The following is a 72089-nucleotide window of genomic DNA, read 5'->3' as shown; positions in this document are numbered from 1 at the left end:
CACTTCCAGATGAGATCGCTGCACCCCTGTTCTGAACATTAACATATGCTTGGGATTTTTGAGACCTAGAGGACTACTTACATTCTACAGTCACACCCAATGCTGACATACAGACCACTGAACTTCCACTTCAAGCCTTAGCCTTTGACCAGACTTTGACATAACTCAAATTTTGATTCAGCAACCACGAATCTCATTTTTTAGAGGGACACATCAAGCCACCTTGCAGACGAGACTGGAATACCCCATGGCTGATTCCACTCCAGAAGATTCTGGGAAAACAACAAAATTGCCATACTGGATACTTCAAACAAAATCAGTGGACTCTTGAAGAAACAGTGACTGTTATGATGAAACAATTAAACTTTTACCCTGAAATACTATTCATTTTGTGAAGGTTCAACACAAAGTTACAAAGGATTTTCAGTGCTCTCTCGGGTCACTTATTTCACATGACGTTCATTCAAAACAAATGACAAGTGCTGAAGTTTTAGTTGGCAGGTATTTCAAGCGAGATACTGAAGTTACACGTCAAACAACACATTTTAACATCTTGGAAGACTGCATTTTGAAGGGAATTCAGTTATAACGACTGGTGGAGCAGTAATTGCATTAAATAATACAGAGAGATTCAGATGCCTACTGCTGACTGAAATGTCTTATTCAGAATGACTGGGCCCCAGATTCCTGTTTACTCACAGCATCCATAAAAGTCAGCTGCTCTGCAATGAAGCGTGATGGGTAGGACAGGAGCTTTTCGTCAACTTGTTCGATGATTTGGTCGTGTTCTTCTCCAATATAGAATCTAACTCTTCTACGGTAGCCTTCTGTGCAAGTGAAGATAGACATTTATTTTGTGCCCAAAGTTCACATTGCTCTAAAATATCTCACAAACTTGTGACTAGAAATCATGCATTGGTTTACAATAGTTATCTAATATTCATACTTCGAAATCGAGATTTGGTGAAATTAATATGATATTGCACTGAAATCCTCTTGTTGGGAACATCTCAATTGCAAAAGAAATTGTATTTAATGACAGATTCCCATCCCAATTTCTAGCTTTAGGAAATTTTCCAAATCACAATCTATTGTTTCACAATAACTTGCAAACTTGTTACATCAGATTATAAAATAAAATGTCATTGACGGCAACAGTTCAAAAGGAAATTGTCCAGAAAGTCACATTACATACTGCTGGGTCTTATCGGACCATATTAGTGTGTCAATTCTATGCAGAATTTGGTCTTGTACATCATGTAGTACAGGGGTAATCATTCAGCAATAATTTTAATTAACTTCGTTTACCCAAAAATTTGGAAGTAATTTTGAAGCTTGTCAAAGGAAACCAAAATGAACTAAATCCTGAGACAGAGGGGCAAGCCGCACACAAACTTGTAGGGAGGCACCCTGAATTAAAACCACATTTTTGCAACATAATTATAAATCTTACTGAACATCCCTTTCTCCGCTGTTTCCTCCGCCAAAAACCGACTCAGGAGTTTCTGGGCCCGATGTTCAGCATCTGACCCCGGCACTGTCTGGTTCAAGTAGGAAAGTACCTTCCGGAGACAAGAGTAAGTTGGAACTTGACGAAAGTCTTCGGCAGACTCCTCCAGCCAGATTTCGAGAATTTCAGGTATAGCACTGGAAATAAAGTCAGAGTTTATATTTGTTCATCGGGGAAGCAAAACATGTGGGAAAAAAGCTTCTAATTCTACAAATGTAAAATCAATAGATTAAAGTTGGAATATGGTGTCATTGTGCTCGCACAGGAGATGAGCTGCCATCTTGAACTGCTGCAGTGCACATGGCAATGGTGATCCTGCTGTGCCATCAGAGGGGGGCTGTGTGGCACTTTCACCCAATGATGAAGAAATGACTGTCCAAGTTAGAATTACACTGGCCATGGATGGAAACTGCAAGTTGGCCATGTTTCCAAGTTTTCTTCTTTGTAGTTTGCAGAAGTAAGCTTTAGGCTCACATATAAAATGATTTCACATGTGTCTGAGGTTACTTATTACACCAGCAGGACCTCTTGGTGTTTAGAGTTTGCTAGTAAAGAGAAAGTGAGCTTTAACAAAAAATCTTCTTTATAAAAGTCAAATGGGACAAATCAGATGAACAAAGAAAAACACAAGGATAATGATGATTTGTTTGTCTTTGTTCTGGGAGTTGCATTGCCAGTAGTTGGATACCTCGGTAACATGGATAAACTGGGTCCAGCTGAGGATGAATAATGAAATACTCCAACATAGTCAGCTTTCAATTTTTTTTATTTTAACTGCCTGGCTAATACTGAGAAGGCACGTTGCATTATTTCACAGGTAAATCAATGGTTACCTTTTTGCAACAAGACGTCAGCTGCACAGAGAAGTCATCACACCACTGAAATCGAACGCTTTGCACAGAAAAACTCCCCAGGGCACTTCACAGCAGATTAACCATTCAAAAACTGACAAAGGAGGAGATATTCAAACAGGTGTCCAAACATTTGGTCACAGTGACTCTTCATGAGCTTCTTCAAGGCGAGAGATGGTGATGTCTAGAGGAAGAAACTATACATCTGCAGGAAGTAGCACTAACGGTGATGGGCTGATGAAAAAAATAAGAAGTACACAGCACACTGGACGTGGCAGAACAGAAATGTACCAGGCAAAGTTTGGGACCTAAAATAATTCCAGACAAAAGCAAAATAAGAACATGAAAGGATGTGAACACAAGAATTGAAAGTTTTTTTCGAAAAAAAATCTAAAGTTCAGACATTGGTCAACCGAGAGACAACGTGGGCCAGCAAACATCAGAATGATGAGTCTTGTTGTGAATTGGGAGATGGGCTGAGTTGCAGCTATGGTCTATGATGCAATAGGCAGAAGAAACCTTTGACGTTCCAAAGACTCAAAAAAGTAAACATTTGTTTGATTAGCATCCCCAATTTACAGGGAATATTTTACACTGAAAGTGCTGTTCCAGCTTTTAATTTGGAATTTCCTTATCTGCAGCCCTACACTGAAACAGATGATCACTTATTTGAGTCCGTTCGTAATAGATCATTACAGCACAGAAATTATATGATGTGAAACATTACACACAGACATTGGGGCTTGACTCAGACTTTACCAGCTCCATTCCTGTTAAACAGTGGTTGGTGTAGGAAGTGCCAGGCAGCCATAGTGCCATATGCAGCATCTTGTTGTTTGAGAAAGATATACGACTTAGAAATACTTTACACTGGAGGGACTATTTTGACTTCATCTGCTTTCAGGTCAGTTGGCATAGGTCGTACTCTTTTGCAATGATTCAAAAACATAGCTGGCCCACACTGCTAAGGTGCTGAATGATATTAACTAGTGAACATGGCAAATTATGAAATGAAGTGACTCATTTTTGGAAATGTCAAGAGATTGTTTTTCAGTGAGGTCAGAAGAATTATGAAAAGCTTGATAAAAGGTGATGTTTTTAATCAGTTGTTTTAAAAAATGGAGAAAAGCATACTGTGCATTTCAGATTTTAGAGTCTAAACAGCTGAAGCCATGGCTGTTAACAACAGGACAAACATAATCTGGGATAGGCAAAAAAGTGAAACTGGACAGGAAAAAAGAGAAACGTCTGAAGTGGACACAAGGAAATTGCAGAGATGGAGGGACAAGGCTGTGGAAATGTTATTTGTTATGTTACCTCTTGGAAACAGTGACTAACTGAAACACACTGGAAATGTGACCTAAGGAAGTTGCCTGGGCTCATTTGGTCCTGAATCTTTCAGAAATGCTTCGATCACATTACAAACACTCGAACAGTAACCCTCCAAAAATATATATAAAGAAAAATCAATTCAAAAGATCACAAAAACAAAAAATTCCATATCCTACTGAAAGCCTTTGTGGCTGGGAAATAAGTTGCTGAGCTAAAGAGCCTCTACCCTGCTGACAATATGGTAGAACTTAATTAGTACTGTGCAGAGTCCAAAATTTGACCCAAAACACTTTTCTGTCGTCCCACTAGAATTAAAGTCTCTGTTTCCAATAGATTCATTAACAAGTTACTACCTCCCTACCGAGTAACCTGAAACCTCTAATCAGCTGCAGTGTACAACATCATTTCATTTAATTACTCATTATCATCCTTCCACCATCTAAAAGGATCATTTCCGAAAGCGAGCACAACATAAACTTAGATTGCAATGGCACTGGAGAGAAGTGTATTCTTAAAATATTAGAGTATTCCAGAATTGAAATAATTATGTACAGGTGCACTTTTGTCTTTCTTTTCAATTCTGGCCACTTGCGCATCTGAGATTAATTGTTTCATCGATGACAACTTCACTGGATATATTCCTGCCTCTTCTGCCCTCACTCAAGATGTTCCTTTGAAACCATGTTTTGACCATGCTTTTACTCAACCCCGAAAATATCTGTGTTTTCTTCAATGTCAAACTGACAGGTTGTAAGCTACTATTCTGTAGAAAACAAAAATGATAATTTTCTACTTTACTCAACCCAAAAAACTTGGATACAAAAGGAGATTAACATACCACATAACATAGCAAACCAGCACATTACTTTCATGAGAATTACACTGTCATCAATCTGGGATCAGGATAAGTTAGGTTCCTTTGTACACTTCATCCCTTTATGTCTCTTGAGACATTAGTACAGGAATATTGTGAAATTAATCAGGACCAATTTGGTATCCACAATTAGCTGTGTTCATCCAAACATGAATAGCTAGGTGTTGGGGAAAAATGTCCAGATAACCACCAATCCCTGTGGCTTAGATTTCTAAAACTTTGTTTCATTTACGCAAAAAGACAACTGGGTGGGTTAGAGTGAATAGCAATGCACAAGGCATCCCAACTGTGTTCTGAGTTAATAGGTACTGCTGATGCTGGAGTCTGAGATAACAAGGTGTGGAGCTTGATGAACACAGCAGGCGAGCAGACTAGGGGCTCAGGAAAGCTGGCATTTCAGGTCTGGACCGTTCTTCGGAAAATTTCTGGAAGAGGGCCCAGACCCGAAACATCAGTTTTCCTGCTCCTCTGATGCTGCCTGGCCAACTGTGTCCTATTTGTTTGATTAACGAGAGGGATTTTTCCTTTGCTGCATTTTTCATAAATTGTTTGAGCTTTCTTTCAAACTTCAGTGCAGCCCAGTTGTGAACGCTTGCTATTGCGTCGGAAGTAAAAATATTCCTTGAAAATCCTCACTCCCTCAAATTGACCATTTTTCTCAATGCAATACTGCAAAAATTTGCCTTTGTATTTGCTCACATGTAATTTATCTGTGCTTGGCCCTTCAGGCATTGGCTTTCTTGATTATAAAAATGACAAACAATATCAACTCAAGAAATCAAAATAAATGAGTAGGCAAACCATGTACAAAAGAAAATTAATCACAATATATAAAGGTAAGAATCTCAAACGTTAAAGTCCCCAAGTCCAGTCCAGCACTCAAATCTATTGGATAAATGTTCTTTCGTCTTAATCAAAAAGCACATAATTTAATCGAACGGCCAGACAAACCAGAATAATCCCATCTTTAATCCCATGCTGCCAAAGTGTCATGCAGGGCAGCATGGTGGCTCAGTGGTTAGCACTGCCACCTCACAGCTCCAGGGTCGCGGGTTTGATTCCAGCCTTGGGCGACTGTCTGTGAGGAGTTTGCACATTCTCCCCATGTCTGAGTGAATTTCCTCCAAGTGATCCAGTTTCTTCCCACAGTCCAAAGATGTGCAGGCTGGGTGGATCAGCCGTGCGCTAAATTGCCCTTCGTGTTCGGGGAATGGGTCTGAGTGGGATGCTTCAAGGGACAGTGTGGACTTGTTGGGCCGAAGGGCCTGTTTACACACTGTAGGTAATCTAATCTTATTCAGAGCAGTAAAACAACCTCAGCAATCTGGAATAGCTCAAAAATAACTAGAATTCCAGCTAGAGATGCATTTGTGCAATGCTTTCTACAGTCAAATATCTTTGAAAGCACTTAGTTAACAAACTTCAAACATGAAAAATCATTTCACAAGATCATTTGGATTTCACAGATTCAAGAATGATTAATTCAAGGTCGATTATGCAAAAAGTACAACAGCAGCATGGAGTGTGAGGGCTACAAAATTCAGGACACCACAAACAAACCACTTGCCAAGTATCTGACGGCTCCAGATAGCGGTATCATTCAGTTTCAACTATCCACAAGAAGTTTGCAGGATAACTTCTAATAAAGTGGCGTGAAGAGGAAATCCATTCCTGCAATAATGCATCACTGTCACAAACTAGACTAATGACAACCTGAGATAAACAACCCCAAAAGCGTGATAATGTAGGACAAACAATTCCAAAAGACAAAGAATTTTGGATGATTTACACTGAAAAATATTAACAATCCAATCTCTAGGAATAATGCAATCATTGGACATGCAAGGCAAGCAGCTTCTTTAATGCAAAAACAGAGTTAACATTTTGGGTCCAGCGACACTCCCTCAGAACTGGAAGGGTCACCCGGACCTGAAACATGAACATTGAAGCCTTGATTACCGAGTTTGTTAAAACATTACATTGAAACTCCAGTTTGGCATTTTACAGCATACCTGCCACGTCCCATACAACAGAGAAGAGTAAAACATTCAATGTGGTTCTGTCTCATCTGATCGTAACTTCAAATCAACATTCCTGCCTATCTGAGTGACCTTTCACTCCCTTGCTCTCAACAAGTATCTATTTATCTTTGCATTTACAGTATTCCAACGCTCTGCTTTTACCATCTATTCAGGAAGAAAACTTAAAAGAATACCCACATTGTCAGATATTTTTAAAAAACCACTGTTTTAAGTTGACAACCACTGAATTTTAGACACTCGCCCTTCATTCTAGTCTCTTCTGTAAGAGGAAACACCGTCTGCATATCTACCCTGTACAAATGCTCAGGTTTTTTTCTTTCAATCACATTGCGCCTTCCGCCCTAAGCACCGACTGATGCAAGCCTTGTCTGTACAAATTTTCCTTGTGAGGCAAGTCACTTAGTCTCGGTATTATTCGGATAAACCTGCTCTGAACTGCCTCTCACATATTTACTTCCATCCTTAAATAAGGCTGACCACCACAAAGAAAAACATTCAAGATATGGGCTCACCAGTGATCCCTAATTTTGTGTTTAAGTTCCTTCATGATAAAATGAAAACATTTATTTGCTTTCCTAATTACTTAGTGTATCTGTACATAAGCAATTTTGGATTCATGCACGAGGATACCCAGAATCCACTGTATCTCAGAGCTATGCTATCTCCTTCAACAAAAAAAACTGCTGTGCTTCCTGCCAAAATGGACTTCAAATTTACCCATGTACAACTGTCTTTGTCAGATCTTTGACTACTTGCTCAACCTCTCTTTCTCTGCAGTATTCCAATGTCCTCTGAGGTTAATTTTTTAATGCATCTTTGTCTCTTCAGCACATCTGTCAGCCATAAATTCATTCCTGCGTAAGTCATCGATTGTTCATCAATACTTCGAAAACTTGGCCAGAAACAGATTATTAAAATTATATTGAAATTATGTGATCCGAACAATTTTGAGCTCCAGTTAATTTTCTGTCTCAAATAAACACCTAAGTAAATGAGAACACTCATGCAAAAAGGGATGAATTCCTTGGGTCTAATTAAAGAAAACCAAAATAACTGTAGCATCTAGTCAGCCTGTTTCTCCCTTTCACTCCGGATAAAGGAAAATCTTGAAATGTAGGATGTGTGTAAGGTGAATGGATACTATTAGCATCCATTGAATTATGATGATCTTTAGCCGAATTCAAATGTTTGACTCAAACACGAATCTTGCACACAACATCTGTCCAATTAGTAAAATGGATTTGAACTTTCAAATGGCATGGAAGCCATTTTGTTGTTGACTTTTTAAAATCTCGCAAGGATCTCCCTGCAAATGGAAACATTCACCAAAAGACAATAGACAAGTCAGTGATCTAAGCAGCCAAAGTAATAAACAGTTAAACTGTGAAAGGAGGAGATAGTAAATATAACAGATGACTGTCTTAACCAGAGCTATCTCAGAGCTTAATGAGAACCAAACTCCTCAAATTTCAACAAACCACATTTTGCTGAGATTCCTTCGTTTTACAAATTTTTCGCTTGACCTATAAAAGAATACCATCATCTAAGATGACTACAGGCACAACACAAAAGCAAATAAGAAAATAATAACCTGCGAAGAATCTTTATGCACTATTGAACCTCTGAGAGATAATGTGAGACACATGAGTTGTCATGTTTAAAATTCGAGGGCAAGTATGGGTCATCTTTTTCGTTAAAACTCAAAAGCTTATTGCTGGAATTATTCTGCTGGAACATTTATTTACTTGGGCAAAGAAAGAGAATATTTTGGCCATAGGCAAAAAGAGAAACCCAAATTCCCTTTTGAAAGGACCAGCTGGATCATTTCTGCAATCCATTGGGTTCATGCAAGCCAGCTCATTAGCTTACTGCGTTGAAGAAAAATCTAATCACTTCTGGTTATTTGCTGATCTTCTCAAATTTTATAAGCATAGCACATTTGTGAAAGCTTTCATCCCCGGGGTGTCCCTATAATGTCAGAGGCACATCAATTGAAGGTCAGCAGTGGTGAGAATCGCTTTGTCTCTGAACTGAGTTTTGTTCAGTTACCCCAAAAAACCATTTGTGAATTGCATAAACTGTTAAATACTCACCGACATTCAGAAAACTAATGTATTAAAAAAAACTGAGGTGACAAGAGAAACCATCACTGATGACATTTGAAAAATATGCAACCCATTATTACAAAATTGCGGTACTCCTGCATGTTTCCGTGGTAAAAAGACATTCATTTGACCAACATTTCAGTTTTGCAAAAGGCTCCTCATACTGCATTCAGCTTCCAAACTTTTATTTTTATGCCCAACACAGACTTACAGAAATTGATAGATTTTTTTCAATTAAAATAGCACTCTTCCATTCACTACATGCAGAAACCTAGACATCCCAAACATTAGACATCAGGAAACTCCAAACTACATAAAAAGCATTGAAGGAAGTCAACGTTACATTTTATCCTTAATCTCAAGGTCTAGTCATTGTCCTAACACAGTCTCCACACTTATTAAACTTTGTGTTGTACTGGGTCAAAATCACTTCATTATTGCGAAAAATTAATCAAAAATACTTTGCTACCTGTCTCTGTATTATGTTTTGTGAGTATGTTTTATTCACTTCTATCCCAAACCACTAGCGGGGTGCTTCGGCATGATTTGTGCCACCATTTGGGATCAGGGATATTGGAAGGGGATAGGGGCACAAAACAGGAGAACTGAAGGACTGCTTTGCCTTGTTGTAAACAAATAAGTTCATCACAGGATGTTGTCAAGGATTCCTGCAGGAAATGGGAAAGCCCAAAATAGTTACAAGTTCATCTTCGAGAAAATAACATCTAATGTAAATGTCGGGGAAGCAGAATGAACGTCACACACTGGATTTCCACATCTCTTTTCTTTTCATTTTGAAAACTAGAACAGTTGTGTATTGCCCGTGAAATCATTCTGACTGCATTAATATGGCACAATATTTTGTGGGTCCATTAAATCTCTTATGCATGCAAATCCACATTTAGCAAGAGATTACTGAATGCTGCAAGGCACCTGAAAATGTTTGCCAGTCTCCTTTCCTTCTACACTTCCCTTCTGAAGTACCTATATTTAACTCTGTACACACTGGGGTCATCAATAATCCTCATCATTTGTACCATTTGCTACTCTCTCCTGCTTGTGGGAACACTCTGAGACTGTCACTAAACAACTTCCTGCTGTAAAACAGACTATTGTTTCATTGCAGTTTGCCTAAACTTGTGTTGAAATTTACTTGCTGCAAACGCCTTCTTGCTCCTTTTGAAGTTGGACCTCCTCCAAATCAAAATTATTCTGGATTGTTCCTTCCTCTCTTCTGGAGCCAAAATAAATATCTTATGATATGGTGCTTCCTGAAATGATCCATGTCTGATATTTGATCGATAGTGTGTGTGTATGTGTGTGCACAATAATTATAGAAGTGGTAGTGCAGGTTGAAGATATCATCAGGATTCTGAACTTTAAAAATTGGAGCATTGTATGAAAAACAAATATGTTCTGACAAATCATTATAAAAAAAACTCCTGATATGCCCTCAACTCTGGTATTTACCAACCACACTTCAGGAAGGGATTTGACAGGGTGCACAAAACATTCCCAAAAAATATTACCAGAGATGACAAACTAGACAGCCCTGTGGAGAGCCTGAAGAAGCTCAGGCTGCTCTTGGAGAAAACTAAGAAGTGATTTTAAAAGTGTTCAAAATCATAAGGGATTTGGTTAGAATGGATAAGAACAATCGGTGCCTTGTGACAGAAGGCTTAAGGAGAAAAGGACACTGATTTAAGATGATCAGCAAAAAGAACCAATGGTGACAAGGAATTTTTTTTTTCAATAGCCTATTCAGGAACTGGAAAGCTCTGCCGAATAGTGTGGTGGATGCAGCTTCAATTGCGGTCTTCAAAAGTGAACTACAATTTTCGAAAGGAGAGGTTTCGCAGTATTACACAGTAAAAGGACTTAGGAGTGAACGTAGGCAAGTCCCTCTTTGAGAGCTGGTACAAACATCAAATCATTGTCTCTGGGCTATTACCATTTGATGTCTGTATAACATTGCACAAACTGCTAGCTCCCCAGCTATTTCCTACCGCTTTGTCATATTCTGAATAATGATTCACTTTGTCATGCATGCAATTAAACTTACTCAGCAATTATTTCGCTGGATCCTGAAGAAACACAACTTCCATTTTCCTCACCATTTGCACTGTCAACATTTCCAGAACTGCAATTGATCGAAGAGAACAAATTAAGTCATTTAGAACAGGCAAACACGTCCAGAATTAAATCCAACCCAATTCAACAACAAAAAATCACAGTGTTGAGAGAGGGGTCCTTTTGACTTCCACAGGATGCCCACAGGCCTTCATACTGAGGCAGTGCTGGGGTGTGGGTTGGAAGAGACAGAGCAGGGCAATAAGGAGAGAAAACCATTTCTTCAGTATTTCACCCTTGTTGAAAGCCGTTCCTGCGCTGTGCAAGAACTTGATACTGAAAGACAAGCAAATTTCAGTCTACCATTGAAAAGCTTTGAATGCTTTATGCTAATTCAACATTATTCCATCTCTTAAAATAAGCCAAACATTGCAGAAGCAGTGAAGCAATTGCTTCATGTGATTGCTGTTGTCTGGATTGGTGCTCACTGCACTGCCAGTTGGGGTATCTTCCTGAGGCAACCCTGACATAATCCTACAGCAAATCCCAACAGTTCCCTTTCACAGTATTAGATCCCAAATACTGAACAACAGGTTTAATCTGTCATCACATCAAATTTACTTGTCAATTACTCCTTCAGTTTCTGACAAACTTAGGTTTCCACCCACTACACAGTGTGACATGTCAACATTTTCACAGCTGCAACTGGTCACAAAACACCAAATAAATCATTTTACTTGTGCACATGATCACATTTTTAATTTCTGGCACTCTTATCTTATTTTGGCTGTGAGGGGGAGCCAGTGGGTACATGAGGAGTAAAGAGGTCAAATAAAGAACCTCTACACTGGGACAGACAATAAACATCCCAAAAGAGAGGATTTAAGTTTAACTTCCTCATCTCTGGCAAAGAAACTCAAGCTCTTTACAGACTATTGACAATTCAACCCTCACAAGCACAGCTTGTAACTCATAGTTTGATTCGGAGCACTGATGTAGGAATTTGTCATTGCTCAAATTCACTGAAGCTTAAGGTCAGATTAGTCACCAGTGGCTGTTTTGCTGAAAAAAAATCATTTTTCTTTCCTGCTCTTTTAACAGTTCTGAGTTTCCTTAAAGACCTGGACAGAATAAACTCAGGATTAATTCCAGGTCTCTGCCTGACTCCATGGATACACATGGCAAATGGCCAACTTAGATAATTCAAAATGCAAATTATTCAATGGCAATATTGTATGGGAGAAATACCAAGGCTCGGACACGGGGAGCAGGTCACATTCTTAATTGATAACATATTTCTACAAATGTCACAGACGTTTGAAGGACACTTCAATGAACTTGGAGGAAGTTTGTGGGGAGGGTGCAGCTGAAGCAGGAAGGAGGAACACAGAGAAGTGCTGAGGTGGGGTAGAGGAGATTAACTCATTTCTTTAGCAATTTTACCAGAGCCACATTGTCCAGAAATATAACCTCAATATTGATCTGAGAACAATTTCCCATCTAAGTGTTTTGGATGCTTCAATGGTGATGCTATCATTTAAGGTAAATATCTCTACCATGAATTTTCTAGGAAAGCAGTCCAGCAGACACTTTAATGTGACTGCCATAGTCTGGAGTGGCATTCATGACATTGCACAAAAAGTTTTGAAATCAATGATACTCCATCATTCCCTTTTCACACTGCTGCATTCCAAATTGCAGAATTAAAACACATCAAAAGTACTTCTGATCAAACTTGCTTCCTCATGGTTACACAGATGCCTGGCAAACTTTGATTCCCACCCACCCGACAATCTATACGGCCAAAATATCTGCAGCTGCAAGTGCTCATGAAGCACAAATTAAGGAAAGGATTTGCATCTACAAATGACTTGTAAACATTGAAAATAAATTTTGAATCCCAAAATGCTCTGTATTTCAAGTCCTCATTTGGTCAAAGTCCAGATGAATGACTACACTAGATGGTTTGCTTTCCAAATTTTCAGAGAAAATATGTAGGACACTCCAGTTACATCGGCTTGTGCATTTGAGGGGAGGTGGGAGGTTTCGCAGTTTAGCATTGTTGCAAGTTAGACCACAAGGTCTGGATGTTGAGGGCCAATCAAATTTTCACTGAACATTTTTAAATGTTTTCTATCGATCAAAGGCTGAAATGTGTCATTGATTTAATTACTGGCAATGGCCTCGGAGGGATTAAAGCTGTTTCTTTAATGTGATTTTTATTGTCTCGAACGGCGATATAATCTTTCAAGAGCTACTATATTCACTGCAATTTCTTTTCATGGTATGTATTATGAATGAAGCACAGAAGGATGAAACTTACTTTGAAATTGTTGCTGTCTCTTTTGGTGAACTTGGTTCTTCATCTTTCTCAGAGTTTGGGCTGTCAAAGGTTTTAGACCTGCAATTATTTAAGACCACAAAACCGTAAGACATAGGTGCAGAAATTAGGCCATTCGGCCCATTGAGTCTGTTCTGCCATTTAGTCATGGCTGATAAGTTCCTCAACCCCATTCTCCTGCTTTCTCCCCATAGCCCTTGATCCCCTTGATAATCAGGCACCTATCTGTCTCAGTTTTAAATTTCCTGGCCTCCACAGCATTCTGTGGCAGTGAATTTCACAGATTTAAAACTCTCTGGCTGAAGAAGTTTCTGCAAATCTCCAATTTAAAAGGTCTTGTCTTCATTCTAAGGCTGTGCCCTCGGGGCCTCGTCTCTCCTACCAATGGAAGCATCTTCCCAACAACCATTCTGTCGAGGCCATTCAGTGTTCTGAAAGTTTCAATTAGATCACCCCTCATCCTTCTAAACTCCAAATGAGTATAGTCTCAGAGTCATCAACCGTTCCTCATATTTTAAGGTTTCCATTCCCTGGACCATTCTCGTGAACCTCCTCTGAACACGTTCCAGGGACAGTACATCCTTCCTGAGATATGGGCCCAAGTCTGCACGCAGTACTCCAAGTACGGCCAGACCAGAGCCTTATAAAGCCTCAGAGGTACAGCCCTGTTTTTAGATTCATATCTTTTCACAATAAATGCCAACATTACATTTGCCTTCCTGACTATATAAGGCAAAAACTAAAGACATTTTAAAAAAACACTTGCACCCAGAAGTGGCTTCATCACAAAAGGACCAATGAAATATTTAGTGTCAAATCCATAAGACCATAAGATATAGGGGCAGAATTAGCTCATTCAACCTCCTCAGTCTGCTTTGCCATTCAATTCTGGCTGTGATGTTTCTGAAGCCCAATCGCCAGCCTTCTTCTGAAAGCCTTGATCCCCTTATTAATCAAGAACCCATCTCTCTCTCTATCTTAAATAGTCCGAATGACGTCGGCTTCCTGCAATGTTTTCCTCAGATTAACCACTCCCTGTCTGAAGAAATTCTTTCTTACCTTAGTTCTAAAGGTTGGCCTCTTCACTCCGCGACTGTGCCCGCATGTCCTAATCTCTCCTCCTAGTGGAAACATCTTCTCTGTTCCATGTACAATCCTTCCAGGCCTCTCAGTATTCTGTAAGTGCCAATAAAATTCCCTCCCATCCTTCTAAACTCCATCCTAAACAGAACCAAAACCCTCAACCACTCTTCAGATGACAAGCCCTCTCAAGTTTTCAAGTCCTATTCAACTGGATTTGTTAAACAGGCAACATTTCTGATGTATGTAACTACAATAGATCGAGATTTGTTTTTCCCTTCCAAGCTCTAACAGGTGGTTTGCAAGTGACAGGAGTTGAGTCTGGAAGAGGAGCTGGGGGAGTTGCAAGGAAGAAGGGATTTCAACTTTCACACAAGTTCTCAAAGCACAATAGTCTGGATTTTTTTGGGCGATGCGGGGAGGTGGGACATGTAATAACACTGCAAACAGAGTTAGAGAGTCAAGTTTTTCAATATATTTACCGGCAGTGCACAGTCCAATGTTTGGAAAAGAAATATTCCATTGAAGACTGTGTGTTAATGCATGGCCAATCATTCGCTGACAATTAAATTGGAGGTGGGAGGATTAGGAAAATGGCAGGGAGGGAGTTTACCACCTACACATTGCAAAGCTATGTGACATGGGCCAGTTCTCTTTTTCACCTGGGCTCTCCCTGACATCTAAGGACTGCCTCCCTCACTTTCCGCCCACTGACACAACCTCAGTGACAATCAGCATTAACAGTAGGGCTGAGAAAGGTGCTGATCTGCCATCCCTTTCACTGGACTAGCAGCTGTCAAAACTGAGCCAAACCGTCAACTGGTGAGTAACCCGGCAATGATCTCTTTGTTGGTCACCGCTAGAATCGGCCAAGGCCTCCAGGTTGCAGTTCCAGCAGAAGGCCTGCAGCATGAACCACAATCTTCCATCTAAAATTTCTTTTTACAACACTAAGAACAGAGCAAATATTAGAACAACAGCCAACTGTTTCTTTAATGTAAAAGAACAAACTACAGAAGCCGACAAGCTGAAAGAAAAGCAGACATTGCTGGAGAAACTCAACAGGTTTTGCAGCATCTACAGACAGAAAACAGAGTTCAAGTTGAGCCAAGTGACACGTCTTCAGAGATGCGAAGTTCTGAACATGGGAACCTCAACTCAAAATGCCCACTTTGTTTTCTCACCACAGATGCTGCTAAGTTTCAGGAGAAAGTCTCTAAATAATGTTCCTGAAAATGGCGGCCTCCAGAGGTTGCCCTTCACATAGTTGTATTCTGATTAAAGCATCATTTCCTCATACATTGGATCAATACTTACTTTCTGATCTCAGCAACTGTCTCTACAGGAATTGGATTTTCAAGCTCCTCACAGCTCGGAATGTTAGCATTGTTTCCGCTGCTGAAATTAGTTGTGAAGAATGTCATTTTAAACAAACACTTGTACCCAGTAATTCTTAGCTCATCGGTAGTTTCCTTTGTATTCCTTGTGCTCTGAATAAAGCAAACCTTAACCACATATTGTATTCAAATTTACTCTTTCATGACAGATTTTAGAGAGCATGGTTTCCCATCTACCTTGTAGTTTGCACCGTCAGGTGATCTGCAAATGGTCCTAAAAGTGTTATCAAGTAAATTTGAGGAAACATCCACATCCACAAGAAAATTATCTCCATACACCTGAAAGACATTGAGTCGGCATTTCGTGCCATTGAGAGCTAATTTTCTAACAACGGGTCAAGACGCAACTACAGAATATGGTGATTGGTCTCCCCAAAACCCTGAACGATAGTTTACAGGATAAGACCGTGAGACTGGAGTGTGGTTGTAAAGACAGAGAGAGGGACAGAAGGATGTAACAGATTCATATCTTCAACATTTTATATTTGTTGCAAAGTCTAAAAATATCTCAAACAAAGAGCTCCTGGCCCAAATATAGAAGGGCAACCAACTTTCCAATGAAGAACTTCAGATACTGTCTGTTCATACAGGGCTGAATGTCCCAAGTCAACTGGCCTTGGCCTGAGACATGACATTCTTGGCAAAGTGGAGGGGAGTTCAGGAGGAAAGCTGAACTCTCTTCTGCACCATTGTACTGTATTGTCAGCGGTGGGCAAAGTAGCCGGCTTAACGACGCACTGGGCATGAATTAAGTCACCAGCTGAGAGCTGCACATGTCTGTCTCTCTGGCAAATATTGGAGCTCCTCAACTCCTACAGTGGACATTGGCCTGCAGATCTCTTTTGTATAAGCTCAGCAATACCAACCGTAATGACAGCAAAGAAAAGATTGCAGCTCTGCCTCTATTTCATTCTTGGTCAACTGTTTTTATAAAATAGATCACCCTCCAGATGTACTGCGAGTAGGTTTTTCTTCAAAACCTTCACAGGAGATTTGAAAGACACCACAGGCAGACTGAGGGGAGGGGAGAAGGTAGGAACCTCAATTCTTCGACATGTTGTATCCTTAATTCAGAGCTCAGCTATCTAAATGTTTGGCGACAAATGGAGATCTGAATAGTGAATGGATGAGCAATTTTTCACTGAACACTTTTGGATCTTTTCTGTTGATACAACTTTTCTTTTTAAACAAAATCTGTGTAGATTTTTGATACAATCAAGCAACTTTGTTAATGTGACTGCTGCTGTCTCGTGTTTGCTGCATTGCTGTGGGAGGAAGGCCCTCCATAGATCTTACAGGAAGTGCCAGCAGGTTTTTTAACATTGTTGTATTTTGGATGAAACTTAATTATGTCACACATAAGATTAAATCTTACTTTGTGCTCACTGAATCGATTACTGGAATCTCTTCTGCCTCTGAGGTGTCAAAGCTTCCATATCTGCAATTGGTCAGACAGCACAAACTAAGTGATTTTAAACAAGCTTGAATCTACAATTTGCATTCAGCCACTGAAAAACATCTGAAGGTTCAGGATTTCGGCATTTGAAGCCTTGATTACCGAGTTTGTTAATACTTTGCATTGAAACTCCAATTTGGCATTTTACAGCATACCTGCCACTTCCCATACAAGGAGGGAAGAGTAAAGCATTCAATGTGGTTCTGTCTCATCTGATCGTAACTTCAAATCTACATTCCTGCCTCTCCTAATGACCTTTCACCTCCTCTCCCTCAACAAGTATCTGTTTATCTTTGCATTTACAATATTCCAGAGCTCTGCTCTGCATTTAATTGCTTTCCAAATTACTTAACATGTCTGTACACGATCATTTTGTGATTCATGCACGAGGATACCCAGATTCCACTGTATCTCAGAGCAATGCAATCTCCCTCAATAAAAACAAAACTGCTATTCTTTCTGCCAAAATGGACTTCAAATTTACCATATACAACTCTATTTGTCAGATCGTTGACGACTTGCTAAACCTATATTTCTCTGCAGTATTCCGAAGTCCTCTAAGGTTAATTTTTTAGCGCATCTTTGTCACGTCACCAAATCTGTCAGTCACAAATTCATTCCTTCAGAAGTCATGGACTGATCGTCAACACTTGGAAAACTTGGGCAGGAACAGATTTTTAAAATTATACTCATACTATACAATCCTAACCATTTTGAACTCAAGTTAATTCTCTGTCTCAAATAAAAACCTCAGTGAATGAAAACACTCAAGTAAAAAGAGATGAATTCCCTGGATCTAAGTACAGAACACCAAAATAACTGTAGCATCTAGTCAGACTGTTTCTCCCTTTCACCACGGATAAAGGAAAATTTTGAAATGTAGGGTGCGTGTAAGGTGAACGGATGCTATAAACATCCGTTGAATTATGATGATCTTTTAGCTGAATTAAAATGGTTGACTCAAACACTAATCTTAAACACAAAATCTGTCCAATTGGTAAAATGGGTTTGAAATTTGAATGGCATGGAAGCCATTTTGTTGTTGACTTTTTAAAAACTCCAAGAATCTCCCTGCAGATGGAGACTTTCACCAAAAGACAATGGACAAGTTAGAGATCAAAGCAGCCAAAGTAATAAACAGCTACATTGTGAAAGGAGGAGACAGTAAATATAACAGATGACTGTCTTAACCACAGCTACCTTAGAGTTTAATGAGAACCAAACTCCTCAAATTTCAACAAACCACAGTTTGCTGAGATTCCTTGGTTTTACGGAATTTTCGCTTTACCTTTAAAAGAATACCATCATCTAAGATGACCACCGGCCTAACACAAAAGCAAATAAGAAAGTAATAACCTGCGAAGAATCGTTGTCCACTATCTCACCTCTGAGAGATAACATGAGACACATGAGTGAGCTGTGATGTTTCAAATTCTACGGCAAGAATGGGTCACCTTTTTTTAAAAACTCAGAAGCTTATTGCTGGAATTATTCTGCTGGAACATTTATTTAGTTGGGCAAAGAAAGAGAATATTTTGGCAACAGGCAAAAAGAGAAACCCAAATTCACTTTTGAAAGGTCCAGCTGGATCGATTTCTGCAACCCATTGGGTTCATGAAAGCCAGCTCATTAGCTTACTGCTTTGAAGAAAAATCTAATCATCTCTGGTTATTTGCTGATTTTCTCAAATTTTATAACCATAGCACATTTGGGAAACTTTTCCTACCCAGGGATATCCCTCTAATGTCAGAGGTACATCAATTGAAGGTCAGCAGTGGTGAGAATCGCTTTGTACCCGAACTGAGCTTTGATAAGTTACCCCAAAACACCATTTGTGAAGTACATAAACTGTTCAATGCTCACCCAACGTGCAAAAAACTAATGTATAAAAACTGAGGTGACGAGAGAAACCATCACTGATGTCATTTGAAAAACATTTCACCCATTATTACAGAATTGCGGTATTCCTGCATATTTCAGTTGGAAGCAGACATTCATTTGACCAACATTTCAGTTTTGCAATGAAGGTTCCTCACCCTGGACTCAGCTTCCAAACTTTGATTGTTATGCCCAACACAGACTTACAGACAATTGATCAGAGATAATGGGAACTGCAGATGCTGGAGAATCGAATTAACAAAGTGTGGAGCTGGATGAACACAGCAGGCCAAGCAGCATCTTTGGAGCACAAAAGCTGGGTCTCGGCCTGACACTCAGCGTGTGTGCTCCTAAGATGCTGCTTAGCCTGCTGTGTTCATCCAGCTCCACACTTTGTTATTACAGACAATTGATAGGCTTCTTTCAATTAAAATAACATTTTTCCATTCACTACATGCAGAAACTTAAACATTCCAAACATAGTTGTAGGAAGCCCCAAACTACATAAAAAGCATTGAAGGAAGTCAACGTCACTGTTTATCTTTAATACCAAGGTCTAGACATTGTCCTAATACATTCACCACACTTTTTAATCGTTGTATTGTACTGGTTCTCGATCGCTTCATTATTGCGAAAAAATAATCAAAAATACATTGGCACCTGTCTCAGCATTATGTTTTGTGAGTATGTTTTATTCACTTCTGTCCCAAATCACTAGCCGGGTGCTTAAACATGATTTGTGCCACCATTTGGGATCAGGGATATTGGAAAGCGATGGGGGCACAAAACAGGAGGGCTGAAGGACTGCTTTGCCTTGTTGTAAACAAACAAGCTCATCAGTCCCACTGCAGTCTCTCTTTATGAAGGACTTCAAGTCTAATTACTTTTAATCAAGTTATTCAAACTTATTATGACACATGACATAGGAGATAGAATTTGAATCTGGACCTTTTGGGCAGAAGGTGTAGGATAAAACCATCTGTGTGGAGGATAAAATCCTCCAGAATACTTTAAAAAATGTGGACTTTTCTGATGAAACTGGATGAAAGTTAAAGCCCAAATTTGCAGAGCTTAACGTCCGAGGGATTGGGGTGCAGGTAAGTTCATGTCTTCAATGAACAAAAAATCGTCTCCCTTACTGAGGGTTGGATGGAGATTCTCAGTTTACTGAGAGTTTGTTTCCATATGGCTAGTTTCAGCGATTCATTGCCAGAAGGATTAATAACAAAAATTACTCGACAGAACATACTTTTCTATCATTACCATTAAACAAAGGAGATGCTCATTAGATTTATGCTCACTTGTCCAGGAGGATGTACAACACACTTTCAGCAGTGGTATATGCTTTGTATGTCGAAAAGAATGTGCGGATGTAGAAACGCTCCTTGTTCATGAGAGCGATTACAAAATTTTCGACGAGTCTTTTTGAGGTCTCAGAGTTCAGAATTTGAACGTTGGAGGTATCGACAGTGAGATGTGATGGAAGCTCATCTCCTGATGCCTACAGAGAGTACGAATTTAAAAAGTAAATGTGATGCAGGAACAACGTTTATTTGTATAGATCTCTGACATGGTAGAAACATTTCAAAATGCTTCACATTTACATAATCATTTAAAAATCACTCCAAGATTCATGAAGCTAAAACTAGGACAGGCCACCAAAAGCTTGGTCAGAAAGATTGGTTTTGAGGACAAAGAGGAGATGTTTTGGAAGAGTGTCGCAGAACTGGGTAGCTGAACACACCAATGACAGAATAAAGAAGATCAAGCATGCAGGCAAGATCAAAGTGGCCGGAATTAGAAGTGCAAAGATATGAGCATTGAAGGGCTGGAGGGGAATACCATTGATGAGGAGATACAATATGTTCAATCCAATGATAAAGCAGCTGGTCACTTCATGTATTACTTGAACCATTCAAAGAAAATACAAAGTTAAAATCAAAACATCACAGAAACATGGCCAGCTAGATTCATATAAAACAGAAATTTGAGCCTTGGAGTTATTTTGTATCGATCTCAAGAATATTAAACCATCATTTTAAGTAAATAAACATTTAATATTAAATCCCTTCAGCTGACCACCCACTATTTCTCAATTTCTACTTCAATCCAGTCATCAGATGGGCCAGAAAGTTTCCACAACAGAGTAAATGTGGAATTATGTACAGCAACTTCTGTCTACAGCTCGAGGCCACAGCAAGCTACCGGAAACAGGACAGTCTGGCTTCAATCCTGTTTGAATTCTCTGCTAACAATATCACTGACTTCACATTTCTGAACAATATTGTTTTTAGGAATCTAATTACTCTTGAAAGCAAGCTTACATAACTGGTAGGAAAACAGAGAGGTGTAAAATGTTTGCTGACTTGGCGGAAAATAGAAGGAGGGAGAAACTGAAGAAAAAGGAAACCTCTGTTTTTTTTTGTTCCACAGCTCGTGCTATGCAAGGTCTCTTCCAATGTGCTGCCTAAGGGTTATCATACTTGATACTGTGGAGTGTGCAAAAGAAATTAAGAACTCTCACAAAGAACTTCATAGTTCAAATCGCATCAAGCACCCCTATATCAAATTCAGTTTCCTTCATGTCAGCAGATGAATATACCTTTGGGATTGGGCAGGGGTCAGGGTGGAGCATGTCAGCAAAGGAGGGAATTGGAGCACTCTTTAAGGAGCCTGATTTGAAATTTGAAATCCAATGTGAACCTCTCAACTTTGCCAGAGTAGCTGGCCGGTTCAGTCAGAATGATGAATTGTCTGTAATCACAGGAAATGTATTTCCAAGACTTGTTCCAAGTAATAGAAAATTGTACAAAATGTGTTTCAATTAAATGAAGTTGTCGTTTTAAGAACTTTACCCCACACAAGTATAAAAAAGCATGACTGAAGAAAAGCATAACCTTCAAACAAAGATAACAAAGTGTGGATAATAAAATGTGAGGCTGGATGAACACAGCAGGCCAAGCAGCATCTTAGGAGCACAAGATGCTGCTTGGCCTGCTGTGTTCATCCAGCCTCACATTTTACTATCTTGGAATTCTCCAGCATCTGCAGTTCCCATTATCTCTAACAAAGTGTGGAGCTGGGTGAACACAGGAGGCCATGCAGCATCTTAGGAGCACAAAAGCTGATGTTTCGGGCCTAGACCCTCCATCAGAAAAGGGGGAGGGGGAGAGGGTTCTGAAATAAATGGGGAGAGAGGGGGAGGCAGATCGAAGATGGATAGAGGAGAAGTTCGGTGGGGAGGAGACAGACAAGTTTCGAGGCAGGAATGGAGCCAGTAAAGGTGAGTGTAGGTGGGGAGGTGGGGGGGATAGGTCAGGCTGGGGAGGTCGGATAGGTCAAGGGGGCGGGATGAGGTTAGACAGAAGGAAATGGGTGTGTGGCTTGGGGTGGGAGGAGGGGATAGGTGAGAGGAAGAACAGATTAGGGAAGCGGGGACGAGTTGGGCTGGTATTGGGATGCGGTAGGGGAAGGGGAGATTTTGAAGCTCAAATTGTTTATGTGTCACCATATTTTGATCCAGTAAGACAAATAACATTAAAAATAAATTGATGTTTTATGACCATGCTGACAATCTCAGCAAGAGAAATTACGTAATGTCCATGTTTAAATATTACAAGAGCAAAACTATTGAATGGTTGCAATACGTTACTAAAATAAAGGCTACCAGCTGTCAATACATTGCTTTCACCATTTTTAATGGTGAAATCTCTGTTCCTTCCTCTCTCACTCTACTTCTCATTCCTTCCATCTGTTCTGCTGTTGTGGTACCAGGCTATCAGCTCCCCTACTCAAATTTACTTCATAATCATTCTTCCCGCTCCTTTCCTTCCCATTCATCGCACGGTGTAACAGAAGAAAGGGCAGGATATCTATGGAAGGATGTGCCCTTCAGTGTTCTAAGTTTTCACAATGCCAGCAAAAAGGAAAAAAAAATAATCGAGCACAGTAAATCACAGTCCCTCAACGCACAGTTTTTGCGGCGATAATTCAAAACTGGTGCATTTTCACAGCATATTGAACATATGCAATTAGTAAGCAATCAACAGGCATGGAGGAAATCTCTCAAGCAGATATTAACATGTCAATAAAAGCAGGATGGAAGAGTTGAAGTTAATTATGCAGTGGAGAAAATCAACTGAAGTGTGCACATTCAGGTTTCAAATATTAAGTAGAGTTCCACATGAACATTGTTTTATTTACCTCTCGTAGTCAAAATGCCACAACACACTAGCTTGCCTGACAGATGACATGTTCTCTTCTTGTTTCAAATTCAGGAACTGGTTTGCAAATCTGGTTCAAGTTTGGACTTTGTTAACTGAAGGTTGCCAGGCACAGCATGTGGCAGAGCAGTGGAATGTGGCCAGTGATTGAAACACCATCTCATGTCCACACTTAACTCCTATTAACACACTCCAGTTTGTGGCTATAAGTTAGTTCTAGTCATGATGATTGTCAAAAATTTACGAAAAACATGACAGTTACGTTCACCACCCCCACTACACTACATCAAGGGACACAATTCCTCTTCATGATTATGTCGTTGTTCTATGTTCATCATGAATGTAAATTGGGTGACTATTCTATCTCAGTCTTAAATTGAAAAGAAGAATTTGCACGTCGCTTACTTAATTAATACCAATTAGAAAAGTTGAACAGATCTCTATCCTAGTACACAGCATACTTTTGTTACTCCATTTGTCTTACAGTTTGCTTGCTGAATATCTCAGAACTTAAACGATATTTTCTGAATTCATAGGAATAAGGTTTCTTGAGCTTGCTCCATTGTATCACATCATGATGTGTTTCTCTCTTAACTCCATTTATCCACCATTTATCCATTTACCGTGAATACACTGGCATAACATAAATGGCAGTCTTGAAGTTCTGAATGAACCCAACAGACTCCAACTTCAGAAGCTCCAACGGACAACATTTTTGGAAAAACGTCTGTCGCCAGATTTCACACCCAACGGACATAGCTTGGATTTGAAAAGTGCAGCAATAGATATTTCCTGACATAAACAGTCAGTGATTATCACAAGAAAAACCCGCTTGTCTGTTTCAAAGTGACCCACCTTTCGAAAAAAAAAGTCACCATTATCACACCACATCATAGGGCTGTGCTCACATGAGTGAGAGAGAGAGACAGCTGGTGGTTGTTTAACCAGCATGTCAGGCACAGGGAGAAGTTGAGAAGGACAATCCCTCATGGTCAACACAAATGTTGTTTACTCTTTCAATATCATCTTGCTCTTCCTTAGAACAATTGAAACTTTAAAAGGCCAAGTGAGCAGACGAGAGCATCAGCCTTCAAATATTTCAGCTCCCTCAGAATGAAATGGGACAAACCTGTGACCAAATATATAAAACATCTTGCACATCGTGGAAGAACGTGCGAGTGAGTGAGTGTTGGATGGTATATAGGAATATGAAGAATAAGTAATCAGGGGATTGGAATTTGTCATGTGTAAAAAACCAAGGATAGTACAAACCATTTTTATTCAGAGTAGTATGACGGAAATCTGACTGCTTCGGCAAGCTGACTGACCGGAAATAACAGTCAAATCTATAAGATAAATGAAACCATCATGACAGACAAAACAAAATTAAACATGTAAAGAGAAAGACTGCCATAAAAATTAAATACTGGACCAAAAAAGATAAAATGCTGACTTCAGTGTAGTTACATCTGTCCATGATCTGTTTGCTCTTCTGATATCACATTGCTCTTGCTTAGAAAACACAACTCTAAAATCCTAACTAAGCCAACACGGACGTCAGGTTTCAGACTTTTTAGGCCACTCAAAATAAAAATCAACAAAGCTTTCACATCAATATATAAATAAAAATCACTCTACACACCCTGGAAGCACTGTCTCAGAATCTAAAGGGAGTAACCCACAGTCGAGGCAAGGTAGGCTGCCTTCACGCAGGATAGGTTCACCAAGAGCAGTCTCTGGCATTAATACAGGGTAATGGGCACTGCCAGATGGACACCCGAGGCAGTCAGCTTCTCAGAGTCCACACCTCTGCAGTCCAGTGAGTGGGACTCAGTCAGCCCAGTGGGAGACTGAACCCAGTGTGGGGAGTGGGGAGAAAACAGCTGGGAAACTGTAGAGACATCAGTTAGATGTCGGGTCACCTATTGCTCAGTCTGTCAAGGTCGCTCAAGGGGGCTGCCACATCAGTCCTCATTGTGCTCAGTGATATTACACTGAGAAATGTCTGACTCCAGGGTCAGGCTGCTGTCATTGATGCAAGGCTGACAACTATTACTTTTCAGAGGTGTCAATGGACCGCTGCTGTTTTAATCTCGTCGGATATGGGAGGCACGGTGGCTTAGTGATTAGCACTGCAGCTTCACAGTGCCAGGAACCCGGGCTCGATTCCAGGCTCAGGCTGACTGTGTGGAGTTTGCATATTCTCCCCGTGTCTGCATGGGTTTCCCCTGGGTGCTCCCACAGTCCAAAGATGTGTAGGCTAGGTGGATCGGCCATGCTAATTTGCCCGTAGTGTTGAAGGGTGTGTGGGTGAAAGGAAGATGGGTCTGGGTGGGATGCTTCAAGGGGCGGTTTGGACTTGTTGGGCTGAAGGGCCTGTTTCCACACCGTAGGGAATCTAATCTAATTTAATATGTCAGAGATGAGTATGAGCAAATGGAACAAAGGAGCAGGAATACTTCCAAGATAACAAAGTGTGGGGCTGGATGAACACAGCAGGCCAAGCTGCTGCAGTTCCCTGCTGTGTTCATCCAGCTCCACACTTTGTTATCTTGGATTCTCCAGCATCTGCAGTCCCCATTGACTCGAAAGGCAAATTTCCATGTGAAGTCTGGAATAAGTGAGTCAATGCCTGACTGAACACAGGGAGACAAGGAACTGGATTGAAGCTTGTGCTTTGTGAAAAATTAATGATAACTCATACCTTTCAGAATCAAAGTGGGTTGGAGTCTGAGGAATGAGAAAGGTGAAGTATCGTCAAACCTAAAAGACAAATGAAAACACCATAAAAGTAAAAGCCAAATTCAACATGAAAAGAGAAAGAGTACGATCACACTTAAATACTAGACCAAAAAATATCAACTGCTGACTTCAGCCTCATTATATATGTCAAATATTCATTTGCCTCTTCACTGTCGACTTGGTCTTCCTTCAACATTTTAACATTTTAACTTGTCAACTGAGCAGCCAGGACATCACCCTTCAGATACTTCAGTTCAAAATGAAACTCAACGAAGCTTTGCTCTAATTCAACTCCTTGAACATTTGGAATGATTTCCCAAAGGGCCTTTTTCATCCAAATACTATTTTTTGGCTGCTGTAATGTAGGAAAGGCACTGGTTAATGTGCAGAAAGCACGTTTTCATGAATAACAATTGGTAATGACTAGTTTCTCCATTGAAACAACATTCACTGAGGGATAAATAGTAGATGATTTATACGGGAGAATTCCATTCTTGTTTTTTTTGCAAATTGTTGTGATAATGGGATCTTGTGGTCATCCGAGATGAACATTTTCCCTGCTAATATCACCTTCAGCAAAGACCAGAAGAAACATTTTGCTCCATCAAAGAGTGGACACAAAAATGTGGCCAATATAATTTTGGTTTTGGCAAGTACTGGAACCATTGTGACCCACAACATACACGCATCAATTCAATCGGGTTACCCCACATTCACATCATTTTTCCAGTTTTCCCGTCTTTGAAATTCGTACTAAAATCCAATTTCTTTACAAATAGTGTCCAGTATATATTGAATTCAAATTACCTCAAAACTCTTCTCACAACCAAGAGTGATACCACGAATGTATTGCTCCTTTCCCTCCGCTTCAATTAGTATTAGTTCTAATTACACTGACGAGGGAGAGAAAAGAAATAAGCGATGCGCACTTGAAACTGCAGAGCTACAAGTCTGCAATGTTCACCTCACGTTGTCTCAACATGAAGTGAAGACACACAGCAGTTACTGTTTATTCTTGTTTGTGTTTATGACATCACAGGCAAACCATTGTGATGTCACTGGGCTTATTCTTTTTTAAAAGAAAACCTTCCCGAGAAAGAACACAAAACCTGTTCGAGCAGTTACCTGCTGTTTTCCACTTCATCTCCATGTACGCGGTTGTCATGTCGGGAGGGCTTGTTTGTAAACGTGGGCATCATGTCATGGATGCAGTTTCCCATCTCCGCCATCTTCCCTGAACAGCCTTACTGGTATATTGCCCATGGGGGTGAAGGCACCAGGAGGCCTGCCCACATGTGACCAATACGTCTATTAATTTATTTGGTGGCCAGACTGGCTGGTCAGCTGTCAAGAGGAAGGATGGTCTCATCTGTCCTGAAAGTCCATTAAAAACATCCTGGAGGTTAATTCAACGTTTACATTGACCTTCGAATCCTTTGCACTCCTCTCATCACAGTCACAACAACACTTACTGTTATGTCCTGCATGTTCACCAACTCTCTATTCATGCTCATACATTACCTTCAGTTCCAGAGCCCTTATCTTATCTATTAGCCACCAGTGTGACACCCTACAAAATGCCTCTTGGAAATCCAGGTGTTATGCAGCTGTTGGTTTCCTCTTTGCGACCTCACTTGTTTGACTATCAAGAAGGAATGAAATTGTCAAACATGCCTGGCCCCAGGGTGACCTTGAACTTACCTGCAACTGCCCTGTCTCCATCATGGAAAGTCTTCTTCTGGATTGACCACGTTGATTTAATCAGATGATACGATTTTTGTTTTAAAAGCATTGCTAAAACATACGTAATGAAGAGACATTATTAAGCACTTTCCCAACTGATTGAAATCATGTTAACTGGCTTTATTCCTTATTTTTGCTCCTCCTTCTTTCTTACATAGCAGTGTTACAACTGCTAATTTCTACTGAACTCAGACTTTTCCAGAATCCAGGATGTTTTGGTAAACCAGAAACCAAAATATCTACGATGTCTGAAGCTGGGCTCCAGGGGTATTCAGTTTCTTGGAAGGACTGACAAGAAGGAGGAGGTAGGTCAGCTTTGCTGGTTACGGAATAAAATTAATATGGTAATGACAATGGATATTAGTTCTGGTGAAATGGAGTCTGGGTACAGTTTAGAAACATCAAGGGACAGAAATTGACAGTGGTCGATGTATATACACCCCAGTCAACTCGCGTGGTACTTTTAGCAGAAGGCACTAAAAAGGAAATTGAAGACACCAGCAGAAAGAGAGAGCTCTAACTATGATGAAAGGTCACTGACTTCAAGAGTCAGGTGACTTCAGTCTGCATAAAGATTGGGCAAAGCAAATCAGTTATCATTGCATACAGGAGGAATTCCTGACGTACTTTTTAAATTCATTCACGGGATGAGGGCATCACTGGCTAGGGTAACATTTATTACACATTCCTAAATGTCCAGAGAGCAGTTAAGAGTCAACCACATTGCTGTGGGTCAGGAGTTACATGTAAGCAAGAATGGCAGTTTACTTCCCTTAAAGGACAACAGATTCATGCTCATCATTAGACGCTTAATTCCAGGTTTGTATTGAATTCAAATTCCGCCGTCTGCTGCAACTGGATTCAAACACAAGCTCCCAAAATACTATCTGGGTTTCTGGATTAAGTGTCCAGTGATAACAACCTCAGGCCATTGTCTCCCCAATGAAGTGTGTGCTGTGCGGGTTTCTGGGTCAACACTTTGAGGAATCAACAAGCAAAACTGAAGTTTGAGGTGGGAAGACTGTGCTCATGCCCCCTCGGGGAAGTGAACCTCATTTTCACCCACAGAAGGAAACTAACAAGGACACCTTCCACCGAGAGTGCCAGAGGCTTTCGGAGAGAGCAATCCCCAGAAAGCAGAACTTCACTCACTTGGCTCTACTGTCCCATTCCAGACTCCAAAACTAGAACCTATTTACAGCAACAAATGGAAGTATTTGATGGATGCCCTGGGTTTGTGCTCCTCCCCCATTGCTCACCTACAGTTTTCCTGCTTCACCTTGTACTTCCAGCCAAACATCACTGATGCCAGCTGCTTCCTGCCATTCCAAATGCTCCTCCTCAAGTGGAAGGACAAACAGCAATGTGGAAATTCACACATATTTCTGGTCTGTGGAGGAAATGATACTGTTATAATTTCAGATAATTTTTAAAGGGCTCTTTTTGCCCTTTGAAGCAGGGTGTGTACAAACACTATCACAGGCTCGAACTCACAACCACTTGTTTCTGAGACCAGTGCTCTGACCACTGAGCTGTGCAGCCAGGCACAAGACATGGAAAGAGGGTCTCATGTATTGGAAATAACAAAAGAATAGATAACTGGAGACTATTATATATCAAGACGTAACAAAACCGCAACAGAGCAGAGGGGCATCATGTGCAGAAGGTTGGGAGAATGCAAGGCCGAATCAGACAGTGTCCTGAGTGCCATAAACTGATCTTTCCTGCTGGTCCAGAGATTACGATTCAGTGCCTTCACTGTCGTAGCCTGTTCATGGTTATCATTTAAAGTAATAAATCTGAAATATTGACTGATCTTGAGAAGCAGAATTATGTCATTGATCAGTCAAAATCAATTCACTCCATGTTACAGTTCCACAGCAGCAATGCCAGCTGAAACTGCCTGGCGTGCAATCAGTTTAAAACAAGAATAGAGGGGAGGTCAGGAAAAGTGAAGGGCAATGGTAGTTTGTGAGAGGTGACTGGAGGCCAAGTGGAGCCAGGTTCAATGTGGGTGTTGAAGACCAGTCTTCACTGTTACCCTGGCATACAGATCACATTGGATCAATCACACAAGGATCCTCCTTTTTGTGCTGTCCTTTGCACATCACAACTCGGGTCAGTGCCTTGAGGGGCTCGGATAATTTTAATTTTGAACATCAGCCGGCAGCAAAATGACATGACAAACTTTCCCTAATATCAGTACACCCGGATAATGAAGGCCATCAGTTTAACTGGGACAACATAACCGTAGTAGTGCAATCCAAACATAGCCACACATGGGAATTCCTAGAGGCATGGTTCTCAATCCATAATGCAGTCGGCATACAAATAGAATTGGACCCCATATGCAACCCATACAGAACAGAATGCGAAATGACACAAGTTGCCGGAACAGACCGGGCAGTATAAATTTCAAGTGGAGGAGAACAACATCGCTTCTTCGGAAGTCTCACTCATGACGTTACCTTGCGTGGTGACGAAAAGTCTGAACGAAAACAAGCCAGCTGGGCGAGCAAGTTTACAACTTTACTTGTTATCTTTACCGTTTAATGTGTGGCTCAGTGTCAGTCTTATACACACAGTGTTCTACCCGCTTCTCCTGCTGTACACAAGGTTTCCCAGCAAAAGGCAGCTTTGTGTGGAACACATGCAGTTTCTCCTGACAATAGGTACTGTTGCCATGAGCTGGGATATGAAATATACAATGAGCTGAAGTAGCCCCACACTCAAGTTACTCATTTACCTTTTACTTTCAATTTTCAATTTCCAAAACCCAGCAATCCATTCACTTAAGCTGCTGGGAACCTGACAAAAACAGCGTTGGCCAGACATTCCTCTTCGGGAGTGTCTGTCAATTTGCAAGGGTAGAAAAGCTGTCAACTTCACTCGAGTGAGAGAGGATACAATATTCCAAACTTCCAATTCAAAATCAGATGCCGTATCAATTACACCACTGGCTCCACACGTCTTGCTGCAGCTTTCATCCTGTCGATTGCGATGTAATCAGGGATACTGGCGGAAAACCCATTTGCAAGGTGAATATCCTGCAAAATAATCACTGTCGCTGCTGCACTTCAACGTTCTCCACTTTGTGAAGCGGTGAATGTCACTGGCAAACGAAACACATTAGCCCTCACATGCCTGGCTGTCACCTGTTTCTTTGCCACCTGTTTCTCTGCTGGAACTTGCCATTGCTTTGTTCACAGTCACTGCAAAGTTCTGCCTTGCATTTTTTTTAATTAAATTATCTCCTCCCAACTTAAAAACATTCCCTAGTCTTGAAATCTCCCATCCTTGGGAAATGACGACCACAATTCATACTATCTACATGTCTCATTATTTTATGAACTTCTAACAGGCCGCCTCTCAACCTCCTAAGCACCAGCAAGAAAAGTCAAAGTCTATCCAACCTTTCTTTATAAATCAAAGCTTCCATACCAGGCAACATCCTGGTAAACCTCTTCTTAACGCTCGCCAGCTTCATGATATGCCTCCTGTAATTGTGTGACAGAAACCGCACATTGTATTCCAGAAGAGGTCTCATCAACATCCTGTGCAACCTCAATATGACTTCCCAACTCCTAAACTGAAACAATTGAGCAATGAAGGCTGCCGTGCCAAAAGACTGTTTAACCACTGTCTAAATGGGATGGAAACTTCAAATAATCATGTACCTGGATCCCCTAAGTCCATGAGTAGGCACCTTAACAGTGAGAGAAAGTCTGAGGGAGGATGAGGAATAGTTTTGAATTTCTTTGACCTCACATCTGAAGAAATTTATTGTACACATGCAGCTGAATAAGTTCAACAATTCATACTCCGTGAGGAACTATAAATGAACCTGAAGATTTTTCAATTAAAAAGTAAAGTTAGACCCTCTCGAGTCAGAAGGAAGCCATCGCTGTTCTGTTTCTGAACTTCTCTTACCCAACAGGTTCTGCAACATGTCCATATGAAGATGGATAAGGGAGAACCAGTGGATGTAGTGTACCTGGACTTTCAGAAAGCCTTTGATAAAGTCCCACATAGGAGATTGGTGAATAAAATTAGGGCACATGGTACTGGGGGCAAAATACTGAGTTGGATTGAAAATTGGCTGGCTGACAGGAAGCAAAATGTAGTGATAAATGGGTCCCTTTCAGAATGGCAGGCAGTGACCAATGGGGTACCACAAGGTTCAGTGCTGGGACCGCAGCTGTTTACGATATATATTAATGATATAGACGAAGGCATTAGAAGTAATATCAGCAAATTTGCTGATGACACAAAATTGGGTGGCAGTGTGAAATGTGAGGAGGATGTTATGAGAATACAGGGTGAGTTGGACAAGCTAGGTGAGTGGACGGATACGTGGCAGATGCAGTTTAATGTGGATAAACGTGTGGTTATACACTTTGGTGGCAAGAACAGGAAGGCAGATTACTATCTCAATGCAGTCAAGTTCGGTAAAAGGGAAGTACAACGAGATCTAGGTGTTCTTGTACATCAGTCAATGAAAGCAAGCATGCACGTACAGCAAGCAGTGAAGAAAGCTAATAGCATGCTGGCCTCATAACAAGAGGAATTGAGTACAGGAGCAAAGAGGACCTTCTGCAGCTGTACAGGGCCCTGGTGAGACCGCACCTGGAGTATTGTGTGCTGCTTTGGTCTCCAAATTTGAGGAAGGACATTCTGGCTATTCAGGGAGTGCAGCGTAGGTTCACGAGCTCAACTCCTGGAATGGCGTCCGGGACTATCATATGTTGAAAGATTGGAGCGACTGGGCTTGTATACACTTGAGTTTACAAGGATGAGAGGGGATCTGATTGAGGCGTATAAGATTATTAAGGGATTGGACACTCTGGAGGCAGGAAGCATGTTTCCGCTGATGGGTGAGTCCAGAACAGAAGACACAGTTTAAAAATAAGGGGTAGGCCATTTAGAGCAGAGTTGAGGAAAAACTTCTTCACCCAGAGAGCGATGGATATATGGAATGCACTGCCCCAGAAGGCAGTGGAGGCCAACTCTCTGGATACTTTCAAGAAAGAGATAGATAGAGCACTTAAAGATAGTGGAATCAAGGGTTATGAGGATAAGGCAGGAACAGGATACTGATTGTGGATGATCAGCCATGATCGTAATGAATGGTGGTGCTGGCTCGAAGGGTCGAATGGCCTACTCCAGCACCTATTGTCTATTCATTCACCATATCCAGATACATGAACGTTGGATCACTCTCCAAAGGTATCAGTACTATTGCCAATCCTCAGTTACATCTGGAGAACTTGATGTTTGACCTTTCTGAACCAGTGCAGGTCATGTGGTGAAGTCGCACTTGCAATGCTATTAGGTAAGGAGTTACCAAATGATCGTGAAGGATTAGTGATGTTTTCCAAAAGAACAATTTAAATGTTTTCACATATTTGATTCAATCCAATGGTCTGACATATTACACAAGGTTGTCACAAAACAATATTTGATACCAGGTACTTATTAGGACAAGTGACCCAAAACTGGCCAAAGAAGTAGGTTTCAAGGAATATCCTGAACAAACAAGGGGACTTTGAAAACCACGGATGTTTAGGGAGTAAATTCAAGAGCTTATGGCCTTAGGAACTGAAAACATGAAAAAGGTGGGAGTTAAAACCAGAAATCCACAGGAGGTTGGAAGTCAGGGAGAACAAATGTCTTGAAGGAAAAAGCAAAAGGACAGTAGATGCTTGAAAGTTGTAACACAAGCAGAAATTGATGTAAAACTCAGCTTATCTGGCAGTGCTTGTGGAGAGAGAGAGCAGCATTACTGTTTTGTGTCCAGTGACCCTTCTTCAGATATATCTCAGAGGGGTTTGCAGCTGGACGGACTATCAAACGAAAGTGGTGTGATGCCAAAATTTCAAAATAAGGATATGAATTTCAAAACCTTGGTGCTTTGCCACTCAGAAAATGTTTATGTTAGTGAGCACAGAATGGCAAAACTTGAAGATGTTAAAATCGGTGAAAATAAACACATGGGCAGCAGATTTTTGGATCAGTTCAAGATTTCAGGGAAGTAGTATTAAGAAGCCGGCCGGGAGTGTGTTTGGGGAGTTAAGTCGAGAGGTAGCAAAGGAATGGATGAGAGTTTCAGCAGCAGATGACCTGAGATGCTGTTGAGGTTGAAATTGTATGTGGTCTTTGTGATAATGAGTGTGGGGGTGAGTAATGTGGTTAGAAGCTCATCTTGGGGTGAAATATTGCACCCTGACTGTGACCAGTGTGTTACCTGCCAGTTACCAGGGGCAGGGATGGAGTCAGTGGCGAGGGAGTAGAATTTTGCTCCCAGCCTGGATTGACATTTTTCATTGTCTATTTAAATGTGATCTATACCCCTTTTCAAACAAGAACGGACTTGGCAGCAGAACTAATTGGTGAACCAACTGTCAGCTTTATTGAGACAAAGTGTGGAGTTTATCTGTTATGAAGTAAACTACAGTGACAAACTCAGATAGCTACTTACAGTTGAATGTGGATTATACTGCTTAAGTCAATAACTAGGCAGTAGAGCAGTGAAACAACTTATTGGAGTTTCTGCAGCCGCGGTCTTCAAACTTTTTCTTGTGTTGGGCTTTTATCTTCTGATTCTCGTTGCTTTCCATTGCACAGACCTTTCTTGAGAATCTCTTTTCTGCTTGTTCTTTTTTGATTAACCGCCCTCTCTGCCCAATCACAGTTCATATGAACAACACTCACCTCACTTCACCACGTGATGTTCTTCATATTCATAATTATTCCCTTTACATCTTACCTGAGGACTGCTAGACCTGTATTTATTACCCTTATTTCACCGCTATTTCTCTATTGGCTGACAGAGCGGTATCAAGAGTACCTTTAGCTTTGAGCTGCAGGAAGCCTTTTCAATCGCGACTTATTAAAAAATAACAAAAGAACTGGGATGTTGTCAATCAGGAACAAAAGCAAAGTTGCTGGAAAAGCTCAGCAGGTCTGGCAGCATCTGTGAAGGTAAAAAGACAGATCCAGTTTTCAGTCTCATTCGTCTCAAAATGAAACATTGCGACGACGTTCATTTGCTTCGAACAATAACACAAAGCACTGCTCCAGCTCACAGTGAAGTCTGGCTGATTGATGTCAGTGCGCGACCAATAGGAGCACAGGTGTGCCGTGCATGACCGGACGGATGTCGCCCAATCAGAATGAAGGGAGGGCGGGATCAGTGAAAACCACGTGATCATCCACGAGTGCGGTGCAGAGTCGCTGAGATAACCGGAACGGCAGATGCTGGAGAATCCGAGATAACACGGTGTGCAGCTGGATGTACACAGCAGGTCAAGCAGCATCAGAGGAGCAGGAAAGCTGACGTTTCGGGCCGAGATCCCTCGCTGAGACCAAGATTTGTGCAATTGAGGTAAGAGCAGGCCACAGTAAAGAAAGCAAAACGGTAGAAAGCTGGAGGGAAGTGATATTCGTATGGGTTTGGAAGTTTTACAAACAGTTAGTGCACGTCGGAAAACACACCCATTTGAAACTCCCAGACTCACGTTTGCAGAAAACAAATCAACGCCTCAGATGGCGATAGGCCCGTGTGACCGTCACCATCTTTATTGGGGGCAGTGATCCGCGGGGCGCATGCGCGACAGCTTTGAAACTTTAAAAGGGCCGGGGGTGAAGCTGGAGGAACACAACAGGACAGGCAGCATCAGAGAAACAGGAAAACTGACGTATTCGGGCCCACACCCTTCAGAAATGGGGGAGGGGAAGGGGATGCTGAAACAAACAGGGAGAGAGTGGGAGACAAGTGGAGAGGAGACAGACAAGTTAAAGAGGTGGGGATGGAGCAGGTAAAGGTGAGTGTAGGTGGGGAGGGGATGGGTCAGTCTATGGAGGACCAACAAGTCAAAGGGGTGGGATGAAGTTAGCAAGTAGGAAATGGGGGTGTGGCTTGAGATGGGAGGAGGGGATAGGTGAGAGGAAGAGCAGGTTAGGGAGGTGGGGATGAGCAATTGTTTATTGCGAACTGAGTGTAGGTGTTCTGTAAAGCGGTCCCCAAGCCTCTGCTTGGTTTCCCTGATGTAGAGGAGGCCAGAACGGGTGCAGCGGTGCAGTATACCACATTAGCACCTGCATACCCCATACAGATGGCCTCAAAGCCCTACGCTATTTCCTGTCCTGCAGGTCTGACCAGTTCCCCTCCACTGACGCCATTATGTGCTTCGGTGAACTCGTCCCACTGCCTACAGACAAAGGGGGTGGCCATGGGTACCTGCATGGGCCCAAGCTTTGCCTGCCTCTTTGTTGGAACAATCCCTCTTCCGTACCTCTTCCTCCAGTACATGGATGACTGTATCGGCGCTGCCTCGTGCTCCTATGAGGAGCTCGAACAGTTCGCCCACTTCACCAACACCTTCCACCCCAACCTTAAGTTCACCTGGACCATCTCTAACCACCTCTCTCACCTTCCTGGTCCTCTATTTCCATCTTGGGGAACAATCTCAAAACCGATATATATTTCAAGCCCACTGACTCCCACAGCTACCTAGAATACACCACCTCCCACCTGTCAAGTTTGTTTTCGGAGACCCTCACGGACGTGCTGCAATAACAAGACACTGACCTGTTTAGAAAAACACCAATCATTTTCTTACCAAGCAAGTACAAGCTGTGAAGAATCACTGTACTCAACCCGGCACACAGTGCAAAGTCTCACAAGGAGTTCTCTCCGGACAGTCCCTGCTTTTTATACTTTACAAAAGACATGATACAGAAAACGATTTCACAACCTCCAATGACATGATACATAAAACAATTACTACAACAGACAAAAACAGGATACCAAGCAATTATTACATCGATAACATAAAAGACCAGGATATAGTATCGATTGCTTGTGAAGTAGCTGCTCATGGCAGGAGGTGATTTTGAGTTGTTGTCCGGGACAGATTGTGATTTCAAGTTGCCAGTATGTCTGGCTAGGACAAAGTCAGTGCCCTGGCCCCTTAGTCAGCGACAGAAGTTACATGCTTTAGAGGTTTCACACCTTTACAAAATTTCCCCACCTAACCCTATTTGATACAGATTGATTCTAATTTCAGTTCAGTCAGGAAACTTAAGACAGTGTCTGCATGCCGATGTGTGAGAAGATAAGGAGTTACAAAAGCTTTACACTGAATTCCTAGCTGGGCAGGAAGCTTCAGGGCAGTGTCTGCATACCGATGTGAGTAGATAAAAGACTTTACTTCTATAAATCAAAGTCTCTGTATAGGAATCAAATGCAGATGAAAGACTTTGATTTCTATACTTCTTTAAATTAATACTTCTTTAAATTAATGGGATGTTATCACATTAACATCTCACACCCACCCACCGTCCTGCAAAAATGCCATCTCCTATTCCCAATTGCTTCACCTCTGCCGCATCTGCTCCCAGGATTCCACTCCCGTACATCTATGATGCCCTTGTTTTTCAAGGACCGCAACTCCACTCCCCACCTCCCCACCAGAGTGGTCAAGAACACCCTTGACCGTGTCTCCTGCATTTTTCTACAACTCCTCCCTCGCACCCTGTCCCTGCAATAACAACTGAAAAAGAATCCCCCTCATCCTCACATACCACTCCACCAATCTCCGGATCGAACACGTCATCCTCTGACACTTCCGCCATCAGCAATCCGACCTCACCATCAAAGACATTTTTCCCTCCCCACCCTTGCTTGCCTTCCGGAGAGACCAGTCTCTCCGTGACTCCCTTGTCCGCTCCACACTGCCCTCCAACCCCACTACTCCCAGCACCTTCCCCTGCAACCAAAGGAAGTGCTACACTTGCCTCCACACCTCCTCCCTCTTCTCCCCCCCCCCCCCCCCCCCCCATCCCAGGCCCCAAGAAGACTTTCTACATCGAGCAGATGTTCACCTTCACATCTGCCAATGTGGTATACTGCATCCCCTCTACCCGTTGTGGCCTCCTCTACATTGCGGAAACCAAGCGGAGGCTTGGGGACTGCTTTGCAGAACACCTACGCTCAGTTCGCAAGAAACAACTGCATCTCCCAGTCGCGAACCATTTCAACTCCCCATCCCATTCCTCAGATGACATGTCCATCCTGGGCCACCTGCAGTGCCACAATGATGCCACCCAAGGGTTGCAGGAACAGCAACACATATTCTGCCTGGGAACCCTGCAGCCCAATGGTGTCCATGTGGATTTCAGAAGCCTCAAAATCTCCCCTCCCCCAACTGCATCCCAAAACTAGCCCAGCTTGTCCCTCCCTCCCTAACCTGTTCTTCCTCTCTCCTATCGCCTCCTCCCACCTCAAGCTGCACCCCTATTTCCTGCTTACTAACTTCATCCCACCCCCTTGACCTGTCTGTCCTCCCTGGACTGACCTATCACCTCCCTACCTCCCCACCTCTCCTCATCTTTACCTGCTCCATGCCCGCCTCTTTAACTTGTCTGTCTCCTCTCCAAATATCTTTTCTCTCCATCTTTGATCTGTCTCCCCCTCTCTCCCTATTTCGTTCAGAATCCTCTTCCCCTCCCCCATTTCTGATGAAGTGTCCAGGCCCAAAACGTCAGCTTTCCTGCTCCGAAGATGCTCCTTGGCCTGCTGTGTTCATCCAGCTCCACACCTTGTTATCTTGGATTCTCCAGCATCTGCAGTTCCTATTATCTCTTATCCAAGAGAAATGTTTGTTTCTTATGGATTTTTTTTCCCAGACTGTTGGATCATAGCAGCTCACACTGCTCTTGCTCACTTCTGTGCTCCCTGATCACCTTTGTCGGTGTCTAATCTCTTCAGTCTCTAATGATGGATAGATTTGATCTCTGTAGTATTTTACTGTAATTTCCTTGTACCTTTTTTGTAAATAAATTTTCCACTGCTGCCCACCCCCTGACCATGTGCTGCTCTCTTACCAGATTAATTTTTGAATGGTATCTTTCACAGTCAGGAAATATTTTCCCAGAAAGAGAGTGTATTTTTCTTCCATTTCAGACCACCAAATTCTACAGCGTTTTTATCTGTGTCATTCATTTTGCACTTCTGCAGCATTTACTGTGTGTTTCTCCTTCCACAGATACCAGCGATCGTTGCCAAAGCCCTGTTACCTGTGGAGAAGGTGATGTTTAACTTTCGTGTGCTACTGCAGTTTGTATGATAAAGGTGCTCTCACAATGCTCCATTTGAGAAGTTACAGATCATTCATCTAGCGATACTGAAGAGCTACTGAAGAGCTAATGGTGTATGTCCAAATCAACAAACTATTTGTATTTTTATCATGTTTTATAATTTCACAAAAATATTATCAACAAACTTTTGACGTAAGGCCATATTAGGTCAGGTGACCAAAAAGTTACCAAATCTACAGGTTTTCCTGACTCTCTCAAGGAAAGCAAACCTAAGAGGTTTATCAGGGGAATTCCAGATCACGTTTTCTGGCAACTTTAGAAACAGCCTCCAATAGTGAAGGGATGATTAAACGCATTGTTGGAGTCTGGAACTAAATGAGTTATCGAAGTCTTGAAGGTTGTTTGGTGCAGGGAGATAGGGCTCATCACAGCCAGGAATTAAATCACGGGTGAGAATTTTAAATTGTTGCTTATAAATAGGAGCCTTTGTGGTTCAGGGAGCACAGCAGTGATGGTGAACAGGTCTTGGTACAAATGAACTTGTGTGCAGCAGAATTTTAGGTATTCTTGAGATTGCAGGGATGTTGAATGTGGGAGGCCAACTGGCAGTGAATTTGGGTAGTTAAGTCTAGAGATAACACAGGAATAGATGAGAGGTTCAGCAGATGAGCTGAAACTAAGGTGTCACTGTCAGTCATTGTCACTGAAGTGGAAATAAGTGGTTTTTGTGCAGGGCTCTGCTGTTTACCCTCACCTCACCTCAGGAATTCAGCTGTTTGTGAATTTGCGGATCAAGTCTGTAATAAGATCAGGAACCGAGTGCCCACCATGGCCCAAACTGGGTGTCACTGAGCAGGTTACTGCTGAGTAAGTGCTGCTTAATACTGCTGTGACAACACCTTCTATCACTTTACTGATGATAGAGAGTAGATTGCTTGAGGGGAAATTGGTCGGGTTCGATTTTCAATGTTTTTGTGCTGAACAGACCTGGGCAGTTTCCCAAATTGTTAGTAGATGCCAGCGCTGTAGCAGGACTGAAATAGTTTGGCTTGGATGCTAGCAAGCTGTAGAGCACTAGTCAGAGTGTTGCCAGGGCCCATAACCTTTGCACTGTTCATTCATTTCTTTAATATTATGTGAAATGAATCAAATTGGATGAAAACTCACATCTCTGATGTTGGGGACCTCTGGAGAAGGCTGAGTTGGATCATCCAGTTGGCACTTCTGGCTGAAGATTGCTGCAGACTTGTCTTTTGCATGGATAGGTTGGGCTCCTGTGTCGGGTAAAGATGGGGATTTTTGGCATTCTTCCTCCAGTGAGTTGTTTAATTGTCCATCACTGTTCACGACTGGGTGTGGCAGAACTGCAGAGCTTGCATCTGATCTATTGGTTATGGGGTGGCTTAGCTCTAACTCTTGCTGCTTATGCTATTTGGCATGCAGATAGTCCTGTTTGGTGGTTTTACCAGGTTGGCACCTTATTTTTTAGGTATGCCTGGTGCTGCCCTTGGCGTGCCCTCCAATACTCTCCGTTCAACCAGTGTTGGTCCCCTGGATCAATGGCAATGGCTGTCTGTAGGATATGCTGGGCCATGAGGTTACAGATTGTGCTGGAGAAGGTCTGCTACTGTTGCAGTCTCTCTCAAAGCCTCATAGATATCTGGTTTTGAGCTCCTGTGTCTGTTCCAAGTCTGTCCCTTTTAGCCGAAGTTAGTGCCACCCAACGCAATGGGGGGTATTCTCAAGTTTAAGATGAGGCTTTGTCTCCACAGGACTGTGCGGTGGTTGCTGTTAACAATCCTGTCATGGACAGATGCCTCTGCAGCTGGGAAATTGGTGGTGATGAGATCAGCTATATTTTCCCTGTTTGGTGCGTCAGCACCTGCTGCAGTCCCAGCCAAGCAGCTTTGTCCTTCAGGACCCGACCAGCCTGATTGGTAATCCTCCTGCAAACTACTCCTGATGTGGACATTGAGTACATTTAGTGCTATTCACACTCGCAGTGCTTTCTCCAAGTGCTGTTCAACATGATGGAGTTTTTTGTTTCTTAAAATTCCCTCTTGGGATGTGGAAATCGCTGGCTGGACCAGCGTTTATTACCTGGAAGGCAGTTAAGAGTCAAGCACATCACTATGGGTTTGGAGTCACATGTCATCCAGACCAGGTAAGGATGGCACATTTCCGGAAAGGGCATAAGTGAACCAGATGGGTCTTTCCTGATAATTGGCAATGGTTTCATGGTCATCATGAGAATCTTAGTTCCAGATCATTATTTAATTCATGTTTCACCATCTGCCATGGCAGGATGCGAACCCAGGTCCCCAGAATGTTATCTGGGTCTCTGGATTAATAATCTAGCGATAATACTACTGCTGATTTATCAACCAAGGGAGGATGGTACATGGTAATCAGCAGGAGCCATGAGACTTCCAGGCGTCAGAGTCAATGTTGAGTACTCCCAGGTCAAATAATCTGGTCAGAATAGCACTGTGCTGTCACGTCTGCTGGGACAGGGCTTCACTAAGGACAATGATAGTGGTGTGTGTCATTGTTTGCCAGGTATGTTTCCATGAGTCTGACACTGTTCCTTGACTCGTCTTTGAAGCGGCTCTCCAAATTTTGCCACTAGCCCCCAGATATTATTAAGCAGGAGTTTGGGGGGCCGATAGGGCTGATTCTGCAGTTGTCTTTCCTAGTTCCCTGGTAGATGCCAAATGGGCCACCCAGCTTCATTCCTTTGTTGAAACTTTGCAGTGATTTGCAACTGAGTGGCTTGCTGAGGTTGGCAAATTTCTTTCCCCGAAGGACATTAGATTTTTTTTTCACTCTGTCATCAGCAATTGTTGCCATGGCAACCAGTTGATTCTTCCAGTTTTTTTTTTATTGAATTCAAATTCCACCATCTGCTGAGATAGGATTTGAACCTGGACTTCTGTTGTACATTTTAACATTCTGGATAAAAGTTAGTCATCAGGTTTGTTCACTCATTTTTAAATATCACTAACACAGGCATTGTTTCTTTGCAAAACACTGTCCATCATCCTGTCTCCTCCATCCTCCGCTCCAACAGCAAGTGAAGGAGACACATGCAGTTTCTCTGTCACTAAGATTGAGACAATCCAATCAGCAGCCTCTGCTGCTTCCCTCTCTTCCACAAGCCCACCAAACCAAATTGCTTAGCATGTTGCTCCTCGTTTTAGGCTTAAACTTGCATCTTTGTCCAGTTTCATGTCAAGCCTTATCAGAGCTCATCTTAACACTTTGCCCTATTCTCACTAAACTACAAATATTCCAACTCTTATTTCTCCTCCTCCTCCTCCTCCCTGCCTCTTCCCCCATGCCAATTCACAGATATTGTTACTTGTTCTGTCTGTTTCTCTTTTCCGGTTATGTCCTTCTCACCCATTCTGTTTAAAACCAATGTTCGACCTCACCGTCATTGGAAAATCCCACTCCATCTCTCTTTCCTGTCTGAAATCCATGTCGTAAATGTCCCTCCAGGATCTATCCTTGGCCCATGCTGTTTCTCACCAACATACTTCCAGGAGGTGAGATCTTCCACAAGCACTGTGTTAACTTTCACATGTATTCTACAATGTTCAGATCGAACTCGTCTCCATCACTTTGCTCCACTGTTACTCAGTTATAAAACTGCTTATCATGCTTCCACTACTTGATTAGTTGAAATTTCCTCCAATAACACTTTGTGATAGTAAAACACATTGCCTTCAGTTATTATTACAAATTATTTTTCCTTACTATTGTACTGAATCCATCCCTCTCATTGGGAACTGTCTGAGGCTGAACTGCACCCTTCTCAATAATGCTGTCATATCTGGTCTCAAGATGAACATCTTACCGTACATTTCAATCACAAATGCCAGAAATTTCAATCTCTAAAATGCTCCTTCTCTCCACCTCACTCCAGCTCATTCGCGACTGAAACCCCTTACCCATGTCTGTGTTGCCTTAAGCTTGACAATTCCAAAAGAGAACCCTCTCTTCTCTGCCTTATCGAGAATCTGCTCCCACGATGAGAAATATTTCCTCAGCATTTATCCTGTCAACTCCCTTGAGAATCCTCTATTTTTAATTAGAACATCTCTCATTCTTCAAAAAAATCTAGTTAGTATATTCCAGACCTGTTTCGTCTTAGCTTAAAACATAATCCCTCCAAACCAATGATCATCTTAGTTCATCTTCTTTGAAATGCCTCCAGTGAAGTTATATACTTGCTCAAATAAGTGGACCAAAAAAGCTGCTCACATTCTTCCAGATGTGGTCTTGCCAGCAAGTTGTACATTTGTCCTAAGACATGTATTCCAAACTCTTCTACTGCAAACACCTTGACATAAGGATAACATCCCATGACCCTTCCCGATTACCTGTTGCAACTGTATGCTCGCTTCATGCTTCCTGCACAATTATTCCTGAATCCCTTTTGTGTTGCAGTTTTCCACAGTTTTTACATTTTTAAATAACACTGTTCTTTGGTCATCTCCTCAAAAATTAGCAACTTCACGTTTTCCCAAATTATACTCCATTTGCCGACTTGTCGCCCATTTATCAATATCTCTCCATAAACTCTAACCCTCATGGAACTTGACTGTTATCCCTTTTTATGAGATCCTTCCTCATTCTTCTCATCTTTTTGTTGGGAGCACTGGGCAACATGACACATACGTAATTGCTGCCTTTTTAAGGGGCGTTTTTTCAAATGACTGGGAGAAGCTTACTGCCCATTTCTCAGAATCGAGACAACTTGTTCATCAAGTTGCATTGGGCCGGAAAAGCTGATGTCTCATTGTGGCAGTGCAGCAGCACAGAAGGAAAGAAAAGGAAGCAAATCCTGCTGCCTGCATCTCACTAAATCTTGGCCATTCTTTGCCTTGTGTCAAACACCTGTTGTTCTGTTCAGTGACATGAAGCCCCAATGTGGAAATTCCTAGAAACCCAAATAGAAATCCCTCGAATCAGCTGCTGACTCCCACAAGGAATAATGTGCAGCAGGAACAATGCACAGTTACCCTCGGCCAGGAGGAGGGGATGTTGTGGATTCCTACTCTGACAGTGATGGATTTTATGAATTTGTGTTACAGGATATTACAAGTGGACTTTCAGGTAGGAAGCTCAATAATTGTAACACCAAACTCTGACAGAATTACTCAATTCAATCAGGACCTGGATATTCGCATTGTGTGTGAGTATTGTGTTCCTGCTCATTCCCATTTGCCATGTAAAATTTCTTTCTTATTACCCCATTCTCTCAATAGATCTTTCCTACGACTTTTAATATATGTCCTGTAGCCCTTTTTTATGGCCAGTTGAGTGTACATTTTGCCGTCCTAATGTTTATCTTTTGTAAACACCTCCTATCAAAGGTCCCCTCAAAATCCTTTGTTACAAGGAGATCAATCTTAGTTTCCCCAAGCACCTGATTACCCAATGACAGTTTGTTTCCTGTGTGTAAGGCACTCATCCAGATTGTGTTGGAACATTTTCCACTTCCCTGCATGAGTACAGCCCCAACAATATTAAAGAAAGGTAACATCCTCCAGATGAAGCAGTGTCAGAGTGGTGTCCCATCCACCACATGCAACATTCCCCTCTACACCACCGAGGCACAGTGGCATCACTATGCCTAAGGTAAAGTCACCATTGTCCTACCTGACCATAGGGCTGGTTTAACCTGAAGATTACTGCACCCCAGGCGAGGAGAGAGATTGAGAGGAAGTCCATCTATTGTAGATGGATATTCTCAATATGTACCAGAAATGTCTAAGTCACACAAAATTATAATAAAAACAGCCCTAACCATGCAACTAAAAACCCTCTCCCTACAAACCATTCTGTTAAATCTCCTCTGCCTCCGATCAGGCACCCTCCCGTCTTTCACAGTGTGTGGGGGATCTTTGGTTTGCACAGACTCAGCTCGTCTCTTTTCCTGTCTGTAATGTCATCATGCTGTGACAATGGCACTGAACCTCACTGTCTGTGAGGGTGGTAGGCACAGAGATCCTCATAGCGTTTAAGATATATATAGATGCACACTTGTGATGCCAATGCAGAGTCTATGGGCCAAGTTCTGGAAAATTAGATTAGAATAGTTAGGTGGTGGTTTTTAACTGGCACAGGCTGGATGGGCCACAAAGACTTTTTCTGTGCTGTAGACCTCCGAGACTCTTCACATAGGAGGATACCCAGCAATATGTCAAGTCATTTCAGAATATGAGATATTAGAACAAATGACTCATGATTGGTCAGTATTTTCGGGAGAAAAGTGAGGTATAGACGTAATGCGGTTTACCTCGAAATTCAGGGGCCTGAAGCCCAGGAAATTGAAAGTACCGCCATCAAGTGGATGTATAAAAATAAGGATTGTATTAGAGGAAAGAAATATCATTCTTGTATCATCCATTTGTGAGGCTGGACGATATTAGAGACAGGAAGGGTTCTGAGACCGGAGAAGATTCCAAAAATAGGGAAAAGTGAGCTTGGATGAGATTACAGAAATGGGGAAGATTGTGAGGCTGGAGGAGACCTCAGACAAAGGGAGGTTTGTGAGGCTGAAGACAATTATAGAGCTAAAGAAGTTTGTGGGCTGGAGGAGATTAGAGATGAGGTGGTTTGTGAGACTGGAGGAATCTGAATAGATGGTGTGAGTTATGTGGCTAGTGGGGGATTCCAACGATAGGCAGGTAGTGAGGCTGGAGAGGGATTCCAGAGATGTGAAGCGTGTTGAGGCTCGATGGTAATGCCTGCAGTAATGCAGGTAGTGAGGCTCGAGGGCATGATCAGGTGGGTAGTGAAGTTTGAGGTATGATTCCTGCAATCGGGAGGGTAGTGAGGCTCCAGGGTGGATTATCATCATAACAGCACAGTGGTGTACTTACAGCACATGGAGTGCAGCAGTCATAGAAAGTACCACTTTCTCCAAATCCAATAAAAATGGGCAATCAATATTAGTTTGTGCAGGAAAGACCACATCCCATAAGTCAATTAAAATTATGGTGGGTCTTTGGCTTGGAGAGAGCTAACAGAAGCCGAGATAATTCTCCATTGTAGCAATGTTTGGTAACCGTAGAATACAACATTCAGCTAATTGGCAAATAATGCAGGGTGAAAATGTGAAGATTGTTTGTTTGACTCAGCAAGTTCCCAGGATCTGGAACAGTCTGAATGGTAGCTGGATGCAGATTTAGCAGTTATTCTCAGAAGAGAGTTGGGATTTAACTTTTCAAGGAATGATGGACAAATAGCGGGGGAATTGGGTCAGATTTGCAGCACCTCCCAGAGTGAGAGTGAAGCCTTTGACCGGGTTCCACGTGGTAGACTAATGAGTAAAGTTAGATCACACGTGATTCAGGAAGAGCTCGCTTATTGGAAGCGGAATTGGCTTAGTTGTCGGAGAGAATGTGGTGTTGGGGATTTTTCAGAGTGGAGTTCTGTGACCAGTGTGTTCCACAGCAATCTGTGCAGGGGCCACTTTTGTTTCTCATTTATATTAATGATTTGGATGCGAATTTAAGGGACAAGATTAGTAAGTTTGCAGACGATACGAGAATTAGTGGTTAGTGAAGGTTATCTAAGATGACAGTGAGATCTTGATCAATTATGTCAATGGGTTGAGAAGTGGAGGATGAAGTTCAATTTGAATAAATGTGAGATATTGTATTTTGGTAAAATGAACAGGGTAGGACCAACAATTGATGGTTGCACCCAAAGTAGAGTTGTGAAACAGAGAAATGCTGAGATTCAGGTACATAATTCTTTGAAGTTTATGTAGACAAGTAGTCAGGGTGGTTAATATGTTGTTTAGCACACTTGCTTTCATTGCTCAGACCTCTGAGTCTCAGAGTTGGGATGTTATGTTGAGGTTGTATAGGACATTGAGGCTTCATTTGAGGTATTGTGTGCAGCTCTGGTTGCCCTGTTACAGGAAGGACATTATTATTGAACTGGAGACAGTTCAGAACAGACTTGCTGGGATGTTGCCAGGATTGGAGAGCTTGATTATCAAATAGACAGACAAAGCTAGGACTTTTCTCACTGGAGTATAATGGGTTAAGGAGTGACCTTAGAGGTTGATAAAATCATGAGGGCACAGATTATGCGAATAGCAAGGGTTTATTCCCAAGGTTGGGTGATTTCAAGACAAGGGGACATGTATGTAAGGTGAGAGGAGAAATACATATTTAAAAAGACATGGATTTTTTTATTTTTACGAACTTGTCCACGTGTGGAACAAACTCAGAGGAAGTGGCAGATACAGGTACAGTCACATTGTTTAAAAGACACTTGAATAGGGACATAGATAAGAGAGCTTTAGAGGAGTATATGCCAGATGCAGGCAGATGTGATCAGTTTACATATAAAACTTATACATTTCAAAATTCTAAATATGCATTAAATTGAAGTAAGGCCAACTTTGACATTATTGGGCAAGAACTTCCAAAAGATGATCGGGAGAGGTAATATGTAGGTCAAGGAATGCTTGGAAAGTGGGAGGCCCTCAAAACTAAAATAAGGAGAGCCAGGCACATGTTCCTGTTCACGTGAAGGGCAAGGCTGGTAAATGTAGGGGATACTGGCTGACTGGAGAAATTGAGGCTCTGGTCAAGAAAAAGAAGGCAGCACATGTTGGGTACTGACATCAGGATTTGGGTCAATCCTTCAAAGTATAGGGGCAGTAGGAGTATACTTGAGGGAAATCAGGACGGCAAAAAGGAGACATGAGCTATCTTTGGCAAATTGAGTTAAGGGGAATCCCAAGAGATTCTGAAACTTCATTTGGGACAAAAAAACAACAAGGGAAAAAATAGGGGCCCCTTTAAAGATCAACAAGGCTGTCTGTGTGGAACTGCAGGCTGAGATAGTGAATGAGTATTCGCATTAGTATTTACTGCAGAGAAGGATATGGCAGTGAGAGAGCTTGGAATCATAAATAATGAGTCGTGAGAAGTGTCTATATTACAGAGATCTAGGTGCTGGATGTCTTAAAATGCATAAAGGTGGATAGGTTCCTGGCACCTGATCAGGTGTTACCCACAAACTCTGGGAGAAGCTGGGGAAGTAATTGCTGGCCCCTTGCTGAGGTATTTGTATCACTGACACTAGTGAAGTGCCAGAAGGCCGGGTGGCTAATGTGGTGCCATTCTTTAAGGAAAAGCCAGAGGACCATCGACCGTTGAGCCTGATGTCAGTGGTGGGTAAATTGCTGGAGGGGATTCTGAGGGACAGGATTTGCATGTGGTTAGAGAAGCAAAGACTGATTAGGGATGGTAGACATGGCTTTGTGAGTAGGAAATCTTGTCTCACTAACTTGATTGAGTTTTTTGAAGAAGTGACAAAGAAGATTGAAGAAGGCAAAGCAGTGGACACTGTCTATTATGGACTTCAGCAAGGCATTCACCAAAGCTCCACATGACAGACTGGTTAGCAAGATTAGATCAAATGGAACCCAGGGAGAGTTAGCTATTTGAAACAAAATTGGCTTGAAGGTAGGAAACAGGATCATGGTGGGGGGCGGGGAGCGGGTTCAGTCTGGAAGACTATGAACAGCAGTGTGCTGCAAGGATTGGTGCTGGGTCCACTGCTTTTTTTATCATTGATGCAAATCATGTGGAATGAATATTGGAGGAATGGTTAGTAAGTTTGCAGATGACACTAAAATTATTGTTGTTGTAGTAGACAGCAAAGGAGTTTACTTCCCAAGTACAATGGGAACGTAATCAATGGGTTGATGGGCCAAGGAGTGATAGAAATACACTTAGTTCAGATAAATGTGAGCGATTTGCATTATGGCAATGACAAATCAGGGCAGGACTTAAACAGTTACTGATGAGGCCCTCGGGGCTGTTATGCAACAGAGACTCCTTGGGGTGCAGGTGCACAGTTCCTTGAAGGTGGATTGCAGGTACAGAAGGTAGTGAAGATGATATTTGCTGTGCTGGCATTTATTGGTCAGTGCATTGAGTGTAGGAGTTGGGAGGTCATGTTATAGGCTGAACAAGACATTGATTATGCTGCTTTTGGAATATTGTGTTCAGTTCTGGTCTCCCTGCTATAGGAATGATGCTGTTAAACTTGGCAGGGTGCAGAAAAGATTTATAAGGATGTTGCAGGAGGTGGAAGTTTTGAGATGTAGGGAGAGGTTGAATATGCTGGGGCTATTTTACCTGGAGCATTGAAGGCTGAGGGGTGACCTTATAGAGGTTAATAAAATTATGGTGGGTGTAGGGTGAATGGCCAAGATTGTTTTCCCAGGTTAGGGAAGAACTAACCTGAATTAGAGACTAGAACTAATAACATTGGCTTAAGCTGAGAGGGAAAGTCTTTAAAAGGGAGCCAAAAGAACTGCAGATGCTGTAAATCTGAAAAGAAAACAAAGTTGCTGGAAAAGCTCAGCAGGTTTGGCAGCATCTGTGGAGGAGAGAAGAGTTTCGGGTTCTGAGGAAGGGTCACCGGTCCCGAAATGTTAACTTTTTTCCCCCTCCTCCACAGATGCCACCAGGCCTGCTGAGCTTTTCCAGCAAATTTCCTTTTTTTAAAGGGAAAGTGGGTGGTGCCTGTGCAGAATGAGGTGCCAGAGGAAGCTGGTACAGTTACAACATTTAAAAGGTATGTGAATAGGAAGCGTGTAGCAGAATATAGGTCAAATGCTTGCAAATGGGATTAGATTAATTTGGGATATCTGGTCAGCGTGGACAACTGGGACCAAAGGGATTGTTTTGTGCTGTACAACGCTGATGAAGCATTTTTTTTGTTTTCATTTCAGATTTCCACAATTTTACTTCTGCACTGCTCTTACTCTTTCAGAGGGATTGAAAGGTGGAGTTACAGATCTATACAATGACTGTCCTTCCTCGCTGGCTCTCCCAATTCTCTCTTTTGGTAGTTTGATGCAAACACTGACTGGATCCCTTACCTGGAGGATATTTATGAATGAATTTGTTCTAATGGTGATCCAGCATATTCCCCAAGTGTTGCTGTACACATGTCCAGAGAATTTCTCAGTTTCACAATCTGTGTCCTTCTGGTTTCTTACTTACTTTCTCTTTGAAAGTATAGTCTGCAGTTGGAGAATTTAAACAGGCCCACATCCAGGTCTGACGGTCACTTTGTTTATCACAACCCAATTTTCTCAGGATTTTGAACATTGAAGGAAAAAGCAGCACTCACATTGGGGAGAAATGCACATGGTGTGTGTGTTGAAGAGTCTGTGAAGATTCATCTGAAATGTCCAAACACCAGTGCAGTGACACTGGGAGACAGTGTGGAAATGTGCAGATTGCAGGAAGGAATTTCTTCATCCATCCCAGCTAGAAACTGACCACCAGAGTCACACTGGAGAGAGACCATTGACCTGTTCTGCGTGAGGGAAAGGCTTTGCTGACTCGAATTCCCCGCTGATACACCAGCGAGTTCACTCTGGGGAGAGACCTTTCATGAGCTCTGTGTGGGAAGGGATTCATTGTCATCCAAACTGTTAACACACCAGCGAGTTCGCAGACAACCACAGTTGAAGAACATTGCTGTCACTCTCACTATCAAATAAACCATGGTGTTGGGCTGTTTGTACAGATGTTACCGATACCTGCTCAATTAAAGGTGCTGGTATTGTGAATAAAATGTCACACTAACAGTTGTGTAAGGTAGAGCTTGGAAATAGTCACGTTGTCACAACACATCGACACATTCACACTGACTAAAGACTATCCACCTGCATGATATGTGAAAAGGGATTTCCTGGTACGTTCCTGGTTAACGACCAGCAAATTTCTGAATAAGTTGATTGGTTTGAATATAGCTAACAGTAGAATCAAAAATAGTATCAGTGATAATGGGAACTGCAGATGCTGGAGAATCCAAGATAACAAAAAGTGTGGAGCTGGATGAACACAGCAGGCCAAGCAGCATCTCAGGAGCACAAAAGCTGACTTTTCGGGCCTAGAGAAGGGTCAAGGCCTGAAACGTCAGCTTTTGTGCTCCTGAGATGCTGCTTGGCCTGCTGTGTTCATCCAGCTCCACACTTTGTTATAGTCGATTCAAAAACCATGTGTTTTGGGCTTGTTTCTGGAGATCATAGAATCCCTCCACTGTGGGAGCAGACCACTTAGCCCATCAAGTCCGCACTGACCTGACGAAGATTGTCTTACCTAGACACTGTCTGCGTGAGTTTCCTCCAGATGCTCTGGTTTCCTCCCACAGTCCAAAAATGTGCAAATTATGTAGATTCACTATGCTAAATTGCCCATAGTATCTTGTGTGCAAAATGCAGGGATAGGGTAGGGTGTGAGACTGGTTGGGATGCTCTTTGCAGGGTTGATATTGACTGAATGGCCATCTTCCACACTGTAGGAATTCTGTGATGATCTCGATGGCCCTTTATTTGTTAGATAGGTCTGCACACCTTTACAATGACAGATTCTGTTGCTCTCCCACAGACATTTGTTTATTGGAAACAATGTAATCTTTCAGTTTGTGGATAAAAATCAAAGGAATGTTTTAAATCCAAACATAGGATTGGGTTGAGTCATGTCCTATAATCCCTGATTTGCATTTTCCCCGTCGGCTATGAAACCTGGTGACCGCTGTGACTCTGCCTGGGAGCATTGCAGTCTCGTCAGCTCTTTACCTGGTGTCCATAGCAGTGATGGATCTCATGACGGAAACATAAACCAAAACATTGTGTGATTTCTAGTACATATTTTCTATTTAGTCTTCTGTCCATCACTTCCCTAGAGGCTGAGATACTGGTCTGGGGACCTAGGTGTGAATCCATCTGGAAATAAGAATGTGATGATGACTGTCAATCCATTGCCTTTGTTGGAAAAACCCATCTGTTCACCGATGGCCTACAGGGAAGGAAACTGCCATTCTTATCCAGTGATGTGATCATCCCATGAATGAATTTTTTAAAAAAATTAAAAACTCCTGCAAATACGTTAAACTGTCTTAATTTATTTGACAGCTGACAGTTCAAACTGCTTGATGGTCACTTTCTCTTTTGATCAAGTTGTGGCCATTTCGTGGTTGAAACCATAGTTATTCTCGTACAAACAGTGCATGCTCTGACATGCCACTTATGAACCAGACATCCACGTTGACCATATCCTGATGCTGTGTACCACGAAAGCAAAATTCTTCACCATCTTATCTACTTGTGTTGCAATTTCAGAGAGCTATGGACTTGAACCTCCCAAACTCCCGAACACTTTTTGAGAATTTCATCAAACTGACCTCCAATGGCAGGAATGGACAGGGTCAGCTTGGATTGATGATCATAATTCAGGCTCAACAAATCTACTGGAGCATTTTGAAGATGTAACTGGTGACCATCTGCTGACTCGCCCTTGACTGACTGCTGGTAATAACAGTGATAAGCTGCATGGCTTATGCCTGCAGTAAACAGCCAGGCAAGACAGGAGCACTGTGAGACATTAGGTTCTAGTTGAGACATCAAAGTGCTAAAATGCCAGGGAAAGGCAGAGATATTGTGGCAGGCCCTAAGCAGAACATGCCTCAGGTGCTGAAAAGCATGTAGAGTTCTGACAGCAAGAATGTACTTTGTGGACAGGCAATTCTGCATCTTGATGTAACATTTTTATTTCACTCTGGCTCATTTTGCTAGATCTGCAAATATCTATTGGTCTGGCTAATTTGAGAATTGGCTTTCGGTGTAATGTGCTGATTCATTTCTGGAGAAACTCAGCAGGTCTAGATGCATCTTTGGAGACAGAGAAACAAAGTTAAGGCTTTAAGTCCAGCGAGGCCCTTCTTCAGAACTGAACAGGTTCAGAAAATGGCCTTTTTAATACCTTACCAGAGGTGGAGGAGGGCTAACAGAAAACAGAGGGTGTTGGGATGCGGTGCAAAATACAAATGGGCTTTTAATTGTGTTGAAAGAGAAGCAGATGTACAATGAGAGTAAATAAAGTTGTGAATGGGGGAGATGGGTTCCCTCCACTGAATGCAATGTTAACAAGACACAAACAAGACAAGGTCACATCGTCTGTGCCATATTGTGTTCATCATATCTCCAATAATAACCCTGAATGTGTTGAGCATATGTGAACAATCTTATATGTCTACACACATACGCTGATTAAACAGTGTATATAAAATCATTTCTCCTCCGTTCCGTTGCAACCTATTGTGTTTTTTTCACCTTGTCAGTCGCCATTCCTTCAGCCAAATTTATTCTGTCTCTTTCTCTGCATTTTATTTTATTCCATCTATGAAGAAGAAATTGCCTAATGGGCGATATCATGTTAGTCCTGTCCAGTCTGCACAGCCACTGTCCCCTCTTCCTTACTGTTCCTTAATCACTCACATAGATATTGTCTCTGACCCTTTACTCCCAATAAGCAAAGCAATTGGAAATGTAATGTTTAGTTTTGGGCTCAGGCTAAAAAATTGGTCAGGAAAGGCTGTATAAACTGCAAAAAATTTGTTTGCAACTTTAGAAGCAAATTATTGAAAATATTGTGTTAAGGATAAAATGTTCATTTATTAGTGCAGTGAGAGGAAAGTTCAGCAAAACCCACATTTCCTGCCTTTCTCCAGGCAGTTGTGGCCAGAGATGTGTTTGGATTGGCAGTTGTTGTGGTGGAGGAGACTTCGGTGAAATAACAACCTCTCATTTGGCTCTGAGGAAAATGGTTACATACGTCATCACATGTGGATAACACAGCAGAATCATCGAGCCTGTGCAGAGAAAGTATCAACTTTCTCCTCTGTCTCTATCATTGTGAGATGAATTGGAGATGGGCATTGAGACCAATAGCAGGCAATGTCACCCAAACCAGGTATTGTTGTTACATTAAAAGTGTCAGAGTGGAAGGGGTTAACTGGAACTGTTTGTTCAGTGACTTGAATTAATGTCAGTCTCCATGGATACTAACTGTGTCACTGGAGGGTTTTCCTCTTCTATTAATAAGGGGTTTCTCCCAATGCGTTATCCCACAGTATCTGTGGCTGTGGCATATTCAACACAATTGGGATCAGCAGCTCCAGAGAGAGGGAGAGATCAGAATCTGTGACCAGCAGATTGGGATGTTCCAAATTATGGATCAGAATCTCAGAACCACAGCCGGGAATGTGACAACAATGTATAAGAAACTGAGAGGAATAGATTGGAATGTTCCAGCAACGGACAGGAGTTTATCCTCTGGCCTTTACTATCTTTCTATCAATTGGGCGCCATTAACATTGTGGATAGAAGCTGTCCTGATGGTTATTCAGGCGGGTTACTATCCCATCCTTGCTATTGTTGGTGTTCCCGGTAAGTCTCTCTATCTCTGTCCATTCATTTATTCTGTGACCAGCGACCCAATTTCTAAGCTCTGTATTTGGCAACGAAGGAAACTATTGTATTCACTTTCAGTTACAAACTCAACTCTTATTCCAGGGTTTTTTTCACCTTCACTTACAAACACCCGAGGAGGAAGAAAAGTGTTCATAACCACCATTGGCCCATTTTGTCCTGATCTGATTTATATCACAATATTCCCTTTATCACTAATAATATCCTCAGTTTTCACTTCCGCCTCAGTGCTGTTTCTGATTAAATCATAATCTGCTCCTTTCCAGTTGCAGCTCTCTTCTGGCCACACTTGCAGTTATTAATATTTTGATTGTATTCTTATTTTTATCTCTACTTCGACCTATGCCAGTTGCAAAGTGTGAAGCCAGTTTGATTCTAAAATGAGGAGGTTACAGCTTTGTGTCAGTGGTTTCAGCATAACCCGTCGATGGCCATCAAATGACAGTTTCCTTGAACTGTTTAGATTCTAGAACTTTCCAAGTAGCAGTGGTGCCATGTCCATCATCTCCTAAGTGCAGTGCTCCGATGTGTTCACTTGTTGACAGAGGCTGTGTCTCTTCACCCCAACCCCCACTGACCCACTGCTGAGTGGGATACATTACTCTGTCTCCACAGAATAAGATATAGGAAATCTTCCAGAAATCCTACAGGACTGTGACTGTGAAAATGAGAAACTGTGGGAGATTAGAATTAATAAAGCGGAACTGCTCAAAACTAATTGAACTGAAGTTTGGTACTTTGCTCTGGTATGTCCCAGAGATTACTTGGAGGTGGGAATAGAGCTTGTGAAAGAGTTACAGGGTCAGACAGCTCTTCATTCCAACCAGACCGTGTCAAACATAATCCCAAACTATCCTAGTCCCACCTGCCTGGGCTTGGCCCATATCTCTCCAACTGTTTCCTGTTCATGAACTTGTCCAAATGTCATTTAAAACTTTTAACTACGAGAAAGAATTATTGATTACCATTCAAAATTCTTCAGATTCAGGAATTGCCAGTTCCTGCAGAATGGAAGTAGCTGTTGTAACGCACATAAAAAAAAACTGGAGTGAGAGGGGAATCAAAATAAAAATAAATTTTGGACAACTTGATATCTGTTATGAGGAAAATATGGAACCTTTTTTGAGGGCTGTAACAACTAGACACTTGGGAAATCATGATATGACTTGGCAGAGTCAACTTCGATTCAGGAAAGGGAAGTTATCTTTGGTAAACCTGTGCAGTTTATGTAATTGAAACATCCAAAAATTTCAGATGTGGTCCAATTTATCCCCAGAAATGTCTTCCATTGCTACTCCACCATCTTCCCTAAGATTCTATTCCTATTAACTCTAGCCAGTTCCTTCCTCATGATGTTTTTTTAGTTTCATCACTCAGTTGTAATTGTGTCACATCCAAATGCAAACAATACATTTAAACTGAAAGAAGGAGCTTTGAGAGATAAAACATGGAGAAAGATTGGAGTATTCATTAACTTGACTTATGTCATGTATGTATGAGATAGAGAGAGAGAGAATATGGGTGATGAGATGTAAAAATAGAGAAAACTGCATTATCGACTGAAGTTGATGTACTTTCCAACTTGTTTTGGCAATTCCTGTGTGTTGTGATCCTTTGCCCAGTGCATGTACGACTGAGTAATATGTATATAATAGTTGAAGTATCCACACATGAGAACCAGGGAGAGCGGTGTATTTGAATTTACAGAATACTTTTGATATGGTTGCACACAGGTGAGTGAATAAAATTAGAGTTGAGAGGTAAGGTGGAATATACTACATGGATTGAGAATTGTTTAGTTGAGACAATACAGAGAGTGGAGCCCTTTTCCAGGCTGAATGCTGCTAGTTATGGGGTATCACATGAATCAGTGTTTGGACCACAGTAATTTAAAAGGCATACAAACTATTTGGATGTGGCCAGCAACAGCATACATCTCATTTTGTAATGATTCAATGATGTGAGGTTGGGAAGTGGTGTGGTCACGAAAGGGCCTGCATGTCCTTGATCATAGGTCACCAAAATTAGTACATGCAGCGCTATCAGTCATGTGGGAAGTAAATGTTATGTTGTCCTTCATTGTAAGATGATTCATGTACATGAATAAAACCATATGTCTGCACATGTACAGCCTTGATGAAAGAGTATTTATGGGCACTGTGCATAGGCTTGATCCCTTTTGTAATGAAAGAACTCCTTGCCACAGACACGGTACAAATGGTCATCACCAGTCTAATCCCTGAGATGATGGTACCATGAGGAGCGAGTGAAGAAAGTGAGTGTTTAATATGTTGTGCTGTGAGAGAATCAGAGATTACTGCATTAAAATTACGAAGTTGGTGATGAACTCTTATATCCACAAAAGAAATTGATAGGGTGAGAAATCCCATACGTGACCCATGTAAATACATGTGGATTTTGCATGTAAAATGACATAGAGCCCCACAGTGATTCAGAGAGAAGCACAGGCTCTGAATGAACTCTCCCCACATTAATCGGTGACCCTACACTGAACCCTATGTTGTTCACAATCCTGACAGCAGCCCAAATACCCTCTTTGTGACATTAGCCAGACCAATCAGATTCTGATCTCCATAGAGAACGGAAGCATGTCTTTTCAGAGGATGCCACTTGTGATTTTGCACAAAACATTAGTCTTCCCACCACACTACTGTAAAACTGCATTAAAGTACTGCATGTGTACCATGAACAACGGAGGCATGTTGAACAGCGTGAAGTAGACTGTCTGTACAGCCTAGCTCCATTTGCTTGTCATGTTACCTCAGTCTGTTTACATGTAAGTGACTGTAGGGTCTCAATGGCCTTCTCCTTTTCATATGTAGGGACTCAAGGGGCTGTACAGCAGGGCCAAATGCTGAATTGATCCACCCTGGGCTCCTAAGGAACAGTTCGATGTGTTCATGTGACATTGCTGTAACTGTAAGATATTATTTTATTTTGGTTTCTTTTAAGAGAAGGATTGAACGAGAGGCACAAAGCTGTCTAGTTAAGACCATTGAGTAAACAGTCTTGAGAGGGTTTGGGTTTTTTTTTAATGCAGCCTGAATGAGTGCGACGAGCTCTCACAGATCAGAATTTCTGAGTTTTGCTTTTCTGTTGCATCAGAAGCTATTGGTGTCTCAATGGAGTTGGAAGCTTCAGTGAATGTCTCCTGACTGCAGAATTTTCTTTGGATGATTATTTTCTCCTCCTGAATTGGAGAACCGCATGTTAGAACCTTCTCTGAATTTTATTTCTGACCAAAGTGTCTGTTTATGGGCTGCTACTATGCTGGAACAGTTAATTAGTTATATTTGCTGTAGCTATTATACTATAAGTTCATCCATCAGAGCGAGGTTATTCTAAATTCCTTTTTTTTGGTTCTACTTTGACTACAGTGTTGAAATAAATCGTGTTTTGTTTAACATCTGTCAACTATTACATTAATGTATCTCTGAATAAATGTCAACACAAAGGCACCACAGACCTCTAGGGAAGAGAATTCCCACTCCAAATGCCCTTTTCAAATTTCTTCTCATCTACCTGATGGAATCAGAAAGTCACACAACCCAGAAACAGATCATTTAGTACAACTTGCCCACACTGACTTGATATGTAATCTGATCTATTCCCATTTGCCAATATTTGGTCCCTATCCCCCTCAACTTTTCCTATTCATGTACCAATCCAGATACTTTTTTAGCTGTGTAATTGCACACACCTTCACCACTTCTGACAGCACTTTCTGATCACACACTTCTCTCTGCGTGAAAACGTTGCCCGAAGTTCCCTTCTTAGTCGTTCCCCTCTCACCTTCAACATCAGCACTTTGCTTTTGGCCTCCTCTCTCCTGGGAAACCGACCTTGGCTATTCAGGCTATTCATGCCCCTCATGATCTTATAAACATCTGTCATGTCACCCCTCAGCCTCCACACTCCGGGGAAAACACTTCAAATTGTTCAGCCTCTCCCTACAGTTCAGACCCTCCTGTCCTTGAACATCCTTGTAAATCTGTTTTTTCTACGCCTCTCAAGGTTAACAACATCTTTCCTTTAGCAGAGCCAACTGATATGTACGCAGTATTCTTAAAGTGGCCTCATCAATGTCCTGTACAGAAGCAACATGCCATCCCAACCCCTATACGCAATGCTCTGACTGATTAGGCAACCATGACAAATGTGAGACATTTTTCCATCCCCACCCCTGTCTGCTTTCCGGAGAGACCACTCTCTCCGTGACTCCCTTGTTCGCTCCACACTGCCCTCCAACCCCACCACACCCAGCACCTTCCCCAGCAACTGCAGGAAATGCTACACTTGCCCCCACACCTCCTCCCTCACCCCTATCCCAGGCCCCAGGATGACTTTCTATACAAAGCAGAGGTTCACCTGCATATGTGCCAATGTGGTATACTGCATCCACTGTACCCGGTGTGGCTTCCTCTACATTGGGGAAACCAAGCGGAGGCTTGGGGACCGCTTTGCAGAACACCTCCACTCGGTTCGCAATAAACAACTGCACCTCCCACTCGCGAACCATTTCCACTCCCCCTCCCATTCTTTAGATGATATGTCCATCATGGGCCTCCTGCAGTGCCACAATGATGCCACCCGAAGATTGCAGGAACAGCAACTCATATTCCGCTTGGGAACCCTGCAGCCCAATGGTATCAATGTGGACTTGACCAGCTTCAAAATCTCCCCTTCCCCCACCGCATCCCAAAACCAGCCCAGTTCGTCCCCTCCCCACACTGCACCACACAACCAGCCCAGCTCTTCCCCTCCACCCACTGCATCCCAAAACCAGTCCAACCTGTCTCTGCCTCCCTAACCTGATCTCCCTCTCACCCATCTGTTCCTCCCACCCCAAGCCGCACCCCCATCTCCTTCCTACTAACCTCATCCCACCTCCTTGACCTGTCCATCTTCCCTGGACTGACCTATCCCCTCCCTACCTCCCCACCTATACTCTCCTCTCCACCTACCTTCTTTTCTCTCCATCTTCGGTCCGCCTCCCCCCTCTCCCTATTTATTCCAGAACCCTCACCCCATCCCCCTCTCTGATGAAGGGTCTAGGCCCGAAACGTCAGCTTTTGTGCTCCTGAGATGCTGCTGGGCCTGCTGTGTTCATCCAGCCTCACATTTTATTATCTTGGATTCTCCAGCATCTGCAGTTCCCACTATCACTGTCCTTCCCTAACCTGTCTCACATGCTACTCCACCTTCAAGGAACTATGTGTGTGCACTAAAGGTCTCTTTATTCAGCAACAGTCCCCAGGGCTGTGTAAGTCCTGCCCAGCATCACCTTACCAAATGCAAAGCCTCCCATTTATCTAAATTAAACTCCATCAGCTATTCCTTGGCCCATTGGCCCATTTGATCAATGTCCCATTGCCCTCTGAGATAATCTTCACCAATGTCCACTGCATCACATTTTAATATCATCTGTAAACTCACTAACCATGCCTCTGATATTCACACCCAAACCCTTTATATTAATGATGGAAAGCAGGGAACTCAGCACTGATACTTGCAGCAGACGGCTGGTCACTGGTCTCCAGTCTGTAAAACAATCCTCTGCCTTCAAGCCAATTTTGAATTCAATTGGCTATCTCCCCCTGGATCCCATGTGATTACCCATTACTAATCTGCCTACCATTCGGAACGTTACCGAACACCTTCCTGAAGCCCATATAGAAAATGTCTGCCACACTGCCTTCATCAAACTTCTTTGTCACCTCTTCAAAATAAGCAAGTTAGTGAGACCCGATTTTCACTGCACAAAGCAATGTTTACTATCCGTAATCAATACTTGCTTTTCCAACTGCATGTAAATCCTATCCCTCAGAATCCCCTCCAACAACTTACCCAGCTCTCATGTCAGCCTCTCTGGTCTATGATTCCCTGGCTTGGCTGGTCATTGTTTCCTTTTCCAGTCCCACTGGTCACAGCAAATTTTAAATGTAACCAGGTTGGTGATGTGGCCGATGATATAGGGCTCAGACTGTGTCAGCGTCAGTGTAAGGAGCAAGTCAGGCAGTTTCCTTTGATCTGCGAAAACAACATGTTTATGATCAAAACAAATTTCTCACAAATGTTATTCTGGTTCAAAATTTATTCTGTTCGCACAAGTTGTTGGCAACGGGATTACTTCCTGCAGCCCTTAGATTTGGCTGAATTCCCTTTGCTACAGGCAGTGGGAGATTCCAATTAATCCTCATCATGAATCTTCCATGAGTGGTAAAGATGATCGGTGCATTTTCAGCTCTCATACATTGATGCGATGAGGAACAAGGAAATAGAGACGGAGCAATAGGCTGTTGCTTTCGAGGCAGGTTACTTTTTTTTCCTCTGAGTTGAATCGCACAATAACACTATCCAACCCCCAAACTGGAACATGTGAGGTCTCCTTCAACATTGTCTCCACTATATGCGTACATCACATTCCCTGCTCCATGCAGATGTATCATTGCTGCTGTAATACACAGAGCCACATATGACCGCACTCGTTATAAAGGTATGTTTATATGTGCCTGCATAATATAAAAATAACATGTTTAATATATGTTTAATACATATATAATCTGTGTTAACAAGAATGTGTCTTATTCCTAAAGAAATACAAAAATTACTGGAAAAGCTCAGCAGCCTGGCGGCATCCATGAAGAGAAATGAGAATTAATGTTTCAGGTTCAGTGATCCTTCCTCAGAAACTGTTTTATTTTAAAAATTATTTCCCCAGTTTTATTCTCCCATACAAGAGGAAATATCAGTCAGGTCTTCACCATTTACACTCACCTCAAGCTCTTACATAGTCAAGAACATTTCTCGTTCTCAGGCCTAAACTGTTAATCCTCCAGGAACTGAATGCCTTCATCGCAGGACGGTATCTATAAGTTAGCCAGGAAGGAGCTGAAGGAAGGGCTTAGGAGAGCTATAATGGGGCATGAGAAACTCTTGGTGGATAGCATCAAGGAAAACCCCAAGGCTTTTTACGCGTATGTGCAGAACAAGAGAATGAACAGAGGAATGGTCGGGCCGATCAAGAATTGTAAAGGGAATTTGTGCACAGAGCCGAAAGAGATAGGAGGGGTCCTTAATGAATACTTTTCTTCAGTATTCACAACTGAGAGTGACCTCATTGTAGAGGAGGACATTGTGAAACAGGTAGGCTAGAGGATGTGGATGTTCGTAAAGAAGATGTACTATGAATTCTGAGGAAGTTGAAGGTAGATATGTCATGCAGCCCTGATGGGATTTATCCAAGGATTCTGTGGGAAGTGAAGGACAAGATCACAGGGCCTGTGGCAATGATCTTTTCATCCTCACTGTCCATGGTTATATTGCTGGAAGATTGGAAAGAGGCAAACATCATTCCCTTGTTCAAAAAAGGGAACAGGGATAACCCCAGAAATTACAGAACACTTAGTCTGACTTCAGTGGTGGGCAAGTTATTGTAAAGGGCTCTGAGAGATAAAGTTTATGATCACTTGGACAGGCACAGTTTGATTCGTGATATGCAGCATGGACTTGTAAGGGTTAGATCATGCCTCACAAACCTTAGTGAATTCTTTGAAGTGGTGACCAAACACGTGGATGAAGGTGGAGCAGTGGATGTGGTATATGCGGATTTGACCCAGGCCTTTGATAAGGTTCCCCATGGTAGGCTCATGCAGAAGGTAAGGAGACATGGGATATGGGGAAATGTGGCAGATTGGCTGACCCTTATAGGACAAAGGGTGGTAATGGACGGGAAATATTCAACATGGTGCTCTGTCACGAGTGGTGTACTACAAGGATCTGTTCTGGGTGTTCTTCTGTTTGTGACGTTTGTAAATTATTTGGATGAAGGGGTGGAATGATGGATTAGTAAGTTTGTGGATGATATAAATGTGGGTAAGTGTGGACGGCTGCTCTAGGTTACAAAGCGACATTGATAGGATGCAGAGCTGGGCTGAGAAGTGGCAAATGGATTATAACCCTGAAAAGTGTGACGTGATTCATTTCTGAAGGACAAATTTGAAAGCAGAATACAGGGTTAACGGAAAGATTCTTGGCAGTGTGGAGGAGTAGGGGGATCTTGGGCTTCATGTCCACAGTTCCCTGAAAGATGCCACCCAGGTGGATAGAGTTTTATAAGAAGGCAGATGGTGTGTTAGCTTTCATTAATCGAGGGATTATGTTCAAGAGCCATGAAGTTATGCTCCAGCTGTACAAAAGCTTGGTTCTGCCACATCTGGAGTAACCTGTTCAGTTCTGATCACCTCATTACAGGAAAGATCTGGAAGCATTGTAAAAGATGCAGAGGAGATTTTCCAGGATGTTGCCTGGAATGGAGGGAAGGTCTTCTGAGGAAAGGTTGAGAGAGCTAGGGCTTTCCTCTCTAGAATGACAAAGGATGAGAGGTGACTTGATATTAGTGTACAAAACGATCGGAGGGATAGATAGAGTGGAGAGCCAGAGACTTTTCCTAGGGTGGAGGTGGCTTTTATGACGGGACATAGTTTTAATGTGAGTGGAAGTAGATATAGCGGAGACGTCAGAGGTAGGTTCTTTACTCAGAGAATGGTAGGGGCGTGGAATGCATTGCCAGAGAGGGTAGTGGAGTCAGCCTCATTAGGGGCATTTAAGTGGCTATTAGACACGTAAAAATGTGATAGTATAAGGTAGGGGTGGAGGTTAGATAGACCTTAGGTTTAGGGTAAAGGTCTGGCTCAACATCGTGGGCCGAAAACCCTACACTGTGCTGCACTGTTCTGTTCTATATAGAGACCCATCTTTGAAAAGTTTCAAAGGCCATCATTTTTTTATTAGTTTAGGGCATGATACCTACAGACAGTGCATTGGGTAGAATCTCAGCAATGTCCTGTAGGCTTTGTGAGGGGTAGGTCATGCCTTACAAACCTTATCGAGTTTTTTGAGGATGTGACTAGAAAGGTTGATGAGGGTCGAGCTGTGGATGTGGTGTATATGGACTTCAGTAAGGCATTTGATAAGGTTCCCCATGGAAGGCTCATTCAGAAGGTCAGGAGGAATGGGATACAGGGGAACTTAGCTGCTTGGATACAGAATTGGCTGGCCAACAGAAGACAGCGAGTGGTAGTAGAAGGAAAATATTCTGCCTGGAAGTCAGTGGTGAGTGGGGTTCCACAGGGCTCTGTCCTTGGGCCTCTACTGCTTGTAATTTTTATTAAAGACTTGGACGAGGGAATTGAAGGATGGGTCAGCAAGTTTGCAGACGACACAAAGGTCGGAGGTGTCGTTGACAGTGTAGAGGGCTGTTGTAGGCTGCAGCGGGACATTGACAGGATGCAGAGATGGGCTGAGAGGTGGCAGATGGAGTTCAACCTGGATAAATGCGAGGTGATGCATTTTGGAAGGTCGAATTTGAAAGCTGAGTACAGGATTAAGGATAGGATTCTTGGCAGCGTGGAGGAACAGAGGAATCTTGGTGTGCAGATACATAGATCCCTTAAAATGGCCACCCAAGTGGACAGGGTTGTTAAGAAAGCATATGGTGTTTTGGCTTTCATGAACAGGGGGATTGAGTTTAAGAGTCGTGAGATCTTGTTGCAGCTCTATAAAACTTTGGTTAGGCCGCACTTGGAATACTGCGTCCAGTTCTGGGCGCCCTATTATAGGAAAGATGTGGATGCTTTGGAGAGGGTTCAGAGGAGGTTTACCAGGATGCTGCCTGGACTGGAGGGCTTATCTTATGAAGAGAGGTTGACTGAGCTCGGTCTCTTTTCATTGGAGAAAAGGAGGAGGAGAGGTGACCTAATTGAGGTATACAAGATAATGAGAGGCATAGATAGAGTTGATAGCCAGAGACTATTTCCCAGGGCAGAAATGGCTAGCACGAGGGGTCATAGTTTTAAGCTGGTTGGTGGAAAGTATAGAGGGGATGTTAGAGGCAGGTTCTTTACGCAGAGAGTTGTGAGAGCATGGAATGCGTTGCCAGCAGCAGTTGTGGAAGCAAGGTCATTGGGGTCATTTAAGAGACTGCTGGACATGCATATGGTCACAGAAATTTGAGGGTGCATACATGAGGATCAATGGTCGGCACAACATTGTGGGCTGAAGGGCCTGTTCAGTGCTGTACTGTTCTATGTTCTATGTTCTATGTTCTATTGAAATGCAGGGAAATATGCCTAAGATCATACCCAGCAGCCTTTGCAGGAAACAGCACCATTCTGTTTCCTTTCCAAATCACTTGTGACATCTTCAGATTAACTTTATCTGATTTATGTACCAGGACCCACAACTGCCTCTTTCACACGCAAGCTCTGTGTTCTCCCTCCAGTTAAATAATTTACCGCCGTTTTACCCTTTCCGCAAAACACAAACTTCCCATAACCCACACTGTACTGTTTTATTTGCAATGCTGAAAGTTTGCTCATTATCATCCCCTGTCTACAGCCCGTTATAGATGTTCTTCCTCTACTTGACATCTTATTGAATGACTGTACTGGTGTACTAGCAAATTGAGCTCCAATCTTGTCAGACCTTCGTCCAAATCGTTAATCTAGATTGTGAACTGTTGATGACCTCGCACTCATCCCCGAGGAATTCCAGTCGTTGCAGCTTTCCAAACTGAAAATAAATAATTGTCTCTCCTCTGCATTTCCTGTTAGCGAACCAGGACTCGCTGTGTAGCAGCTGGGAAAGGTTGCAGGGCCTCTACTGCAGTGTGTAACTGGTCAACGAGGTGTATTTGAGCTCAGAAACACACCATTAGGGCTATTTATTGTCGGATCATCAGGTAGAGGTTGTATTGTCAATGACTCTGATCCTTGAGCGTTTAAAAAAACAAGCACAGGATATAGACTGACATTTGAGTAGAATGCTGTCCGGTCAAAAATGCTGTCTTTCAGATGCAGCAATAAATCTAGTCTGCCCTCTCAGTCCGGAGCTCAATTTTCCCCGGACACATATTGAGGAGGAGGGAAGATTTCCTATCAGTCTGGTTAACATTCGCCCCTTTACAAACACCACAAATACAGATAATCTTCATAATTAATTTCATTTCTGGCTGTAGGTGCTGTGTGGAAAATTTCCCATAATAAAATAGAATAAAGTCTTTGACGAGTGACCTTACAGACGTTTGCAAAGTCATAAGGGGCACAGATGTGCAAACAGCCAAGGTCTTTTCCGTGGGGTGGGAGAGTCCAAAACGAGAGGGCATAGCTTTAAGGAGAGAGGGGAAAGATTTAAAAGGGACTTAAGGGACAACATTTTCATGCAGAGGGCGGTGTGTTTATGGAATGAGCTGCCAGAGGAAGTGGTGGAGGCTTTTACAATTACAACATTTAAAATTATCAGGATGAGTATATGTTTTGGAACAGTTTAAAGATGTATGAATCAAATGCTGCCAAATGGGCCTGGATTTATTTGGGATATCTGTACGGCATGGACGAGTTGGACCGAAGCTTCTGTTTGGATGCTGTATATCTCGATGTCACGCTGAATCCATGTTTGACTGCTCCATTTGTGTAACTTCTGAGAGGGGAACAATGATCCCCTATCTCATTATAACTTCCTTTCCCTCTGTAACAGCTTTGAGGGGTGGAGTGAGAGAACAACACACAGGATAATAGCTGCAGTTGGCCATTCAGACCCTCGAGCCTGCTGTTCAATTTAGAAAGATCGTGGCTGATCTGTTTGTGGCTGAACATCTGTTTTCTGTTTATTCCCAATAATGGACTCTCTTGTCCATTAAAGGTCAGTTGAGCTCTGCCTTGAATATCTTTACTGACCCAGTCTTCACTGTTCCCTGCGGATGAGAACACCACAGACAGCACAATATTAAAGAGAAAGATAAATTCTTATCTCAATCTTAATTGGGCGACTCCTTAAAGTGGGTTACCTCACAGCAAGTTACCTCCTCTTTAAAGAGCACAACAAATAGGAGCAGATGTAGGCCATTCATCCCCTCAAACCTATTCCATATTCCGATTGGCTCTGTTCAGTAAAGTATTTATCAATCTCAGCCATCACTGCTCTCTTGGGAAAACATTCCCGATACCTTCAGACCAGACAGCATAAGAAGTTGGAGCAGAATTAGCTATATGGCCATCAAGTCTGCACTGCTGTTCGATTATGCTTGACAGTTTTCTCAAAAAAAAGTTATCTCGCCTTCTCACCCTAACCCTTCATCTGCTTATTAATTGAAGGGCATCTGTCTCACTCTTAAAGACATGGCTGTGTGTGTGTGTGTGTGTGTGTGTGTGTGTGTGTTTCTGCTTTATGGCAGGAGACGGGGCGTTCATGGAGGATTGTCCTTCAGACTGGAAGCCTGTGATTAGCGGTGATCCACAGGGATCGGTGCTGGATTTACATCTGTTTTTCATTTAAATAAATGATTTCGATGAAAATTATAGAAGGTATGGTTAGCAAGTTTATGGATGACACTGAGATTATTTGAGCCGTAGACAGGCAAGGTTATCCAAGATTACAAAGAGATCCTGATCAAGTGGATGAATGAATCATAAAGGTGTACAGTATGGGAACAAATCCTTTGGCCCAACATGTCCATGCTGACTAGGTATCTGAAATTAATCTAGTCCCATTTACCACTGTTTGGCCTATATTCCTCTGAACCCTTCCAATGTATATACCCATCCAGATACCTTTAAAATGGTGTTTGCACAAGCCTCCAGCATGTCATCTGGCAGTTCATGCAGATTTTTTTTAAAAATCTTTCCCCTCGCACCTTAAACCTGTGCCTTCTAATGTTTGACTCCCCATACTCTGGGAAAAGACCCTGACTATTCACCCTATCCATGCCCTTCATGATTTTATACACACATACAAAGTGCAAGTTTTACTTGAATCAACACGAATGGCTGTGCTTTCTGTTATCCCGGGCCTGAATTCTGTAATTCAACACTGATACCGCTTCCTTCTCGATCAAGTCACAATTCTAGAAAAAGTTTCACCGATTTGTTCAGACATTTTATGAGACATATCTGTGGGATTTGAACCCAGACCTTTGGGCCCAAAGGTGGAGCCACGAGCACCACACTGCGATGGCCCCTGATTCTGCAACATTATTCTCCTGCATAGTCGCCCATCAGCCTGTTCTGACAGGCCGTGATACACCTCTGTGACTGGCAGCACTTGAATCCAGAACTTTTGGTCCAGAGCTAGTGACATTGCCACAGGTTCAAGGATGGAAATCCAATCCAGAGCTGTAGCACAGAGGCATTGGCACTACTCATTACACAAGACCTAAGTCATGCCCAGATTTTGAGTCACATTTTGCCTGCCAATTATCAACTGAGTTTGGGTTTATCAAATCCTGGTTAACTTTACTGAATTACACAGGGAAGATTTTTCAGTGTTGAACAAATGCAAGGTACTTGCCTCAACTACAGCATGTTGAGTGCATTTCTGTGCCATTGAGATCAACTAATAACATCTTGAATTGCTTGGCTATGATTTCCAACTTTCATGGTTATTATCTGAAACCGTCCCTCCACTGACCCCTTCTCTCCCTCCTCCTGGACACCACCCCAAGGCCTCTTACTCTCCCTTGACCTCTTCATTTCCAACTGCCATTGAGACATCAACCGCCTCAACCTCTCCAGCCTCTCACCCACTCTAACCTCTCCCCCACAGAGCATGCAGCCCTTTGCACCCTCCGCTCCAATCCAAACTTCGGTATAAAACCCACGGACAAGGGAGGTGCAGTTGTAATATGGTGCACTGATCTCTCCATCACCGAGGCCAGGACCAGCTCTCTAAAATCTCCTCCTACCACCCCCGGATCATGACCCCACCCCCGACCACCAAAACATCATCCCCCAGACCATCCACAACCTCATCGCTTCAGGTGGCCTCCCACCCACAGCCTCCAACTTCATCGTTCCCCAACCCCACACCACCCGCTTCTATCTCCTTCCCAAAATCCACAAACCTGACTGACCTAGTCGACCAATTGTCTCTGCCTGCTCTAGCCCCACCGACGTTGTCTCCACCCATGTAGACTCAACTTTCTCCCCCTTGGTCCGGGAACTCCCTACCAATGTCTGTGTCACCACCCACGCCTTCCACTGCCTCCAAAACTTCCGACTCCCTGGTTCCCAACACCTCATCTTCAGAATGGACGTCCAATCCCTACATACTTGCAGTCCCCATGCAGGCCCGACCAGTCCCCCTCCACTGACAGCCTTGTCTGTTTAGCTGAACACATCCTCACGCTTAACAACTTCTCTTTCAATTTCTCCCACTTCCGACAGACAAAGGGGGTGGCCATGGGTAGCCGCATGGGCCCAAGCTATGCCTGCCTCTGTGTAGGGTACGTGGAACAGTCCCTCTTCTGAAGCTACACTGGCCCTATCCCCCACCTCTTCCTCCGTTACATTGATGACTGTATCGGTGCCGCCTCATGCTCCCACGAAGAACTCGAACAGTTCATCCACTTCAACAACTCCTTCCACTCCAACCTTAAAATTATCTGGACCATCTCTGACACCTCTCTCTCCATCCAGGACCTCTCTGTTTCCATCTCTGGCAACCACCTGGAAACCAATATCCATTTCAAGCCTACTGACTCCCACAGCTACCTAGAATACACCTCCTCCCACCCACCTTCCTTGCAAAAATGCCATCCCCTATTCTCAATTCCTTCGCCTCCACCGCATCTGCTCCCGAGATGAGGCATTCCACTCCCGTACATCTCAGATGTCCTCGTTTATCAAGGGCTGCAACCTCCCCTCCAAGTGTTCGTAAACCCTGTCATTCTGACCTCCCGTGTTTCCCACAACTCATCCCTCACACCCCCTCCCCGCAATAACAACAAAAACAGAATCCCCCTTCTCCTCAAGTACCACACCACGAACATCTGGACCCATTGCATCATCCTCCGGCACTTCCGCCACCTGCAATCGGACCCCACTACCAAATCTGCTTTCCGGAGGGACCACGCTCCCCCGACTCCCTTGTCCGCTCCACACTCCCCACCATCCCCGGCACTTTTCCCTGCAACCGCAAGAAGTGCTACAGCTGCCCCCACACCTCCCGCCTCACCCCCATCCCAGGCCTCATGGAAACCTTCCACATCAAATAGATGTTCACCTGCACATCTGCTAATGTGGTATATTGTATCCCCTGTTCCTGATGGGGCATCCTCTACGTTGGGAAACCAAGCGGAGGCTTGGAGACCACTTTGTGGATCACCTAAGCTTGGTCTGCAACAAACGATTACACCTCCCAGTCGCAAACCACTTCAACTCACCCTCCCACTCTTTGGACGACATGTCCATCATGGGCCTCCGCCAGTGCCACAACGATGCCATCTGAAGGCTGCAGGAACAGCACCTCATATTTCGCTTGGGAACCCTGCAGCCTCATGGCATGAATGTGGACTTCACAAGCTTCAAAATCTCCCCTCACGCTACTGCATCCCAAAACCAGCCCAGCTTGTCCCTGCCCCTGTAACCTGTCTGCTCTTTCTCCCACCCATCCACTCCTCCCAACTCAACTCCTACCCCCACCTCATACCTACCGCCCTCATCCCTGTCTCCTTGAACTGTCCTTCTCCTCTCCACCTATCTGATCCTTTATCCATCCCCCATGTGACTTCCCCTCTCTCTCTATTTATTCTAGAATCCCCTTCCCCTCTCCCATTTCTGAAGAAGGGCCCAGACCTGAAACGTCAGCTTTCCTGCTCCTCTGATGCTGCTTGGCCTGCTGTGTCCATCCAGCTCTAAACCTTATTATCTCCGATTCTCCAGCAGCAGCAGTTCCAACTATGTCTGTAAACTTCAATGTTAGCGAAACAAACTCTGCAGACATATTCTGCACTATAGAGAATCTCGATTAGACATTACTGAACACCAGACATGACCAAAGAGCATAATTTCCAACCCCAAAAGAGCATATTGCAGATCACGATTTCCTGCCTCTAATGTGTGACTGCCCTCCCGTAAAACCATTAAATGTTACACAGCAACAAACTATATTCGAGGAACAAAAGCAAAGTTGCTGGAAAAGCTCAGCAGGTCTGGCAGCATCTGTGAAGGAAAAAAAAACAGAGCTAATGTTTGGGGTCCCGTGACCCTTCCTCAGAAGTTATGGCTGCTGGGAAAATGTCAGTTTGTCTGCCGAAAATAGGGAGGTGGGTGGGGTAGGGAGTAAACAGTACGATAGGGCGCAAAGTGAGAGAAAGACGTTGGACAGTCAAAGGAGTTGCTAACAATCAGGCTGGGAGGGTGAGTAGTTGCTAATAGGGACTGTTAGTGACTAACAACAGGGAGTGTGTAATGGCAGGGTATGTGGTAACAAGGCCTGGTGTGTGCAGTGGGGTGTGGGACATGGGAGAGTTTAGGCCCTAAAATTATTGAACTCAATACTGAGTCCAGAGGGCTGCAGGGTCCCCAAGTGGAAAATGAGGTGTTGTTCCTCCAGCTTGCATTGGACTTCGCTGGAACAGTGCAGCAAGCCAGAGACAGAGATGTTGGCCAGGGAGCTGGATGGTGCATTGATGTGGCAGGCAACAGGTGATTCAGGGACTTTTCTTGGGGGCAAAATGTAGATGTTCTACAAAGCAGTCTCCAAGTCTACACTTTGTTTCTCCAGTGTAGAGGAGACCACATTGTGAGCAGCAAATGCAGTAGACACGATTCTGGGAAGTGCAGGTGAATAGTTGCTTCACCTGGAAGATATGTTCGGGCCCTTGGATACTGGGGAGGGAGGGGGTAAATGGGCAGGTGTTGCACCTTCACCGGTTACAGCAGAAGGTGCCGTAGGGCTGTGGGGAATTGTTGTGGGTTTGGACCAGGGTGTCCCGGAGGGAATGGCCCTGCAGAAGGCAGACAAGGAAAGGGAGGGGAATATGAGTTTGATGCTGGCAGTTTGCAGAAAGTGGCGGAAATGGTTTCTGATGATCTCCTGGATGTGGATGCAGGTGCGATGGTAGGTGAGGATAAGGGGAACTCTATCGCTGTTGCGGGAGGGAAGAGAAGGGATGAGCGCAGAAGTGTGGGAGATGGGTCAGACCTGGTTGAGGGCCCTGTCGACTACGGAGCTGGGGAATCCTCGATTGAGGAAGGAGGTGGACATGTCAGACGCTCCCTTGTTGAAGTTGGCTTCATCTGAACATATGCGACCGAGACGGGGGCACTGACAGCATGGGATGGAGTCTTTACAGGAAGTGGGATTGAGGAGGTACAGTCCAGGTAGCTGTGGGAGTCTGTGGGTTTGTAATGGACATTAGTGGCCAGTCTCTCCCCAGGAATGGAAACAGAAATGTTAAAGAAGGGAAAGGAGGGGTCAGAGATAGACCAGGTGAAAGTGAGGCCAGGGTGGAAATTGGAAGCAAAATATCTGAAGTTTTCTCATTCCAGATGAGAGAGAGAAGCAGTACCGATGATATCATTGATGCATTGGAGAAAGATTAGCGGGTGGAGGCCAGAATAGGACTGGAAAAAGGAATGTTCCACGTACCCCATGAAGAGACAGGCAAAACTTGGGCCCATCTGGGTACCCATGGCAACCCCTCTTTCCTGAAGAAAATGAGTCTCCTCATTTGGTCAGCAATCCACCCTCCACCCATCTCCTCCTGCCCACACAAGGCAAACCAAGCTCAGGGTCTTTGGGAAAATGCAGACCGGAGTTTGTAGAGATTCTGGAGATGGGAGGGTCTCTCAAAACATGTCAGTGTTGTGTGGGGGGGGGGGTGGTGGGACTATCACTCACTGGGCTTTGGTGGGGCAGATTGTGTTTAATTTGCATAAATGCGAGACATTGCTTTTGGTGAAACAAACAAGGGCAGGACTGATACAATTTAAATTAGGTCCTTTGGTAGTGTTGCAGAACAGAGACTAGACTGTCAGGTATAATTCTGTGAAGTCTGTGTCACATATAGACAGGCTGGTTAAGAAGGTGTTCAGTTTACTGTCTTCATCGCTCAGACCTTTGAGTTTGGGAGTTGGGATGTCATTTTCACATTGTACAGTACGTTGGTGAGGCATCTTCTGGAGTACTGTGTCCAGTTCTGGTCGCACTGTTTCAGG

The 72089-nt window shown here is 42.8% G+C and overlaps 2 long non-coding RNA genes across 5 annotated transcripts; one reads left to right on the top strand and one right to left on the bottom strand.

The window, feature by feature from the left end:
• Window positions 1-24431: 24431 nt before the first annotated feature.
• LOC132209470 (uncharacterized) lies at window positions 24432-34984 on the bottom strand. The gene is made up of 3 exons (XR_009445556.1): window positions 34492-34984; window positions 25864-25922; window positions 24432-24505 (listed from the first exon to the last, which is right to left on the bottom strand). It is a non-coding gene; the product is annotated as an uncharacterized LOC132209470 (long non-coding RNA).
• Window positions 34835-51696, top strand: LOC132209469 (uncharacterized). 4 transcript variants are annotated; one of them, XR_009445553.1, is made up of 4 exons: window positions 34835-35028; window positions 38693-38734; window positions 43844-43944; window positions 49522-51696. It is a non-coding gene; the product is annotated as an uncharacterized LOC132209469 (long non-coding RNA). The 4 variants fall into 4 exon arrangements; XR_009445554.1 differs by lacking the exon at window positions 34835-35028 and adding an exon at window positions 36817-36834; XR_009445555.1 differs by lacking the exon at window positions 34835-35028 and adding an exon at window positions 36820-36834 and having other exon boundaries at window positions 38693-38778.
• The last annotated feature ends 20393 nt before the right edge of the window (window positions 51697-72089 follow it).

Source organism: Stegostoma tigrinum, unplaced genomic scaffold (assembly GCF_030684315.1).
Source record: "Stegostoma tigrinum isolate sSteTig4 unplaced genomic scaffold, sSteTig4.hap1 scaffold_98, whole genome shotgun sequence".
NCBI classification, from domain to species: domain Eukaryota; kingdom Metazoa; phylum Chordata; class Chondrichthyes; order Orectolobiformes; family Stegostomatidae; genus Stegostoma; species Stegostoma tigrinum.
The sequence above is the reverse complement of the archived record's forward strand: the minus strand, read 5'-3'. Positions and strand labels throughout refer to the sequence as shown.